Here is a 59843-nt window from a genome sequence, read left to right as displayed (position 1 = left end):
TCACGCCTTTCAATAAAGTCTGCTTACCCTCCATCCAGCCACCACCATGGAACCAAACCAAGCTTTGTATATTATATCAAGTTATACCATTGCAGCATATAGTAAAAGTTCAAAGCTTTGGCCTGCAACCTTGTCCCTGTATCACCCTCTCCACTAGGGATGACCTCAGGTGCGTTTGCATGGTCCACGTGCAGAGCCCGCCAGGAAGTCGGCGCAGAGCTGTGCTAATCACAGCCAGTGAGACATTGCCCGATCTCAGCAGCCGCGCATCGGGGCAATGTCTCACTGCCTGTGATTAGTGCAGCGCTCCGCCGACTTCCTGGCAGGCTCTGCACGTGGACCATGCGAACACGCCTGAGTTCATCCTTACTCTCCACATTGTGTACCCATTTGCAATTTATCGCCACAAAGTGGCATTCAGAGCTTCCGATCCCATTCAGATTTCAATAACTATCTCTGAAACAGTTGATTTTCCTCTACTGATTACTCATCGATGAAAACCTAAATTAACAACTTCAGCTCTGGAATATTTTACCCCCTTCCTGACCAGAGCAATCAAATCTGTGATTTTTATTGTGACTGTGACATTACGGCGGACACAATGTTGACGCTATTTTGGAACCACTGGCATTTATACAGTGATCAGTGCTATAAAAATGCACTGATTACTGTGTAAATGAGACTGGCAGGGAAGGGGTTAACCACTAGGGGGCAATGAATGGGTTAAGTGTGTCCTTGGGAGTGATTCTAAATGTGGGGGGGCTACTACTCACATGACAGTGATCACTGCTCCCGATGACAGAGTAACGCCTTGTTTACATAGGCACTTCCCCATTCTGCCACTCCGTGACACGATCACCAAGAGACCGGCGGACATCAAGTTTGCCAGTTCCGCGGGCACGGTCATGCTGTGCGTGCTAGCCCAGCCAGTACACTTAAAGGGGATGTACAGGTACACCCATTTGCCCACTACTGCCATTGTGCCGACATATATCGGCTAATAGTTAATGATGAAACTTCTACATTGCTACAGTCTAATGTACAATACTACAGTGCTGCTTGTAAATTTATTTTGGAGGAGAGTTTTGCCAAATGCTGTGTGTAACTAAATTATCTTCAGGCCTCCTTGACCCCTGTGTATTAGGATGTGTTATATATACACGTTAATGTATGTGATGTTTACCCCCCTTCATGACCAGGCCATTTTTTTGCGATATGGCACTGCGTTACTTTAACCCTTTCATCCCGAAGCCTATTTCTGATATTTGTTGCTTACATGTTAAAATCTGTTTTTTTGTATGCTAGAAAATTACATGGTACCCCCAAACATTAAAATATATATATATTTTTTTTAGTAGAGACCCTAGCTAATAAACTGGTGATCGTTGAAATTGTTTTGTTTTGTTTTGTCTCATGATATTTGCACAGTGCTCTTTCAAACATTTTTTGGGGGGAAAAATACACTTTTATGAAAAAAAAAAACCTATAAAGTTAGCCCAATTTTTTTCTATAATGTGAAAGATGATGTTACGCCAAGTAAATAGATACCTAACATGTCGTGCTTGTGAACATTACTGGAATGGCGACAAACTAAGGTACCTAATAAATCTCCATAGACAGTGCTTTTAAAAATAATGTAATGGTTACCAGGTTAGAGTTACATAGGAGATCTAGTGCTAGTATTATTGCTGTTACTCTGACGATTGTGGCAATACCTCACGTGTGATTTGAACGCCATTTATATATGCGGCGTGACTTATGTATACATTTTCTTTGCTGCGCAAGCATGTGAAGACAGGAGGGGGGTGCTTTAAACAAAAAAAAAACCTTCTTTTTTTTCTTTTTTCTTTTTTTGCATTGTCCCTTTTAAAAAAAAAAAAGAAAAATTCTTATCACTTTTATTGCTGTCACAGGGAATGTAAATATCCCTTGTGACAGTAATAGGCATGTGACCGGTACTCTTTGTGGAGGGACCAAGGGTCTAAAAGACCCTCCTTTTGCACTTACAAGTATTCAGAACACCAAAATCAGCGATTTTGAATACTGTTATTTTTTTTTATAAATCGGTGCCGTTGGGATTTTACATTGGAGACCCGATCCAAACCAAAACTGGCTTTGTTCAGGTCTCAGCCTAGGCGGCAGACGTGCCGACTGGTGGCTCAGGTCTACCAGTGGGACAGAAAGAGCGGTGGGAGGGGGGGGTTGGACGTCCCCTCTCAAACGGCTTTTAGCCGCCTTTGGTTGTTATCACTAAAAAGCCAAACGCCTGTTCTAAAAAAAAAAAAAGTAACCCCTTCAAGCCACAAACGCAAATTTGCATACAGTAAGAGCGACGTCATGCCCAAATATTGTCCTTTTCCTTTTTTTTTTCCCCACAAATAAAACTTTCTCGTGGTGGTATTTGATCGCCTCTGCATTTTTTTTTTTTTTATTCATTTTTTTTTGCAATATAAACAAAAAAAGACTGACAATTTTGGGGAAAAAATTGAATTTTCTGCTATAAAACATATCCAATAAAAAAAATGGAAAAAATAATAATTTTTCTTCAGTAATTTAGGCCAATATGTATTCTGCTACATATTTTTGGTAAAAAAAATAAATAAGTAAATGGTGGATAAATCGGACACTAAGTGCCACTTTTGACACTTTTTTTGGGGACCAGTGGAATTAACCGCTTCCAGACCGCTCCACGCATATATACTGTGGCAGGCCGGCCCGGCTGTGCGAAATCACGTTCCCGTACGTGATTTAGTGCACAAGGTTGTTTTTTTTTTTTTTTCTTTTTTTTTTTTAGCCACATCAGCGAATCTTCAAGAGAGACTTATATCAACTTTACGTTCATTACTGTCTCTTGTTATTAGTCTTCACATCATTGTAGCTAAGTCTTTTATTTATTTCTCTCTTTTTTTTTTTCCTCTCCCCCTTTATGTATATAACTTTTTTACATTTTTATTACAAAATTTTTGCATTAATTTCTCCGTTTCCTATTATAATAACTTTTAATCCCAACCCCCAGGAACCCGACATGTCAGTAGTGTTCCTTACTATATATCTTCCTCTTATCCAGGTCTTTGTGGTCTTAATTGTGCTGTATAGCTCCATTCTCCCTTGAACTCTTTCCACCCACTCCATTTTTTTCTAAATACAGCCCTTTCATCTTCATCTCCTATACTTACACTTTCCAAACGGAATATTTCCTCTACGGCGTCCACCCACTCCCATGTCGTTGGGCATTGAGCCACTAGCCATTTTCTAGGGATCAGCTTTTTCGCTGCGTTTAAAAGGTGTGGAATAATTGTGTCCTGATATTGTCTGACCCCTCCCTCTATACCATGAAAAAGTACTAACCATGGATCATTTTTCATAGTTATTTGAGTTATTTCCTTTATCATTTGTAAAATATTATCCCAGTAGATCTTAATTTTGGGACACACCCACCATAAATGTGTCATGGTACCTATTGTTTTGCAACCCTGCCAGCACTCGGCTGTCCTTCCCTGTTGGTATTTAGCAATCTTGTCTGGGGTATTATACCATCTGGATATAAGTTTATAATTCATCTCGGCTGTTTTGTTGTCTATTGCTGAACAATGTGTTATTTTCAATATTTTATTTATAGTTTCTTTGTCTTTTTGTGACCCTAATTCCTTTTCCTACTTATTTATGTATGACGGTTTCTCCAACTGGCTGCCCGATATCAGCAACCCATACAACCTTGAAATTGTACCTTTGACGTTGTCTACTGTACAGAGCTGCTCCAGCCTGGTCAGCTCATCTCCAGACCTAATCGGCTGGGGCAGCTTCTCTATAAAATGGGCAAGCTGGAGATAGCGCCATCTATCAATCACCATAGATCCCCTTTGTGCTAAATCTTCATGTGAAATAAGTTTCCCTTTTTTAATTATATCCTTTATTTGTAGCCCTTCCTTTTTTATCCAATTCCCTCCTATCTCCCTTCTCCCCGGTGGAAAATACTCATTATCTTTCAAAACTATCAACACTGAATTATAGTGCCCATTTAATCTTTTATATACCCTATCCCAAACCTTAAATACTATCCGTGTCAACTCATTTGTGTCAATATCTAATGCTCTATATTTTGGGGGGTTCCACATTATTTTACCAAGTTGTGCCTTACTATAAATATATTCTAAACTCACCCACCTTTTTTCATCTCTTTTCTCCCTCCCCCATTCAACAATTCTCGACAACACGACTGCCTGATAGTAATATCACAAATCTGGGACTGCCAGTCCTCCTCTCCTTTTCTCTTGTTTTAGTGTGCTGTGAGAGATCCTAGGTTTTTTATTATTCCATATGTATTTACTCATGAGTGATTTTAATTTTAAAAAGTAACTGGAGGGTATTCCGATCGGCAACATCTGGAATTTATAGAGAATTTTGGGGAGGATGAACATTTTAAACACGTTTATTCGGCCAAACCAGGAAATAGATCTGTTGTCTGCCCTTCTAAGTTCAGTTTTAATTTTGTTTAGTAATGGGATGTAATTTGTGTAGTAGATCTTGTCCAAGGTTCGCGCCAATTTTATTCCTAGATTTTTCAGTTCTTTACCCCACTTAAATTTACATTGTTCTTGGATTAGTTGTACTTCTTGTGAGCTAACATTTATATTGAGAATTTCAGATTTTATTTGGTTAATTTTGAAGTTTGATAATTTCCCATAGTTGTCTAGGGCGTTTATTATCTTAGGTAATGAACTTTTAGGATTACTTATATAGAACAGAACGTCGTCTGCATATGCAGCGAGTTTATGCTCCTCCTGCCCCGCTGTTATTCCTATTATTTCCGGGTTATTTCTAATCGTCGAAAGTAGAGGCTCTAGTGACAGCACAAAGAGCAGGGGCGATAATGGGCATCCCTGTCTGGTCCCATTTTCCATCTCAAAAGGAGGGGAGGGCAACCCGTTAATATTTACTGTCGCTGTAGGGTGATAATACAGCGTTTTAATCCAATTAACCATCCTTGGGCCAATACCCATTTTTTCCATTGTTCGGAACATAAATCCCCAGTCGACCCTATCGAAGGCCTTTTGGGCGTCTGTAGATAATAGTAAAGCCGGGGGTTCCGTCTCCTCCCTTTGAGATAGGATCAATAAAGTTCTCACCCCATTATCTTTTCCCTTCCTGCCAGGAACAAACCCGACCTGGTCCGGATGAACCAGTGAGTTCATTACTGTCTTCATTCTATTTGCCAATACCTTGGCGAATAGTTTGGTGTCTGCGTTCAACAGTGATATTGGTCTGAAACTGGCACATTTAGTCTCATCTTTCCCTTCCTTTCGTATCACAGTGATTGAGGCAGACAGTGCCTCTTTACTCATATTGTAATCTGTCCCAATCCCATTCATATATTTACAAAGTTTTGGTATCAGGATATCTTTAAACCTTTTATAGTAGCTAATGGTCAGTCCGTCGGGTCCGGGGCTTTTCCCAGAAGCTGAATCTGCCAACGCCTTGTTTATTTCTGCTTCCGTTATAGGGTTTTCTAAGTCATCTTTATCTATTTCTCTAATCTTGGGGAGTCTTGCATTCTTTAAATATTCATCTATTTCTTTTATTTCTCCTCCTATGTCTGGGGTCTTGTTTTTTACCGCACATAGTTTTCCATAATATGCTTGAAACGATTTTGCTATTTCTTTTGAAGTGTACACCATATCCCCATGTTCTGTTTGAATTTTCTCTATGTAATTGATAGCTTTTTTCTTCTGAAGCATTTTAGCTAGGTATTTAGTGGGTTTATTCCCATCTTGATATCTTAGTTTCTTTAATTGGTTATAATATTTTTTAGTTTCTTGTTCCATTAACCCCCGTAGTTCTTCTCTTTTAATTAGTAATTTCTGATATATCTTTTTGTTTAAAAAACCCAGTTTATGCTGTTGTTCTATTCTAAGGATTTCTTCCTTTAAAATATTAATCCTTTCGGCCTGTTCTCTTTTTTTCCTCGCACCCCGGGCGATCAGGATCCCGCGGATAAACGCTTTATGGGCGTCCCACAGAACTTGCCCGGAAATTCCCTCAGTCTCATTTAATAAGAAATATTTTTCTAGTTCTTTACCATGTACTTCACCACCTTCCTTATCATAGATTAGTTCTTCATTCAACCGCCACCTAGTAGCTTGTTTACTATATCCAGGGATCTGCATTTTCATTACGGTATTATAGGGGCATGATCTGATTGTGTTGTTATTTCTATGCTTGTTTCTAGGACATTCTCCAGGGATCTGTGTTCTACAAAGATATAATCAATCCTTGAGTATGTCCCGTGCACAGGGGAGAAATACGTATAGTCTAATATTCTTGGGTGTTGTATCCTCCAAACATCCACCAGTTGACTCTCACTCAACTTTTGACGTATCTTCTTTAGCTGAGCGTTACCCCTTCCCCGTGCACGGGACGTACTATCTAACTCCGGGTTCAAACAAAAGTTCAGATCTCCCATAATAACCACGTTACCACTGTATTTTAGCTAAGATTCCCTTTAAAAATTTTATGGGGTTTTTATTCGGGGAGTAAATATTGACCAATGTATACCTGGTATTTCCTATTTTCCCTTTTAGGAATAGGTACCTTCCTTCTGGGTCTGTTTCTCTTCCCTCTAGGGTGAAGCGAATATTTTTCCCAAAACCTATTGCTACTCCTCTTGCCCTATTTGTTATCGTATCCCCATAATACCAACTCGGATGATCTTTAAAGTATATCCTGATCTTTGATGTATGTGAAATATGCGTTTCTTGTAAAAAAATTACATCAGCCTTATACTGTTTTAGTTCTACCAAAATTTTGTGCCTCTTTTTTACTGTATTGAGGCCCTTGACGTTATAGGACAGAAAATTTAACTCATTCATTTTATTCTCCATATTTTCTATTTTGGCCTTGTTTTCTTTCATTTTCCCTAAGGATTTCGCTACTGACATGTCCCCATTTCACCCTCGATCCCTTCCTCCCCCTTCCCCGCCACAACCCCCCCAATCCCTCCCTCCTCCCTCCTTTTGGCCTCCAAACGGCCTTTGACTTGTTAATTGACCCGACATCTCCGGTCATTTCCAAGTCTTTAGTGCTCTGAGGTGGGGTTCTATATTTTGCCTCCACACCCTCCCCCCTTAGATGTTTTACCAAAAAAAAAAAAAGGGGGGGGGGTAGTGGGCCTACCTCCCGTCCAGCCCTTTGAGTTATTTTCTCCCGTCCCTGCCCCTCCCACCAACTCCCGGAGACCTTTTTCTCTTCCTCCTATACTTTGGCGTCTAAATTCTTCAGAATAATTCCTCATACCCGTCTGTCCAACCTGACAGAGTTGGGGTTTGGATTTCTAACTTCTCACAGAATTCTCCCAACTCTTCAGGGAAACTCAGTTTAGCTGTTCTTCCATCTTTAAATGCTAACAGACATGCTGGGAAACCCCATCTATAACTGATATTCTGTGCTCTCATCTGTTCCAACAGAGGTTTTAGGAGGCGCTTCCTGGTCAATGTCTCTGGTGCTAGGTCTGGGAAAATTTGTATTTCTATTTCTGCATATTTAAGTGGGGCTTTCCCCCTCAATTTTCTCCAAATCTCCGCTTTATCTTCGTAATGTTCGAATCTTACGATAATATCTCGTGGTCTTCCTGTTTCCTCAGACCTTTTCTTCCCCACCCGATGCACCCTCTCTATCATGGGAAATGTCTCCTCTCCTCTGTCCAGTATGGAACTGAATATCTCTTTCATAATGTCCTTCAAGTCCTCTTTTTTATTTTCTGGAACAGATCGGATTCTCATATTTTGTCTTCTATTTCTATTTTCTTGATCTTCCAATCGATAAAGAATTCTCCTCTGGTTCCGGTATGTTGTCTTAACTTGCTCCTGCACTTTGTTTATCTCCTGCGCTTGTATATTAATTCTTCCTTCCACCTCCTCCACTCTTGTTAGTAAATATCCCAAGTCGCTTCTTAACAGACTTATATCTGATTTTATGGCGTTCTCTAGTTTTTGAAGCATTTCCCTCATCGTCCCTTTTGTTATCCCTTCATCGTCCAGTCTTTGGTCTTCACTTTTGCTTAGCTCCAGTTCACTCTCTGTTGTCAATTCATCTCCTGTTTTTTTTTCCGGCCCCCTGTTTTTCAACTGGTTAGAGGATAATTTTCCCTGCCCACCGCCCTTCGGACTGGGTCCTTGTGTCATATATTGTTTTATAGTACTTTCGGTGGTTATGTTTTTTGGGGTCTTGGGGCCTCCACCCTTAACGGTTTGTTTTGAGGCTCTACTCATGTTGCCTTTTTTTTTTTTTGCCTCCCGTGGTCGTCTCCCCAGTTTGTTGGTCTCCTCGTGACCCTTCTACTTGACAGGGGGGCTCTACCAATATCTATCCGTTCACCCTCCCAAGTCACCTACCACTGACCGACTATACCGCCAGCCAGAGAATTTCAGGGCGACTCTGGAGTTCGTACTGTTCTTACCATTTGCTCCTATGTATATCGTACATCGGAGGAAAATACACTTCGCCGATAGGTGTACGACTCAGAAACCGCACCCGACCTTGTCTTTTCCAGACGTTATTCGACACGTACCGATTACTGACTTATCAGCTAGCCTTTGGTGTGCATCCACCCAGGTAGTCAATCTGTTAAACAGATTTCTCCGCAGATGTATTCAGATTATTCCCAAGCTGCTACACCTCCATTTAGTGGTCAGTCAGTGAACTATATTCGGTAGCCAGACAAGTTTGGGATAATAATAATAAAAAATAAAAAAAACAGAAGAAGGGATATAGGGCAATGATCAGACTTGTTCATTCCAGGGCATTGCTACACTTTCATTTTCCATGCATAGAACTCACAGGAATCCTGCAGAGGAGGTATTATTTACATATACCTAGAGAATTTCCCAGTCTGTTCTGTCGTTCTTAAACCAGATGTCACGGTTTTAACCGACTGTCCATTTGGAAAAATTTTTTTTATATATTAGGATTAAGGATGTCAGCTCGCAACCCCTGTGGGATACTGTTTACAAATTGCTGGGAGGCGACTAAGAAGATTTACCAGCCTATGGTGTCATTCATGGGGTTTCCTGCTTGTTGCTACCATGCTAACCAGCAATCACATTGATATAGTATATATATTGGCAGGTAAAGAGTGCAGAGAACAACCACTCGTGTCTTTTACGCTCGTTGTCCCTCTATATTACCTGCTGCTATCCATTGGTCACCTTATTTAGACCTCCAAGATGATGATTCAATTGCTAGAACCAGAGAAAATATCTACACAGTATGTCTTGCCAACTATTCCCCGTCTGTTGCTACTGTTATTTATTATCCGTCTGTTAAGTATCGTTAGTTAGTTTATATACAGGACATATGGATAAGTGAGAAGCATATAAAACAGAGCCGCCACTATGTATAACAGTTTCAGATGTTATCTCCCTGCATTTTCAACTTTCCCGGCCAGGTAGCTGAAGGTTTATATCCACTATGTTTATCAACACTGCTGACTTCTTATACTCCTCCCGACCATTATAGTCTTCGTGCTACTTCTTTTCCTAATTCCTGTTTTAACAGTGTGTCATATAAGCATAGTCTCTGTATAAACAGCTAAATATCAGATGATAATAAATTGCAGGATGTTGCCACACTTATCTGTGTCCAGACGTTTATTCCTTTGCTGTTCCGTTCTCCATGTTTGCTGCTTGTTTCTCCGGCGTCTCGCAAGTAAGGTAGGGGGGCAGGGGGGGGAGAGCTGACAACTGAGGGCTGTCTACCGGCTCTGCTTGCTGTCCCTCGTCCGGCGGATAGGTAGGTACCGGAGCGGTATAGTGCGGTAGTTCATCTCATATGCCGGCCTCTCTCACTCTCCGGCTGTCTCCTCTCTTAACTTCCGCGCGTCGTCTCCGGCCGAGCCTCCACATCGCCCCTCCCTCCACGTTGAGCATCTCTACGTCATCCCCCTTCAAGCCACGAACGCAAATTTGCATACAGTAAGAGCGACGTCATGCCCAAATATTGTCCTTTTCCTTTTTTTTTTTTCCCACAAACAAAAAATTTCTCGTGGTGGTATTTGATCGCCTCTGCGTTTTTTGTTTTGTTTTTTTTAATTCATTTTTTTTTGCAATATAAACAAAAAAAGACTGACAATTTTGGGGAAAAAATTGAATTTTCTGCTATAAAACATATCCAATAAAAAAAATGGAAAAAATAATAATTTTTCTTCAGTAATTTAGGCCAATATGTATTCTGCTACATATTTTTGGTAAAAAAATAAATAAGTAAATGGTGGATAAATCGGACACTAAGTGCCACTTTTGACACTTTTTTTGGGGACCAGTGGAATTAACCGCTTCCAGACCGCTCCACGCATATATACTGTGGCAGGCCGGCCCGGCTGTGCGAAATCACGTTCCCGTACGTGATTTAGTGCACAAGGTTTGGGGGCGTGCACGTTACTCGCTCACGCTGTGATTGGACAAAGTGGGAGCCAATCAGCGGGTCCAACAGGACGCGATGTCCACTGGGACCAGCTGGTTGTTCACAGCAATGGCAGAATGGCAGTCTACCTATGTAAATAAGGCAGATTGCCAATCGGTGAGGGAAAGACAGCGTTCTTGTGTTTCTGATCTTTTTCTTTCCCCAGTCACAGCAAACCCCCCCCCCCAGGTTGGAAAGCACCCCTTAGGGAACAAGTTTAACCCTTTTATCGCCCCTGATGTTAACCCCTTCCCCTCCACTGTCACTAGTACAGTGACAGTGCATATTTTTAGCACTGATCACTGGACTGGTGTCACTGGTCTCCAAAAAATGTCAAAAGTGTCTGATCTGTCTGTCACAATGTCACAGTCCCGCTAAAAATCACAGATAGCCACCATTACTAGTTAAAAAAAAAATCCATAAAAATATCCCTTAGTTTGTAGAAGCTATAACTTTTGCTCAAACCAACCAATATACGTTTATTGGGATTTTTTTTTTACCAAAAATATGTAGAAGAAGACATATTGGCCTAAACTGAGGAAGAAATTAGATTTCTTAAATTTTTTTTGGGATATGTTTTATAGCAGAAATTTTTAAAAAATTTTGTTTTTTTTTTTCAAAATTGTCGGTCTTTTTTTGTTTGTAGCTCAAAAAATAAAAACCGCAGAAGTGATCAAATACCACCAAAAGAAAGCGAAAGTGAACCTTGCGGGGCTGAAGTGGCCCCTGGTTCAGTTCGCATCAGAACTTTCGAACGGACCGCAAATTCGTACGAAATTTAAAACCCCATTGAAGTCTATGGGACCCGAAAGTTCGAAATAAAAAGTGCTAATTTTAAAGGGAGTCCCGGAGCTAGCAGCCGCAGGGGGTGGGCGCAGGGACAGCATGACATGTGCTGCACCGCACAGTCGCCGTCTTTAGGGGGAAGTATGGCCGCTTTAAGGAAACCAGGTAGGGGGAGCCAGCGTCAGCTCTGTGATAGCAGAGCACTCTGCTATCACTCGCAGGGCGGCGGAGGAAGTGATCGCCACCCACCCTCCCTGGGTATAGAGTGGGGGGTCATTTCGGGGTCTTCGTGCTCCAGGGGGAGCTAGGCGGTTCTTTGGGAATTTTAAGGAAATAATGGGAGGTATGGGTAGTAAACTGTTGTACCCATTGTGACAGAGCGAGGCTCTGTCCTTATGAAATCGGAGGAAAAAGAGACAGAGTTTGCATATCTCCAGCCCTGTGTCCAGGTCTTGATGATAACGAGCAGGGTGTGTGCCCAGCTGCCCACAGGCCATATAATGAAGGGCTGTTGGGAATGGAGTGTGGAGGATGGTGGAGTAGCTTGCTGCTGTGCATGTCCAAAGAGCCCAAAGCTGTGTGCGTTGAAGGGTTGAAGCTGTGTGCGTCCAAAGAGCCCAAAGCTGTGTGCGTTGAAGGGTTGAAGTTGTGTGCATCCAAAGAGCCCAAAGCTGTGTGCGTTGAAGGGTTGAAGCTGTGTGCGTCCAAGGAGCCTAAGACTGTGTGTATCCAAGCAGCTCGTTTGAGGGGCAAGTACTTATAGCAGCACTACTGCTGAAGAGTAGCCAGGTGGGCTAGCATTTTCATTTGCATTGTGTGTATTTAATTTAAGATTGGACCCCTGCATGGGATTCCTGGATGGACTATTATTTTGTTTTTCCTTTTAATAAACGTGGGCTACCAGGCCCTTAACTATAAACGCCTGCCTGATGTGGACTGAAAAATGCCTCTAACCACTTGAGCTAAACACCCCAATGTCACAAGTGGTGTTCGAATGCGGGCACAAGACGGTGGAATCCGGGTCCTTGCTCTACAGTAAGTCACATCAGGAACTACTGCTAGCTGTGGAAGTGCAGCCAGGCAAAAGGCATTGCGTGTTGCAGGTGGTGTACCTGTGAATGAAAAGTCAATTTTTTTTTTCCTTGCTATGAACTGGGTTTGTGTGCATGAGACAGCACAATCAGTGTGTGCAATGTGCAGGTGAGGAAAGCTTGCATGAAGAGAAAAGCAACTTGCTTTAAAAGAGACACTTTCATTTTCCTGGACTGTTTAAAGTTGTTCTGGAGTCTCTAAGTATGGGGCGGTCAAAGCTCCTAAAAGAGGCAAGGTTTGCTGAAATGAGAGACAGAGCTCTTTGGTTGGAGGGGTTGTTACTGCCCGAACGAGCCCCATACATACCTGATCAGAGTGTATCAAGGAGAAAAAGGGCTGGGGTTGTCCCTAGCAACACTGGTGCAATGAGTGCACAGGTGACTGCTGTTATGGAGAGTCCACCAGCATTTGAATCTGCAGTGGATTGGTGCAAGCGGCATTTAGCAGCACTGAACCAAGCTACAGAGGAAAGGAAGCCAACCCTCAGTGCAAGGGGAAAGGGAAGCCCGGAAACGCAGGCTAGACGTAGGTGCAGGGCTGGCATGACAAATGCTAGGTAGCCCCTATAGGGTTAAACTGGAAGAGTAGGAAGAGGGAGGGGTGGAGCGGCAGGAGAGAGAGAGGAGAGGGCGGAGCGCCATATAAGGAGGGGGAGGAGCTGCAACAGGAAGCGTGGGTCACAAGAGTGGAAGTTGTCTTGCTAACAGGACGCACAGGTACAGCGCGGGCTACACGGCGGCATTGCGGGAGGGACGGGTGGGTTTTTTGGCTACCGGGGGCTCCGGGAGGACATTGCCTACGATGGGGGACATTGAGGAACTTTTTGAGCGGCTCCGTGCGGCGGCGGGAGCGCGCGGGACGGACTGGCTGCAGGAGCAGGTGGCGGCCATTACACATGCGGCGGCGGGGGGGCCTGTAGAGGGGGGGGATGCCACACCACGCGCTCGGCGGTCCAGGCCACCGGAGCGCTTCTCTCCTGGCCCCTCCACCAGAGTCCAGCGCCCTACCAGGAGCCCGATAGCGGACCCGCCGGCCCCCCCCGCGAAACGGTCATCTGCGGGGGCTAGGGGGGGGTCCGGGCGGAATCCTCTTCATGGGCGGGGCTCGGGGAGTGGGGGATTGGAGCCTGCGGTCACCCCCTCCCCACCGGCGCGGTCAGATAACAGAGGGAGCACGGTTCCCCTTGCGGCCGCGGTGCTGCCGCCGCAAGGGGAGACACGGCGGAGGAGTTCCAGAGACACACCTGCGCGTCCGCTACCAGACGCGGCGGGCAGGTCGGAGAGGAGTGGAAGCGGAGCCGTGAGGGTGGACGGGAACAGGCCTACGGGGCCCGCACGGGTGCGCGGTGCGGGTGCCTTGCTCGGCAGGAAGGTTGGTCGGGCCTATTGCAACGACGGAGCGTCTACCAGCAACGCTGCTACACCCCCGGGCTGCCCAGCGGCCGGAGGGTCTGCGACGCCTATGCCATCCGCGGCAGATGTGCGTTCCGAGGGGGAGCTGTCGGGTTCCGAAGAGGAGGTCCTTGGTCGAGTGGAGGCGGCTGGAGGTTCCGGAGGGTCGGCTGACGGGAGGGGACCCACGCAGCCAGGTAAGGGGCTTCACTTTCATGCTAATGTTTTGCCTGATGATGTGGGGTGTCTGTCAGGGGGAGTGGTTGGGAGCGGGGTGTGGGGCCGCGCGGGGGTGGTGCCGCGGGAGGCGGGCGGGTTGCCTGCCTCCGGCGGGACCCAGGAATCGTTGCAGGCGTTGTTGGGGGGTTTAAAGGATCTGCTGCAGAGGTTTGCTGACGGGGCTTCTGGGGGCCACCCGCAGGTGGCGCCTTGGGTGGGTGGTCTGGGGTCTGGGTCCAGTTCGGGTTCCCTTCTGGGGGGTGGGGTGCCCCAGGGAGGGGGTGCCTTACTAGGGCCAGGGGATGGGGCATTCGGGTCGCTGGATTTGGGCTCGCCCTCAGGGTTGCAGGCGCCGGTGGCCGGGACTGTGGAGGTAAGTTCGCGACAGGAGACGCCGGTGGCGGGAGCATCCTCGGTAAGTACGGGGGATGAGGTGGCAGCGAAAGAGGCCGCGGCTCGGGTTGATTTGGTTCGGCTTGCCGACGCAGCTAAGTGTGAGGTTTATGTCTGTTATGAAGGGCCGTTGGGGGCGCATCTCAAGCAGGAGGTAAGGGACAAGATCAAGAAGGGTGAGTATGTGGAGATCTTTTCGTTGCTTCCCCTGGAGAAGTTCAATTTGGACAGGGTCAAGCCTGATAGCTCTAAGAAGGATGATGAGGAGAAGAGGCGGTATCGGCTGATACCGCGGACCTTCCCTAATTGGCTGCAGGCGTTTGCCATTTTGGCCAGCGTGATTGGCGAGACGGCGCCGGAGCATTGCTCGGCTCTGTTTTGTTACATGGACGCTATCGGGGAAGCGCATAGGGTGTATGGGGGTACGGCTTGGCTGCGGTACGACGAGCAGTTTAGGCAACGGCGGGCGGTGCGGCCTGATATTCGGTGGGACCACAAGGATATCAGCCTTTGGATGCGGTTGATGGCGTCGGCGCGGACGCCTTCGCAGTTTTTTCAGGGGGGGGCCGGGGGTACCCCCGCCTCTGGACTTCCGGCCGGGAAAAAGATGGGCGTGTGCTGGCAATTTAACGAAGGGGCCTGCAAGTTCGGGGGGTCCTGTCGATTTAAACATGAGTGTTCCGGTTGCGGAGGCACTCACTCCCTCTCCCGTTGTTTTAAGAGGGGCAAGCGTACTGGGGACCCTGCGTTCAAGGGGAGCAACCCCGGTGAGGGTGGAAAGGATGCGTCCTTTTCTAAATAGGTATCCGGACAAAGGGGCTGCGCGGGTGCTGGGGGAGGGGTTTGCGGTGGGTTTTCGGATTCCGTGTTCGCTGGAAGTAGCTCCCCCGGTGGCTAGGAACTTGAGGTCCGCCTTGCGGCATCCGGGGGTGGTCAGCGACAAATTGGCTAAGGAGGTTTCCTTGGGAAGGATGTGTGGACCGTTCGTGGAGCAGCCGTTGCCGGTCTTGGTGGTGTCGCCGTTGGGGGTGGTGCCTAAGAAGGAACCCAACAAGTTCCGGCTTATCCATCATCTGTCCTTCCCAAAAGGGGGTTCGGTGAACGATGCCATTGATCCCGAGGCCTGCACGGTTTCTTACACGTCATTCGACGCGGCGGTTGGCTGGGTGCGGCGGTACGGTAAGGGGGCCCTTATGGCGAAGTCTGACATTGAGGCGGCGTTTCGGCTGTTGCCCGTGCACCCGGAGAGCTTTTGGCTCTTGGGGTGTTATTGGCAGGAACGGTTTTACGTGGACAAGTGCTTGCCCATGGGCTGTTCCGTGTCCTGTGCCTTGTTTGAACTGTTTAGTTCATTCTTGGAATGGGTGGTACGCGATGTGTCGGGCTGGGCGTCGGTGATTCATTACCTCGATGACTTTCTTGTCGTGGGCCCCCCGTCCTCCAATGTGTGTGCGATCCTTTTGGCCACGTTGCAACACATTGCGGATCGCTTTGGGGTGCCGTTGGCGGCCGATAAAACGGAGGGGCCGGCCACGGTCTTGAGTTTTTTGGGCATTGAAATAGACACGGAGGTTATGGAGTGCCGCTTGCCGGAAGACAAAGTCGAGGGACTGAAGCAGGAGCTGCGGGAGTTGGTCGGCGTGCGGAAAGTGCAACTGCGGAAATTGCAGTCGGTCCTGGGTAAGTTAAATTTTGCTTGCCGGATCATTCCGATGGGGCGGATATTTTGCCGCCGGCTGTCGGGGGCTACGGCAGGTGTTCTGGTTCCAACCCACTTCATTCGGTTGACAAGGGATCTTAGGGAGGACTTGCGGATTTGGCAGACCTTTTTGGAAGACTTCAATGGACGGTCGGTGTGGATGAAAGGGCCGGTGAGTAATTTTGACGTGGAGTTGGTGACGGATGCGGCGGGGTCCGCGGGCTATGGGGCCTTTTTTCGGGGACAGTGGAGTGAGGAGGCTTGGCCCAGGTCGTGGGTGGAGGCGGGGTATGCGAAGAACTTGGTGCTGCTGGAATTGTTTCCGGTGGTGCTGGCGATGGAGCTTTGGGGGGGGTCGTGCCGGGATCTGAAGATCAGGTTGCACTGCGACAACATGGGAGTGGTGCAGGTGATCAATCGGATGTCGGCTTCCTCGCAACCGGTGATCCGGCTGCTGCGCCACCTGGTGCTGCGGTGTTTGCAGGCGAACATATTTTTGTATGCCGTTCATGTGCCAGGGGTGGACAATAACGTGGCTGATGCCTTATCTCGATTCCAGTGGGAGAGGTTTCGGGCGTTGGCTCCGGAGGCGGCGAGAGATGGGATCCCCTGCCCGGGGTGGCTCTGGGAGGTTGCATTGGACTCGCCACGGACTGGATCAGGAGGTCGGTGAGCAATGCGACATGGGCGGCGTACAGTAAAGTATGGAAGGAATGGCTGGATTTTACACGGCTAGCGGACGCTGAGCTGGGTGGGAGTGGTGAGCAGGGGCTTTTGGTGTTGTGCTTTGTGGCTAGGGTGATGGAACGCGCGGGGTCGGTGTCCTTGATTGAGCGCAAGCTTGCGGCACTGGCGTTTTGGTTTAAATTGCGTGGGGAAGTTGATCACACAAAAGGTTTTTGGGTCAAGCAGGCGGTTAAGGGGTACAAGAAGGGCAATCCGCGGAGGGATATGCGGAGGCCGGTGACCTTCCAGGTTCTGCAGGTTGTCTGCGGGCGATTGGGGGAACAGTGCACTTCGGGTTATGAGGTGCGGTTGTTCCGAGCGGCTTTTTCGTTGGCCTTCTTTGGGGCTTTTCGGGTTGGGGAGTTGGTCAGTCCTGCAAAGACTGTTGGGGGGGGTTTGTTGGGTCAGGATGTGACCTTGGGGGCTGATAGGGTGCGTTTGCGGCTGCGTAGGTCCAAGACAGATCAGACTGGGACTGGGGTGGATGTATGGTTGTTCGCGCTGCCGGGGTTATGCCCAGTGAGGGTGGTTTCGGAGTTCCTGGGGGTTCGGCCGCAAGGGGCGGGCCCGTTGCTGGTGCATCAAGACGGCACCTTTTTATCCCGTTTTCAGTTTGTGGCGGTGTTTCGGAGGTGTCTGCGGGCTGGGGGTTTGGATTGCACTCAGTTCGCCTCCCACTCCTTCCGCATCGGGGCAGCCACTGAGGCGGCCAGGTGCGGGTTGGACGAGGCGGTGGTCAAGAGGATTGGGCGCTGGGAATCACGGCGTTTTAGGTCGTACGTGCGACCACATCTGACGTAAGAGGTGTTCGGGGTTTGGGTTCATGTTTTGCAGCAGGCGGGGGGGGGGGGGGGGGGTGGATGTTTTGTGGGGTCGTGGTTGGGATTGGTATAGTTGCTTTAGTGTTTTTTGTTTTTCCTTTCAGATGGAGGTCGCGAACGCCTCGTCTGGATATTGGGGCACTCCTATGTTTTTTGGGGTGCCAGGAGAGCAGATGTCAGGCCGGAGGGAAGGCAGCTGGGGATTTCCCGGGGGGAGGCGAGTGTACGTTGGTTGGGGATTCCTGGGCTTAAATGGAACAGGGTGGTGCCGGAATTTCTTCGGTACGCCAGGCTTGATAGGCCCCCGGATGTGTTGGTGCTGCATGTGGGGGGTAACGATTTGGGGGCCCGGTCTACCAGGGACATTGTTTCGGATGTAAAACGGGATTTTCTCATGCTTCGGAGAGATTTTCCGAGCATGGTGGTGATCTGGTCGGACATCGTTGCACGGACCGCGTGGCGTATGGCTCGCTCTGTGGTTCGAATTAATAAGGCTAGAATTAAGGTTAATAAGGCCCTGGGGAGGTTTGTGTCCCGGAATGGGGGGTTGGTGATACGGCACACGGAGTTGGAGGTAAATGTGGGCATGTACCTCAGGGGGGATGGTGTGCATCTCACGGCGGTGGGTACTGACCTGTGGACTCTGGGGGTGCAGGAGGGGATTGAGCGGGCTCTTCGGGTGTGGAGGGGCCCTTAAGGCTAAGGGGTCATCCTTGCGGGCTGTGGCGGTGTCTTTGGTCTTTGACGGGGTAAAACAAATTAGGTGATGGAACGGTGTGGGGGGCTCATAGGTCGTATGTGCCCCTTTTGGTGTATCCCAGCGGAAGGGTAGGCTGGGATACGGGTTTGGTTACACTGCGGGAAGGTGTGGTTGTCTCCGGGCTGTTAAACGACCGGAGGCCTTGTATGGTACAAATTTGGTCCCGCAGTGGGTTTTTGGTTTTGGAAAATGGTAACGTTAAATGGAACCGAGGTACCGTCAAAGACCAAACGACTGGGAGTTGTAATTGCTGTTGCAATATGTATATAAGTATGTTTCTATTATAACATTAAAGTTATTTATTTTATTTTGGTTAAAGTTCTGGTTAAATAAAAGGCTGCTATGGCCAATTTATACTCCAAACTCCGGTGTGGTCTATTTATTGGGAATGGGAAAGGTAAAATGGTATTGATACAGGTATGGGTAGGAAAAACTTACGGAAGGGGTAATTACCGAATGCATAGGTCAAGCCGCTGGATGTCCATAACTGGAAGAGGGCTGTTGTTGCCCCTAGCAAAGCTGATGCAGTTAAAACAGCTATTGTGAAAGATTTGAATGTGTCACAGCATGAGACGGGATCCAGCAGAGAGAAGCCCATGCTATATGCAAGGAGCGAGGCTGATCAAAGGCTGAGGATGAGAGTGGTTGCCCATAGCAACGCAGAGGAAGCCAGTCGGGCTGTCTCTGTACCATGGGCTATGATTAATAAGGATCGTGGCTTAAGGAGGAGCCAATTTATCATGTTGGAGAGAGCCAGCAAAGTTCAGCTGGAAGAGTGCCATCTCCCTTGGCAACAGGAGATGGAGTGTTAACCGGAAGGAGGAGCTACAGTGGAGATGTGGAACGGCGTCCCACTAAAGATATGTGCAGAAATGTACCATGCCTGGAATGTGGTCAACTGGGGCATGGTATTTTTTCTTGTCCCAGGTTATGGAACATGCCTGGAGATGTGGTTACTGGGCAGAAGTCTTTGTCCGCAAGCCCAGATTTTTGTGCAAACATGTTGTCAGCCACCTCTGGCAACAGTGAGGAAGTACCTGTTGGGCTTGTAGGGGGTGCTAAGGAGTCAGAAGTGGCTGCTGCAGTTTCGTTCCATGGCCACCAGGGAGAGTTGGCCAGTAAAAGCGTGATAAAGGAGAGACAACGTACTCAAATGAAGCCAGAGTTACCTGCTACAGATTATGGTAAGACTGTTGCAGTTTGTGGGACTGATCCCAGTGAAGCGGGAGTATATCCAGCTGGGAGATCAGCAGAAGGTGTAAAAATGGACTTGCTGCAGTGTGCTACCCTGAGTAGTGGGGAGACACAGGTTGAAGCTCAACCTGCAGCAAAGTTAAGAACTCAAAAAGACTGGACTCTGTGTGTGCCTGGTGTAATCCACCAGAGTGCTGGAAGTGGTAACCTAGGGGTGACCAATACAGTTTGTGTGCCAGGTTCCCTAGTGACTGGTGCTACAGAGATGCCCAGGGAAACCTACCAGGAGCCCGCAGGGTTGAGACACGTGGTTTCCCAGGACAACTGTGAAGCCGCCCTAATAGCCAAAATAATGCCTTTGGAGAGGAAGGGTGGTGTGCTGAGTGGTACACGGGGTGCTGAGTGTACTGACCAAAAACAGCCTGTTAAAGCTAATAATACTGCTATGTCTATCAATGCTGATGGTAAAGGTATTGCCGATGATAAATGTACTTATTCTGATTTGCTCAAAAGTAATGAGGAAAGAGGGAGGTCTCCCTTGGTAACCAGACGCAGAGCCACGGGGTTGTCCATGGAAGTCTCAGGGGCCCTCCATGCGTTTGAGCCAGAGATTTTCCAGGACAGCACTGAATTTGCTCTGGGGGAACAGACTGGGTCTACACCATGCAGTGATAGTTTATGTGAGCAGTCTGTTTACCATATGTGTAACCCAGTTGGTAAAGGGTTAAGTCCACTGGCCAAAGCTGAAGGTACACAGCTGAGTGTGCTTGTGCCCCAGAAGCAAGGTGGTGATGGTGTATTGCAGCCTGCCTTGTTTGATGAAGCATTAGCAAAGAGTAAAAGCATGATTTATATAGAACTGACAAAGGGACTGATTGTGCTGCAGAATCCCAGGTGCCTCCTAAAGCAGATGAGGTACTGCTGAGCCCTCATTATGGAAGCACAATGGATTGGGACAGTTGGGCCAAACAATTACTAGCCATGTTAGACAAGGCTATGTTGAGGGACAGGGGTGTGAATACAACAACTGCTATGCCAGACAGGGAAATTGCAGAGCGACTGATGGTTGAGGGTGCGTTGGTCACTGCAAGGGATGTTTCCCTCCTGTCGGAAGGACCAGATCAGGGCGCATGCATGGCAGATGTGGTGCTCACAACCCAGCCGCTAAATGTCAAGTGTCAAGGTGACACAGTAATAAATTTTGACTTGCAGAGGCTTATTGGTGAGTTAGAGGGGATGAATCAGAGACATGCATCTAACCGTGTTCCAGAGGCGCATCAGGCTGTGATGGATACCTCCAGTGAGGTGGAGGCCCCCTTAAATGTTGTGGCCCCTCACACTGCAGTGAATGAGCCCCTCTATGTCTCTGATAAGGGAAAGGTCCCCAAAAATGTTTTGCATATTGATGTGGAGTGTGTAGAATTTACAGATATGCTAGTAGAACTGTTTGAACTGATGAAAGCACATTCCTTGTACACCTGGGTGCCTCTGTTACAGTCAGATGTGGTAATGCTGCATGGTACCAAAGGGTGGAGCCAGGTAATGCAAGCTGTGCTGGGTAACATTAATCACCAGTGGAACTGGGTGGTATGGTGCTTAATAGTCTGGAAAGTGATGTCACAGTTCCCTGTGAGAGTGCTTCCGGATACGGTTCAGTACGGAAGGTGCTCTAGGGGGCTGCTGGAGACATCAGAGGTCTCTCCGCCTGGTGCAGTGATAGACATGTCTGCTGGTGCAGTCCGAGGTGCGGCTGAGCAGGGTTCAGTAAATGGTGTGGATACTGCGTCACCCGCTAGACCTCGTAAGAAGGAAGGGCCAGATATGGACACGGCAGAAGCAGAGATTCTGTCTATCACCTGCAGAGAGGTACAAGTTTGGGTACCCGGAGACACTCTCAAATATAGTATGGAGAGGAACAAAAATTGTGACATGGAAAAGTGTGAGCTGGCAAAGATTGATACTGGTGAAAATAGGTCATGCATTGTTCAATGTCAATTGTTAGGACAATTGCCCACAGAGATTTGGACAACAGGTGAAGTGAAGCCTTATGAAGATCCCATAGGGGATAGCTGCTCACCTGTGTGTTGTCCCTCCTTGGGCCTGGCCCTAACAAATCCCGAGCAAGAAAGAACTGATGGTATTGGTAATTGGAGAAATGGTGGTGTATTACTGAAGGTTGGTGTAAATAATGGCCTTGATATGAACATAAATAATTTCTTGGAAAATGAGCGTGATACACAGATGTTAAGCTCTGGGGAGTTGGTGGTCAAGGGTAAAGGTAAAGGAGTTGGTAAACCCAAGAGACCTGTTGTGATGGGGAAAACCAGTACCTATAAACGCCTGCCTGATGTGGACTGAAAAATGCCTCTAACCACTTGAGCTAAACACCCCAATGTCACACCATCCATGGATGGGGGTGGTTTAATGTTACTTCCAGGTTACGAGGGGTTAACCTGGAAGGGTTAAAAGTGGTAGGTCACTGTAACGGTTTGGGTATAGCCTCCGAGACAGGGGATTCCGTCTAGAGGTCAAGAGGTCTAAACTTGGAAGTCATTCGCAGTGACCAGTATGTTGTTATGCTAGTAACCATGACCCATTTAAAGGCTGGGAAGGTTTACGGTTATTTTAAAGTTATTTATGTTAATTTATGAAACAGATTTTGTTAAATAAATTACGGCCAGATGGCCATTTAATTCAAATGTAGTCCAGTCGTTTGTTTAAGGTAAAAGGTATGGAATATACTGGGCTTAGAGTCCTACAGATGTCATGGCTAATATGCAAGATACTGTCCTAAAAAGGGTTTGGGGACCTGGCTCCTGCCCCAGAGGTGAGTGCCTAAAATGTTTTACCACCTGGGAATACCAGGTGCCGTTGGCTTTTCTTTAATATGTTGTTGGTGTCGACGACCTGTTTTATTTTTTGCTTGTTTGCTGAGATGACCATCTTGGCATTTGTCAAGAGGATTGAGAGCGGCCAGCAAGATCGCCTACTCGACATCACCCTGAATGTGTCCAATCTTGTCCGATCTTGTCTGATCTTGGATGCTAAGCAGGGTCGGGCCTGGTTAGTACCTGGAAGGGAGACCACCTGGGAATACCAGGTGCCGTAAGGCTCTTTTTTAATATGTTGTTGGCGTCAACGACCTGTTTTATTTTTCTGCTTGTTTGCTGAGGTGACCATATTGGCGTTTGTCAAGAGGGGTGAGAGTGGCCAGCAAGATTGCCTATGGCCACATCACCCTGAATGCGCCCGATCTCGTCTGATCTTGGATGCTAAACAGGGTCGGGCCTGGTTAGTACCTGGATGGGAGACTGCCTGGGAATACCAGGTGCCGTAGCCTTTTTGTTAATATGTTGTTGGCGTCGACTACCTTTTTTATTTTTCTGCTTGTTTGCCGAGGTGACCATCTTGCCATTTGTCAAGAGGGTTGAGAGTGGCCAGCAAGATCGCCTACGGCCACATCACCCTGAATGCGCTCAGTGTCGTCTGATCTCGGATGCAAAGCAGGGTCGGGCCTGGTTAGTACCTGGATGGGAGACCGCTTGGGAATACCAGGTGTTGTAGGCTTTTCTTTTTTAATATGTTGTTGGCGTCGACGACCTGTTTTATTTTTCTGCTTGTTTGCCGAGGTGACCATTCTGGCGTTTGTCAAGAGGGTTGAGAGTGGCCATCATGATCGCCTATGGCCACATCACCCTGAATGCGCCGATCTCTTCTGATTTTGAATGCTAAGCAGGGTCCAGCCTAGTTAGTACCTGGATGGGAGACCACCTGGGAATACCAGGTGCCGTAGGCTTTTCTTTTTTAATATGTTGATGAAGTCGACGAACTGTTTTATTTTTCTGCTTGTTTGCCGAAGTGACCATCTTGGTGTTTGTCAAGAGGGTTGAGAGTGGCCAGCAAGATCGCCTATGGCCACGTCACCCTGAATGTGCCTGATCTCGTCAAATCTTGGATGCTAAGCAGGGTTGGGCCTGGTTAGTACTTGCATGGGGAAATACCAGGTGCCGTAGGCTTTTTTTAAATATGTTGTTGGCATCGACAACCTATTTTTTTTTTTTCTGCTTGTTTGCTGAGGTGACCATCTTGGCATTTGTCAAGAGGGTTGACAGTGGCAAATAAGATCCCCTATGGCCACATCACCCTGAATGCGCCCAATCTCATCTGATCTCAGATGCTAAGCAGAGTCAAGCCTGGTTAGTACCTGGATGGGAGACCGCCTGGGAATACCAGGTGCCATAGGCTTCTTTTTAATATGTTGTTGGCGTCGACGACTTATTTTATTTTTCTGCTTTTTTGCCGAGGTGACCATCGTTTGCCAAGAGGGTTGAGAGTGGCGGTCAAGATTGCCTACGCCAAATCACCCTGAGTGCGCCCGATCTTGTCTGATCTCAAATGCTAAGCATTGTAGGGCCTGGTTAGTACCTGGATGGGAGACCGCCTGGGAATAAAAGGTGCTGTATGCTTTTTTTAAATATGTTGTTGGCGTCGACAACCTGTTTTATTTTTCTGCTTGTTTGCTGAGGTGACCATCTTGGCGTTTTTCAAGAGGGTTGAGAGTGGCCAGCAAGATTGCCTACAGCCACATCAACCTGAATGCGCTTGAGCTCGGATGCAAAGCAGGGTCGGGCCTGGTTAGTACATGGATGGGGGACCGCCTAGGAATACAAGGTGCCGTAGTATTTTTTTTCAATATTTTGTTGGAGTTGACGACCAATTTTATTTTTCTGCTTTTTTGACGGGGTGACCATCTTGGCGTTTGTCAAGAGGGTTGAGAGTGGCCAGCACAATGGCCAATGGCTACATCACCCTGAATGCTCCCAATCTCGTCTGATCTCGGATGCTAAGCAGAGTTGGGCTTGGTTAGTACCTGTATGGCAGACCACCTGGGAATACCAGGTGCCATAGGCATTTTTTTTAATATGTCTTTGGTGTCAAAGACCTGTTTTATTTTTCTGTTTGTTTGCCGAGGTGACCATCTTGGCGTTTGTCAAGAGGATTGAGAGTGGCCAACAACATGGCCTACTGCTACATCACCCTGAATGCGTCTGATCTCATCTGATCTCGGATGCTAAGCAGGGTCGGGCCTGGTTAGTATCTGGATGATAGACTTCCTGGGAATACCAGGTGCTATTGGCTTTTTTTAATATGTTGTTGGCGTCGACGACCTGTTTTATTTTTCTGCTTGTTTGCCGAGGTGACCATCTTGGCGTTTGTCAAGAGGGTTGAGAGTGGCCAGCAAGATCGCCTACAGCCACATCACTCTAAATGTGCGAAATCTTGTCTGATTTCAGATGCTAAGCAGAGTCTGGCCTGGATAGTACCTGGATAGGACACCACCTGGGAATACCAGGTGCCGTAGCTTTTTTTTTATATATTGGTGGCGTCGACGACCTGTTTCTTTTTTGCTTGTTTGCCGAGGTAACCATCTTAGCATTTGTCAAGAGGGTTGAGAGTGGCCAGCAAGATCCCTATGGCCACATCACCCTGAATGCGCCTGATACCATCTGATCTCGGATGCTAAGCAGGGTCGGGCCTCGTTAGTACCTGGATGGGAGACCACCTGACAATACCAGGTGCCGTAGGCTTTTTTTAATATGTTGTTGGCATCAACAACTTGTTTTATTTTTCTGCTTGTTTGCCGAGGTGACCATCTTGGCATTTGTCAAGAGGGTTTGGAGTGACCAGCAAGATGGCCTACGGCTTCATCACTCTGAATGCGCCCGATCTCGTCTGATCTCGAATGCTAAGCAGGGTCAGAACTGGTTAGTACCTGAATGGAAGACCGCCTGGGAATACCGGGTGCCGTAGGCTTTTTTTAATATGTTGTTGGCATCGACGACCTGTTTAATTTTTCTGCTTGTTTGCTGAGGGGACCATCTTGGCGTTTGTCAAGAGGGTTGAGAGTGGCCAGCAAGATCCCCTATGGCCACATCACCCTGAATGTTCCCAATCTCAGCTGATCTGGGATACAAAGCAGGGTCGGGCCTGGCTAGTACCTGGATGGGAGTCCGCCTGGTAATAGCAGGTGCTGTAGGCTTTTTTTTTAAATATGTTGGTGGCGTCGACGACCTGTTTCTTTTTTGCTTGTTTGCCGAGGTAACCATCTTGGCGTTTGTCAAGAGGGTTGTGGAGTGACCAGCAAGATAGCCTACGGCTACATCACTTGAATGCGCCCGATCTCGTCTGATCTTGAATGCTAAGTAGGGTCAGGACTGGTTAGTACTTGGATGGGAGACTGCCTGGGAATACCAGGTGCCGTAGGCTTGTTTTTTTAACATGTTGTTGGCATCAACGACCTGTTTACATTTTCTGCTTGTTTGCTGAGGTGACCATCTTGGCATTTGTCAAGAGAGTTGAGAGTGGCCAACAAGATCCCCTACGGCCACATCCCCCTGAATGTTCCTGATCTCATCTGATCTGGGATGCTAAGCAGGGTCGGGCTTGGTTAGTACCTGGATGGGAGACTGCCTGGGAATACCAGGTGCCGTAAGCTTTTTTTTAATATGTTGTTGACGTCGACGACCTGTTTTATTTTTCTGCTTTTTTGCAGAGTTGACCATCTTGGCGTTTGTCAAGAGGGTTGAGAGTGTCCTGCAAGACGGCTTTTGGCTACATCACCCTGAATGCGCCTGATCTCGTCTGATCTCGGATGCTAAGCAGGGTCGGCCCTGGTTAGTACCTGGATGGGAGACCGCCTAAGAATACCTGGTACCGTAGGCTTTTTTTTAATATGTTGTTGGCGTCGACGTCCTGTTTTATTTTTCTGCTTGTTTGCCGAGCTTTTGCCAAGAATGTTGAGAATAGCCAGCAAGATCCTCTACGGCCACATCATCCTCAATGTTCCTGATCTCGTCTGATCTCGGAAGCTAAGCAGGGTCGGGCTTGGTTAGTACCTGGATGGGAGACCACCTGGGAATACTAGGTGCTGTAGGCTTTTTTTAAATATGTTGTTGACGTCAACGACCTGTTTTATTTTTCTGCTTGTTTGCCGAGGTGACCATCTTGCCGTTTGTCAAGAGGGTTTAGAGTGGCCAGCAAGATGGCCTATGGCTACATCACCCTAAATGAGCCTGATCTCGTGTGATCTCGGATGCTAAGCAGGGTTGGGCCTGGTTAGTACCTGTATGCGAGACCGCCTAAGAATACCAGGTATCTTAGGCTTTTTTTTAATATGTTGGTGGCGTCGACGACCTGTTTTATTTTTCTGCTTGTTTGACGAGGTGACCATCTTGGCGTTTGTCAAGAAGGTTGAGAGTAGCCATCAAGATCCCCTATGGCCACATCACCCTGAATGTTCTTGATCTCATCCGATCTTGGAAGCTAAGCAGTGCCTGGTTAGTACCTGGATGGGAGACCGCCTGGGAATACCAGGTGCCGTAGGTTTTTTTTAATATGTTGGTGGCGTCGACGACCTGTTTTATTTTTCTGCTTGTTTGACGAGGTGACCATCTTGGCGTTTGTCAAGAAGGTTGAGAGTAGCCAATAAGATCCCTTATGGCCACATCACCCTGAATGTTCTTGATCTCATCTGATCTCGGAAGCTAAGCAGGGCCTGGTTAGTACCTGGATGGGAGACCGCCTGTGAATACCAGGTGCTGTAGGGTTTTTTTAATATGTTGTTGACGTCGACGTCCTGTTTTATTTTTCAACTTTTTTGCAGAGGTGACCATTTTAGCATTTGTCAAGAGGGTTGAGAGTGGCCAGCAAGATCCCTGACGGCCACATCACCCTGAATGTTCCTAATATCATCTGATCTGGAATGCTAAGCAGGGTTGGGCCTGGTTAGTGTTGTGTAAAATTTGATTGTATAACATTTTTTTCTAGGATGTGTGTTTTATAGATTGTCATCTGTCTCCCTGTGTCCGGTTTGATCGAGGAGCGCTCTAGCAGAGCGTACTTGGGTCAAATCGAGACCAGTGGTAAAAAGTCAGTATGAAAACCTTCTCATCGGATTTGAGACGTGTTCTCTGTGTCTGTGGATGTTTGTTGGTTTGTAGGTACCAAGCGCAATGCGCTGGGCTTCTTGCCTTCAAATGAATATAAGCATTAGAGAAGCGAAGTCTACATAACGAGATAGACATATTATTTTATCTCTGTGTGGCTACGTTATCCTTTTTGGATACATATCTGCTTTAATAAGAGGACATTGGTATCTGCCTTGTTAATATACTAGTACCGTATGTTAACAACACCAGTAGCAATGTCCCTGCAGATTGTCCCAAGCTTTTAAGAATCATAATAATGAGCTCACTCCATACTGTTTACTTTGAAAACACTATGGTCTGTGCTCCATGCAGACTAAAAGGGGGTGTGTGCACTTCCTCTTGTGAATGCCCTCCCCTTTAATGTATGTAATTTCCTGTGATGTCATTTTCTGTACTGAGGAAGTGCCTGCCTGTTGGGGGCAGGACTTCCTGTTTGTCATTCTTTGGGAGATAATAAAAGGCGATGTTGAGCCCCCAGGGGGGGGGCATAAGCATGGAACTGAGAACGTAAGAAGGATGGTTGAGTCTGTTCATTGGGATGAATGGGTTGGAAAAGGTAAGCCTAAAGCATTATATCATTAAGATGGAAATGGGTGCTTATTGGAAGCACAGCAGAATATGGGGCTGTGTGCATAGCATAGCAGCCAAATTTCTACGACATTAGTACCTGGAAGGGAGAACGCCTGTGAATACCAAGAGCCTTAGGCTTTTTTTTAATATGTTGTTGGCGTCGACGACCCGGTTGAGAGTGGCCAGCAAGATCGCCTACAGCCATATCACCCTGAATGCGCCCGATCTCGTCTGAGCTTGGATACTAAGCAGGGTCAGGCCTGGTTAGTACCTGGATGGGTGACCGCCTGGGAATACCAGGTGCCGTAGGCTTTTTTAAAATATGTTGTTGGAGACGACAACCTGTTTTATTTTTCTGCTTGTTTGCCGAGGTGACCATCTTGGCGTTTGTCAAGAGGGTTGAGAGTGGCCAGCAAGATTGCCTACAGCCACATCACTGTGAATGCGCCCGATCTCGTCTAATCTCGGATGCTAAGTAGGGTCGGTCCTGGTTAGTACCTGGATGGGAGACCGCCTTGGAATACCAGGTGCTGTAGGCTTTTTTTTAAATATGTTTTTGGCGTCGACGACCTGTTTTGCTTTTCTGCTTGTTTGCGGAGGTGACCATCTTGGCGTTTGTCAAGAGGGTTGAGAGTGGCCAGCAACATTGCCTACGGCCACATCACCTTGAATGTTCCCAATCTCGTCTGATCTGGGATGCTAAGCACGGTCGGCCCTGGTTAGTATCTGGATGGGAGACTGCCTGGGAATACCAGGTGCCGTAGGCTTTTTTTTAATATGTTGTTGGCATCAAAGACCTGTTTTATTTTTCTGCTTGTTTGCTGAGGTGACCATCTTGGCGTTTGTCAAGTGGGTTGAGAGTGGCTAGCATCACCCTGATTGCACTCAATCTCGCCTGAGCTCGGATGCTAAGCAGGGTCAGGCCTGGTTAGTACATGGTTGGGGGACGGCCTAGGAATACCAGGTGCCGTAGGATTTTTTTTAATATGTTGTTGGAGTCGACGATCTGTTTTATTTTTCTGTTTGTTTGCTGAGGTGACCATCTTGGCATTAGTCAAGAGGGTTGAGAGTGGCTAGCAAGATCGCCTATGGCCACATCACCCTGAATGCGCCCGGTCTCGTCTGATCTTGGATGCCAAGCAGGGTCGTGCTTGGTTAATACCTGGATGGGAGACCGCCTGGGAATACCAGGTGCTGTGGGCTTTTTTTTAATATGTTGTTGGCGTCAACGACCTGTTTTATGTTTCTGCTTGTTTGCGGAGGTAACCATCTTGCCATTTGTCAAGAGGGTTGAGAGTGGCCAGCTAGATTGCCTATGGCAACATCACCCTGGATGCGCCTGATCTCATCTGATCTCAGATGCTAAGCGGGGTTGGGCTTGGTTATTACCTGGATGGGAGACCGCCTGGGAATACCAGGTGCCGTAGGCTTTTTTTTTTTCATATGTTGTTAACGTCAACGACCTATTTTATTTTTCAGCTTGTTTGCCGAGGTGACCATCTTGCCGTTTGTCAAGAGCTTTGAGAGTGGCTTGAGTAGGCTTTTTTTAATATGTTGTTGACGTTGACGACCTGTTTTATTTTTCTGCTTGTTTGCTGAGGTGACCATCTTGGCTTTTCTCAAGAGGGTTGAGAGTGGCCAACAAGATCTCCTACGGCCACATCACCTTGAATGTTCCCAATCTCGTCTGATCTGGGATGCTAAGCAGGGTCGGGCCTGGTTAGTACCTGGATGGGAGAATGCCTGGGAATGCCACGTGCTGTAGGCTTTTTTTTTATATGTTGTTGGCGTCAACGACCTGTTTTATTTTTCTGTTTGTTTGCCGAGGTGACCATCTTGGCGTTTGTCAAGAGGGTTGAGAGTAGCCAGCAAGATCACCTAAGGCCACATCACCCTCAATGCACCCGATCTCATCTGATCTCGGATGCTAAGCAGGGTCGGGCCTGGTTAGTACCTGGATGGGAGACCGCCTGGGAATATCAGGTGCAGTAGGCTATTTTTTAATATGTTGTTGATGTCAACAACCTGTTTTATTTTTTTGCTTGTTTGCCGAGGTGACCATCTTGGCGTTTGTCAAGAGGGTTCAGAGTAGGCAGCAAGATCCCCTATGGCCACATCACCCTGAATGTTCCTGATCTCGTCTGATTTCGCATGCTAAGCAGGGTCGGGCTTAGTTAGTACCTGGATGGGAGACCGCCTGGGTATACCACGTGCCGTAGGCTTTTTTTTAATTTGTTGTTGGCGTCGACGACCTGTTTTATTTTTCTGCTTGTTTGCCGAGGTGACCATCTTGGCGTTTGTCAAGAGGGTTCAGAGTAGCCAGCAAGATCCCCTACGGCCACATCACCCTGAATGTTCCCGATCTCATCTGATCTGGGATGCTAAGCAGGGTCGGGCCTGGATAGTACTTGGATCGGAGACTGCCTGGGAATACCAGGTGCCATAGGCTTTTTTTAATATGTTGTTGGCGTCAACGACCTGTTTTATTTTTCTGCTTGTTTGCCGAGGTGACCATCTTGGCGTTTGTCAAGAGGGATGAGAGTGGCCAGCAAGATTGCCTATGGCCACATCTCCCTGAATTCGCCCTATCTCGTCTGATATCAGATGCTAAGCAGGGTTGGGCCTGGTTAGTACCTGGATGGGAGACCGCCTGGGAATACCATGTGCCGTAGGCTTTTTTTAATATGTTGTTGACGTTGATGACCTGTTTTATTTTTCTGCTTGTTTGCTGAGGTGACCATCTTGGCTTTTCTCAAGAGGGTTGAGAGTGGCCAACAAGATCCCCTACGGCCACATCACCCTGAATCTTCCCCATCTCGTCTGATCTGGGATGCTAAGCAGGGTCGCACCTGGTTAGTACCTGGATGGGAGACTGCCTGGGAATACCAGGTGCTGTAGGTTTTTTTTAATATGTTGTTGGTGTCGACGACCTGTTTGATTTTACTGCTTGTTTGCAGAGGTGATAATCTTGGCGTTTGTCAAGAGGGTTAAGAGTGGCCTGCAATATCGCCTATGGCCACATCGCCCTGAATGCGCCCGATCTTGTCTGATCTCGGATGCCAAGCAGGGTCTGGTCTGGTTAGTACCTGGATGGGAGACTGCCTGGGAATACCAGGTGCCGTAGGCTTTTTTTTAATATGTTGTTGGCGTCGACGACCTGTTTTATTTTTCTGCTTGTTTGCCGAAGGGACCATCTTGACGTTTGTCAAGAGGGTTGAGAGTGACCAGCAATATCGCCTACGGCTACATCACCCTCACTGTGCCCGATCTCATCTGATCTCGAATGCTAAGCAGGGTCGGCCTGGTTAGTACACAGGAAGCTTTTGCAGTGTGTTGTTGGAGTGGCGATAGATAGAGCAGGGCTAAGTTTGCTACTAGAGACTTAGGCTCGGTTCACACAGGGGCGACTGCGATCCAACTTCAGGTCGCCCCTAGTCGCCTCAGGTCGGACAACATTTAAAAATCAATGTAAGTGAATGAGAGCCGTCTTAATGCACGCTACTGAAGTCGCCCCCGACTTCAAATGAAGTTCCTGTACTACTTCAATCCGACTTGTAGGCGACTTGTACTCATTGATTTCAATGGAGGTCGCCTCCAAGTCGGATCTCTGTCTATACGGAGCCGACTTTGGCAGAATTATTAGCTCTGAAGGGGGAACTCCACGCCAAATTTCTGAAAAAAAATTGGTGTGGGTCCCCCCTCCGAGAGCATACCAGGTCCTTAGGTCTGGTATGGATTCCAAGGGGAACCCCCTACGCCAAAAAAACGGCATGGGGGTCCCCCCCAGATCCACACCAGACCCTTATCCGAGCACGCTACCCGGCCGGCAAGGAAAGGGGGTGGGGACGAGTGGGCGGCCCCCCTCCTGAGCCATACCAGGCCACGTACCCTCAACATGGGGGGGTACCTTGGGGGAGGGGGGGCGTGCGGCCCCCCCACCCCAAAGCACCTTGTCCCCATGTTGATGAGGACAAGGGCCTCTTCCCGACAACCCTGGCCGTTGGTTGTCGGGGTCTGCGGGCAGGGGGCTTATCGGAATCCGGGAGCCCCCTTTAATAAGGGGACCCCCGGATACCGGCCCCCCACCCTATGTGAATGAGTATGGGGTACAATGTACCCCTACCCATTCACCTGTGAAATAAAGTACAAAAAAAACACAACACACAAGATAAAATAATTTATTGCACAGCTCCGGGGGTCTTCCGTCTTCGGGGGTCTTCTCGCTGGACTCCTCCGCTATCTTCTTGTAGCTCTTTTGCTAGCGGAGGAGCCCCGCATTCTTCTTCGTCGCCGCGGCCTCTTCTTCCGACTTCGGGGGTCTTGTCCCCCTCTTCGGTTCTTCTGCCAGGCCACCGCGCCTTCTTATAGCTCTTTTACAAGCGGTGGCCCGGTCTTCTGTCGCCGCCGCCTTCCGTTCTTCTTCTCCTTCTTCTCCTGCAGATGTTGACTCGACGCTCTCTCCGGCCGCAATGCCAGGGACGCGCTGCGCGGCGACTTATATAGGGACAAGGGGCGGGGTCATCGGTTGATGTCACATGGGTGGATGTCACATGGGTTAATGTCACATGGCGACAGTGACATCGTAAGGGGGCGGGGTCACCACGCAGCGCATCCCTGGCATTGCGGCCGGAGAGAGCGTCGAGTCAACATCTGTAGGAGAAGAAGGAGAAGAAGAACGGAAGGCGGCAGCGACAGAAGACCGGGCCACCGCTTGTAAAAGAGCTATAAGAAGGCGCGGTGGCCTGGCAGAAGAACCGAAGAGGGGGACAAGACCCCCGAAGTCGGAAGAAGAGGCCGCAGCGACGAAGAAGAATGCCAGGCTCCTCCGCTAGCAAAGGAGCTACAAGAAGATAGCGGAGGAGTCTGGCGAGAAGACCCCCGAAGACGGAAGACCCCCAGAGCTGTGCAATAAATTATTTTATCTTGTGTGTTGTGTTTTTTTTTGTACTTTATTTCACAGGTGAATGGGTAGGGGTACATTGTACCCCATACTCATTCACATAGGGTGGGGAGCCGGTATCGGGGGCCCCCTTATTAAAGGGGGCTCCCGGATTCCGATAAGCCCCCCGCCCACAGACCCCGACAACCAACGGGCCAGGGTTGTCGGGAAGAGGCCCTTGTCCTCGTCAACATGGGGACAAGGTGCTTTGGGGTGGGGGGGCCGCACGCCCCCACTCCCCCAAGGCACCCCCCCATGTTGAGAGCACGCGGCCTGGTATGGCTCAGGAGGGGGGGCGCCCGCTCGTCCCCACCCCCTTTCCTGGCCGGCCGGGTAGCGTGCTCGGATAAGGGTCTGGTGTGGATCTGGGGGGGACCCCCATGCCGTTTTTTCGGCGTAGGGGGTTCCTCTTGGAATCCATACCAGACCTAAGGGCCTGGTATGCTCTCGGAGGGGGAACCCACGCCAAATTTTTTTCAGAAATTTGGCGTGGAGTTCCCCCTTCAGAGCTCATTCTCTGATTGGCCACGGCAAAAGTCGTCTGGCCTGGGGCGACTTGTAAGTCGCCCCAGGTCGTGTCTAAAAGTCGTGTTCAAGTCGTCTCCAAGTTGCCTCACAAAGTCGTCCTGAAGTCGTGTCGCCCCTGTGTGAACCGAGCCTTAGTGTGTTATTTTGGCTCAGTGGAAAGTGTTAGTATAGTGTGAGTATAGTTTGAGTATAGTGTTTCAATATTGTGTAGTTTCAGTGTAGGGTTTCAGTATGGTGTGAGTATAGTGTACTGTGTCAGTATAGTGGGATTGGCCTCTGACATAGGTTCTTTACCACGTGATCAACTGTGTCCAATCACAACAAATGTTAGATGACATGTTAGTACATTTTTGCCAGACAACGGTCTGTTGTCAGATTTTTTTTTTTCCCATTTAAAGGTATTTATTAGAGAATAATAACAGTACAGAAGATAAGTACAGACGGGTAGATAAATCACATAAAAGTAAAAGGTAACAAACCTTATGCTAGTGAATACATCTAGCTATGCAATGAGGAACGATTGTCCTCCGGCCCGACCCTGTTCAAGTGCGCAGACCAGATTCAACAGAACAGCTTTAATGCTATACAAATTGTAGCTGCCAACGAACTGCGGGCAGGATCCGTACTTTGTGGATTGTGGGAAATTCAGAAAAGAAGGAACAGAAAAGAAAAGAAGGAAAGTGAAAACAGTAGGAGGGAAGGCGAGAAATCCTGTGCATAGATGCTGCTCTATGCAGCATGTAAGGTGCAGCATGTAGTGGTGGGTCTTCCATCCAGTCAACAGTGATTGTTTAATTCCGCTTAAACAGTATCTAGATCACATGACCATTGTCTTGTACTCCTCAGAGAGCCGGTACTTGAACCAGGGAGACCAAGTCTTATGGTAACGATCAATGTTCTCTTCAGATTGTGCCTTAGAGATCTTGTGTGACCATTCTTTCAAGGAGGGAGTGTGCGTGGTTTTCCAATCTAGAGGGATAAGCGACCTGGCCGCGTTTATCAGGTGCCTAGATAAGGAGTTTTTGTACTTCTTCAAAGAGAAGTTGGAAATGTGAAGCTGGCAACACGCTGCATCTAAGGTAAGCTTGGTCTCCGTGATTTGACGCACCAGCCTAGTCACACCATTCCAGTATGGTCTTATTTGTTCACACATCCACCAAATATGTAACAGAGTACCCCTATCTTTGTGACAACGCCAACATAAGTCACTCGACTGAGGGTACCATTTGTGAGTTTTTGCAGGTGTTACATACCAGCGAGTAAGTACCTTATATGCTGTCTTCTGCAATCTTGTACTGATGGAGCATTTATGGGATAGTATACAGGCTCTTTCCCATTGGGCATTTGTGATGTCTATGTTCAGATCATCCGACCATCTCTCTCTAAACCTATCACTCGTCACTCCTTTTAGGTGTTGCAGCCACTCATAAGCTGTAGAGGTAGTTTTCAACACCCTATCCCCTTTGAGGCACACCGACTCCAACTCCGTGAGGTCTCTAGTAAAGAGGTTCCTGCGGGGGGGGGGGGGGCTTATTAAAAAATGAACGTATCTGGAAGTATGTCCACAGGGGCAAGGTGGGGGTGTCGTTGTCAGTCCTTAGGTCTGTGAAGTCTTTTATTACTCTATTGTTGAAGCAATGAAGTGCTAGGAGCGGGAGGTGTTTGTTGTTAGGTCGTAGTAGTTGGTTCCCCAATCCTGGAGCAAAGTCTGGATTATTTTGTAGTGGTGTGAGTGGACCCAGGGGTGGGGAGAGCTTGTCCTGTTTAGATAACAGGTGGAAAATTTCCAAAGTTGTCCCTATTAAGGGGTGTTTTTTTAGTTGCGAAGGGTACGCGGACTTCGGGATCCAAGGGGAGAAAAGTAGGGGCATCGGAACAGAGTCCCTTTCTAGCATCACCCAATCTTTCAAGTCAGCATGACAGTGCCAATCCACAATTCGCGCAATATGAGTGGCATGGTAGTAATTCCTGAAATTTGGCACCCCTAGTCCTCCCAGGTTCTTGGGCCTCATTAATAGGGAAAACTTAATACGAGGCGCTTTATGTGCCCATAAAAATTTCAGTAGGATGGCCTGAATGGATCTGAAAAAACGTTGGGGAATTTTAACGGGTAGTGCGCAAATTAAATATAGGACTTTAGGCAGGATGTTCATTTTACAGATTGTCGCCCTGCCAAACCAGGAAAAGAGCCCGGCATGCCAGTGTTGCAGGTCTCTCTCTATGGATTGAAGGAGGGGCACAAAATTGCAGGTAAAAATGGAGTCCACCTTGGGAGTCAGCCACACCCCCAAATATTTAATGGCATGTGTGACCCACTTAAAGGTGCTATTCTCCATTGTATTCTTCAATTTCGGGGCTGGCAGTGTGATGTTCATTGCTTCTGACTTGGAATAATTTATTTTAAGGTTAGAGATATAGCCGTATGTCACAAACTCCTTCAAAAGGGATGGCACAGATATGTGTGGATCGGTTACGAAAAATAGGAGGTCATCAGCGTAAGCGGCCACCTTGAACTCCTTCCCCTCAACCCCAAAACACCTCACCAAACTGTTGGCCATGACTCTCCTGATGAAGGGTTCAAGTGAGATGATGAATAGTAGAGGGGACAGGGGACATCCCTGTCTAGTGCCATTATTTATGCTTACCCTACCAGACAGTGTGCCGTTTGTCTTGAGTCTGGCTGAGGGGTTTTGGTACAGAGACGCTATTAAATTTAACATGCCAGGTCCCAATCCTATATGTCTGCAGGTCTCGAACATGTAATCCCAGGCTACTCTATCGAAGGCCTTCTCCGTGTCGGTTGACAGGAGAAGGCCCTCGATTTTTCGCTCATAGGCAGCATGTATCAGATCTAAGGCCTTGGTAACATTGTCCCTGGCCTCTCTGCCAGGCATAAAGCCCGCCTGGCTTGGTCCGATCAGCTTATAGAGAAGGGGTGACAGTCTTGTAGCAATTATCTTTGCCAATATCTTGATGTCTAAGTTTAGCAACGAGATTGGCCTATAACTAGTGCAGTGTACCGGATTTTTGTCCGGTTTTGGGATAACTGCGATGTACGCAGATAAAAAGTCAGGGGGGACCCTCCCTCCCTCCCCCTGTTAAGGAGTTCAAAGCGTCGTGAAGGTGTGGGTTTAAGGTGTCCAGAAATGTCTTGTAATATATGGCTGTGTACCCATCTGAGTCCTCCGTTGTAAGTGAGGGGAGGTCTGAGTCCTTCAGGTATTCCCGTATCGCTTGTAGTCTATCGCTCCCTAGGTCAGGGGGTTTGTGCTGTGGTGGGAGGTTATAGAGTTTAGTATAGAACTCTTGGAAGTGTTGGGCTAGAGTTTTTATTGTCTTTAGGGTCTGGAAGGAGACAAACGTTCTCCGCGAAGATGTGTCAAGTAAAGGGTCAAGCGGGATATTAAAGTCTCCCCCCAGAATTAGACAACCCGTCCCAAAGCTCTCAAGCTTCATCACCAGCATTCTACAGAATGCTAAATGGGAGGTATTGGGGAAATATACGTTTGCCAGTGTGGTAGGTACACCTGCAAGGGTCCCTTTAAGAAAGATAAACCTCCCGCCCGGATCCACTATTTTGTCTGTGAGCTCGAAGGAGGCTCCCCTACTCAGTAATATGGAGACCCCCTTTGATTTAGAGGAGTCATTAGTTGAGTGGTGTGCTTCTGTGAAGTAGGAGTCGGTGAGCCTAGGGACCTGGTTTGTCTTAAAATGAGTCTCCTGCAGGAAGACAATCTTCGGCTTACCTTTTTTCAGCTCCCTCAAGAGGGTTGAGCGCTTCTCTGGGATGTTCAAACCTTTTACGTTGTGTGGCACCAGCGTGGGCGCAGTACCCAATGCTCAGTAAGCCATTGGTCGGGAGTAGAGAGAGACGGTGGGCTGTGCCTGCAATCCCAACCTGTGGAAGGCAAAAACTGGTATATTAACACATTCCCACCTATTTCACTGTAATAGAGGCCAAGAGAGGCAAGCAAGGATCAAGAGAAGGAAAAAGGAAAAAAAGGGGAGAGAAAGTCAGAGATAGAGGAAGAGTTAGTGGTAACGACCCACCTGGGCTGTCAAGCCGTCCAGGTAGGTCAAAATTCCGGAGTCCGGGTGGGGACTGTTATCACCCCCCAGACACCTATCTATTTGTGGGGACAAGGGAGGCACCCAATCGGAGTGACGGCCACTATCACTCAAGTAAGAACATAAATAGGATACTACAGTGCCTTGCGAAAGTATTCGGCCCCCTTGAACTTTTCAACCTTTTGCCACATTTCAGGCTTCAAACATAAAGATATAAAAATTTTATTTTTTGTGAAGAATCACCAACAAGTGGGACACAATTGCGAAGTGGAACGAAATCTATTGGATTTTTGAAACTTTTTTAACTAATAAAAAAATTTAAAGTGGGGCGTGCAAAATTATTCGGCCCCCTTGCGTTAATACTTTGTAGAGCCACCTTTTGCTGCGATTACAGCTGCAAGTCGCTTGGGGTATGTCTCTATCAGTTTTGCACATTGAGAGACTGAAATTCTTGCCCATTCTTCCTTGCAAAACAGCTCAAGCTCAGTGAGGTTGGATGGAGAGCATTTGTGAACAGCAGTTTTCAGCTCTTTCCACAGATTCTCGATTGGATTCAGGTCTGGACTTTGACTTGGCCATTCTAACACCTGGATACGTTTATTTGTAAACCATTCCTTTGTAGATTTTGCTGTATGTTTGGGATCATTGTCTTGTTGAAAGATAAATCTGCGTCCCAGTTTCAGGTCTTTTGCAGACTCTAACAGGTTTTCATCCAGAATGGTCCTGTATTTGACTTCATCCATCTTCCCCTCAATTTTAACCATCTTCCCTGTCCCTGCTGAAGAAAAGCAGGCCCAAACCATGATGCTGCCACCACCATGTTTGACAGTGGGGCTGATGTGTTGAGGGTGATGAGCTGTGTTGCTTTTACGCCAAACATATAGTTTTGCATTGTGGGCAAAAAGTTCGATTTTGGTTTCATCTGACCAGAGCACCTTCTTCCACATGTTTGGTGTGTCTCCCAGGTGGCTTGTGGCAAACTTTAGACGAGACTTTTTATGGATATCTTTGAGAAATGGCTTTCTTCTTGCCACTCTTCCATAAAGGCCAGATTTGTGCAGTGTACGACTGATTGTTGTCCTATGGACAGACTCTCCCACCTCAGCTGTAGTTCTCTGCAGTTCATCCAGAGTGATCATGGGCCTCTTGGCTGCATCTCTGATCAGTCTTCTCCTTGTCTGAGCTGAAAGTTTAGAGGGATGGCCAGGTCTTGGTAGATTTGCAGTGGTCTGTTACTCCTTCCATTTCAAAATGATCGCTTGCACAGTGCTCCTTGGGATGTTTAAAGCTTGGGAAATCTTTTTGTATTCAAATCCGGCTTTAAACTTCTCCACAACAGTATTACGGACCTGCCTGGGACTATCACAGAGCAGGTGCATTTATACAGAGACTTGATTACACACAGGTGGATTCTATTTATCACCATCAGTCATTTAGGACAACATTGGATCATTCAGAGATCCTCTCTGAACTTTTGGAGTGAGTTTGCTGCACTGAAAGTAAAGGGGCCGAATAATTTTGCACGCACCCCTTTTCAGTTTTTTATTTGTTAAAAAAGTTTAAAATATCCAATAGATTTCGTTCCACTTCACAATTGTGTCCCACTTGTTGGTGATTCTTCGCAAAAAAAAATGTTTTATATCTTTATGTTTGAAGCCTGAAATGTGGCAAAAGGTTGAAAAGTTCAAGGGGGCCGAATACTTTCCGATATACTGTATGTATATTAGAAAGGAAGAAAAAACATAAGGAAGCCAAGCCCTTGCCCCTTGGGCAAGTATAACATGCTAAAAAGTCTTCTCTGCTGTAAGAAGAGACGTATAGGCATAACTGTTAAAACAGGTGAACAATCTAAACTTATAACTGGATTAGATATCTGAGAACCAGAACTGCGAAACATGAAAGTTGGACGCTAGGGAGCGCCGCCGGGAAGGGGGCGAGCAGGGCGAGCGGGCAAGGCCACCCCCACCCCCGCAACATACCCCCCCGGACAGCGCCCCCAGTCAGATACCCTGAGAATCACCTCCCTCCGGTGCACAGATTGACTGAGGCCCCATAGTGATCTAAACATCAGGTACGTTTCTGGTGCCAAGTGGCACTATAGTGACCCAGAGCAGACCTTTCCAGCAACCCGGTCCTACCCTCCACCATGCAAGTGGGGTTCTGACCCCCCTTTCCAAGTCTATATTGCTGGGAAGCGGGAAAGTCAGGTCTCTGGGGGCCATGTATGCAAACCAAAATCCCGGAGAGTCAAGTCGTCAATCCGTCGCACCAGTTCAGCCTGGTTGTAAAGCGTAGGTCGCTGGACTCCAGGATTGCCACGAGATGTCTTCAGCAACGCTGATGTTGCAAATGGTACAGAAACTTGTTTGCCCAGGAAATATGTGGTGAGGTTGGACCACACATAATAAGAACGTGATCACAGGGACACATAATGTCATCTGCTAGTCATCCGGTAGGGACCTGGAGGAGTGTGCCCTGCTGCGTGGCGTGCCTGTGCCTGGACCCTCCTGCCAGGCCTGGCGTTGTTTTTTGGCGTGGCGCTTGTCGGGTGTTGCCGCGGGGGAATGAGGTGGACTCCTCTCCCTGGGAAGTAGCGCATACTCCTGATACCACTCCGGGAGTTCTACAAGGCCCAGGTGCAATGCATTGCAAAGTTCTGGAAGATCATTCGGTGTGCGGAGCGTGTATTGCTTGCCATTGTGTGATACCAGGAGGGCAAAGGGGAATCGCCAGGTATAGCGAAGTTCTCTTACCCTGAGCACATCCAATAAAGGGCGCAGAGCTCTGCGATTTTTTAGAGTTATCTGCGAGAGATCTTGGAAAAGCTTTATGTTCTCACCATTAAACACAATCTGGTCATTCCTGCGTGCTTTGAACATAATTTCTTCCTTCAGGGAGAAGTTCTGCAAACAGCAGATTATGTCACGAGGGGGCATAGTATCAGGGCCTCTGGCTCGGAGAGCCCTGTGAGCCCGAACAAATTCAATGGCGGATTCCTCCGGTCTCTCTAGCACACTGTTGAAAACCCTCTGGAGGGCTGGCATTATCTGCTCTGCGGTTACTGACTCCGGTACGCCTCGGACTCTAATATTGTTCCTTTTCCCCCTGTTGTCAAGGTCCTCCATATGCCTGTTTAACTCAATAAAGTGCTGTGCATGTGTGGAGGTGACATTGTATAGCCTGAGTATTGCTTTGTCTCTGAGCTTCCCTGCAGTTTCCGCTGTGGCCATCTTTTCAGTGAGCACCAGCAAGTTAGTTTTCAGGTCTGTGATGGCTGCTGAAAATGATGCCTTAATGTTGGCTGCAAAGCCTGACATGTCTGCATACGTGAGGGGATGGTCGGGTCGTGCAGATCTCCTACCGTTATCCTCTGTAGCAGATTGAGAGTCCTCACTGAGATCTCCATCCGTGTGGACCGGCGCCATCTTGCCTCTCTCCGGGGCCCGCTGTGCCATCGTTTGTTTCTGGAATATTTCAGAGATATTCCTGCCTGCGGACACCGCTGTGGATCGGCGGGAACGTGTGTGCTGTGTGCCGCATGAACTGCTTGTTCATCCTCGGAAGGTGCTTGGCAGAGAGGTGCTTAGGGCTTCAGGCTTAACGGAGCTCCTCGCTTAGGCCGCCATCCCCGTCGCGTGCCAAGCCACGCCCCCCCTGTTGTCAGATTTTTGCATCGTATGTACACAAGCTCGTTGCACAAAAGTCCAAAGTACAAACACGCATGAGTGGAATCAATGCTCACCAAACATGACATTAGCATAAGGTGCCCAAAGGGTGGTGCTCAAGAGCTGAAATTCCACGTAGTACATCACTGCGTTCGTGTTTGTTGGCCGACAATTGTGTACAATCTTGTATGCAGGACAAGTTCACGGCACACGCCTTTCGGACAAAAGTCTGACGTTTTGTTGGCCAACAATCCAATCATGTGTACGAGGCTTAAGGCTTGGTAGACAGATGTGGCTCGCAGCAGGGGTCCAGTTAGAGTCCATTCACACAGGGGCAACATGACTTCGAGTAAGACTTTGGGAGGCAACTTATAAGGCAACTTGAAGTTGCTTCCAGGACAGGGGACTTTACCAGTGGTCAATCACAAATATAATCAGCTCTGTGGGAGGGAGGGGTTTGCCTAGAAAACTATTTTTACTTCCTGGAAAGTTGCTTCAGTTAAGACAGGGGATCAGACTTGGAGGCAACTTCTACTGAAATTAATGGGTACAAGTTGCCTAGAAGTTGGATTGAAGTAGTACAGGAACCTTTTCTGAAGTCGGAGCGACTTCAGTAGTGTACATTCAGACGGCTCTCATTCACTTACATTGATTTTATCGTGTTGCGCGACTTGAGGCAACTTGGGACGACTTCAAGTCGGATCCAAAGTTGCTCCTGTGTGAATGGACTCTTAGCTCTTGTACACACGGTCAAATAATCCGTCGGAATGTGTCCTATCGGACCGTGTTGTCGGATATTCCGACTGTGTGTGGTATGCATTGGACTGTTTCCGTCGGAATATCCGTCGGACCAAATTTTCCCAAATTGCTGGAAATATTTTCTGACAAACTGGTCCAATAGGACATACTCCGACGTGTAGCCTACTCCGACGGACAAAGTGCCACGCATGCTCACATTTAAATTCCGACACGGAAGCGCTCGTTTAGGTAAAACTACTGCTCGTAAGCGATATAGCACATTCGTCATGCTGCAATGTTAAAAATTCTTTCATGAAGCGCATTCTCTTGTTCTTTACAATGCTGCAAGAATGAACTTCTGTTGATGCTCATAGTCACACACACTTCACCTAAACGTATTTTATTACTCTTTTTTAACCATTTCAGCAATACAATTTTAGTTTGCGTCACATCTACACAATTTTAGATTTTGTTTATTCTTTTTTGGATGTTTTTTTTTTTTTGGATTCCCTAAAAATCTCCTTTAAAGACAGTTTGCTCATTTCTCCTTTTTTTTTTTTTGGTGTGTAAACTTACCACAACAACATTATTCTATTTTTGATATTTTGTTTTTCTTTTTTAATTTACAGGAGGTTGTTTAGTGTTGGTACCCCTTGTTATTTATTTCACTTTGTATTTTTGAAATGTACCTGCCTGCTCACAAATAAACTGGCCTTTTGGAAGGAAAACACATACGCAAGTATTTCGGTGTCAGTAACAAATAAAGAGGGAGGCAGCGATGTTGAAACTGGGGAGATTAGTGAAGCCTTTGGCCCCCAGGGCACACATCAACTATTTAAACGCAAAAATTGGTGGCCTGAGGAATACATGTCTGAGGGAGAGAAGTCTGGTCCTGAAGTCCATGAAACCTGGAACAGCAGCAGATGACATCTATGTTCCCAGGCTGTGGTACTACAACAGGCTGCATCTTCTGTCAGACCAGACTGAACCCAGGTCATCACTCTCTGGTCTTCCTTCCACGCTTCCTTCCACGCTGTGGCTGTGGTGCTGGAGGTGTGGCAGAAGGAGGAGGAGGAGCAGGGGCAAGGGCCAAACCACACAAGTGTGTTTACGGTGTCATTTGGCCCAACAGACCCTTGTTGAGGGTGTGTATTATAACCTCCTCACACAAGAGCTGTTGCCCCTGCTCCATTTTATCAAGCTTGCACGCAACCAAGGAGGCGATGGACTCTTGGTAGGTGGGTTTTGCTTGGAGTGCTGCAGAAGCCTCACCAATCAGCCTCAGGACCGACTCCTCAACATTCCCCCCCTTTCTCGCCCTTTTGTGGGACCTGGCATTCTGTGAGGCTCCTTTGGCTGCCCACCGCCTGGCTGCCGCTTACCCCCGCCTCCTCCTGGCTGCCACTTTCCACAGCCACCTCCTGGCTGCTGCATTCCACACCCTCCTGTTCCTGGCTGAAATCTTCCTGTGTATGAAAAAGGGACATAGTTTTAGTTTTTGGTTCATCAAACACACACAATTTTCACATCAACACTGTTGCAAATTGTTAACCTTGTCCCCAAGGTTTTGGCCACTACTGTCTATTGATGTGAAACACTTTCTAAACTCAGCAATTAGTGAGCAAAAATCAAGTTAACATCATTCATTTTGACTCCACAAATATGTACAACAATACTATACCTGGCTCAAGCTGGGCTCCCACAGTTCTTCCTGAGTGGAAGGCCCAGGTTGGGAGTCGGAAGCCTCATCGGGTGTGGAATGGAGCATAGAAGGACGCGTGGAAGGAAGAGTAGAGAGGGATTCTCTGACCTCAGCCTGGTCTGCTAGAAAATGCATCCTGTCATAATACCGCAGGTTGGGGACATAAATGTCATCTGCTGAAGCTCCAGATTGCATGGACTTCAGCACCTTGCTCCTCTCCCTCATATATGTACTCCTGAGGCTACCAATTTTCTTTCTTAAATAGTTGACGTCTGCCTTGGGCACCACCGGCTTCACAAACTCAACCAGTTGCAACATTGCTGCCTGCCTCTTTTGTTTGTTACTATATAGTGCGTGTGTTGCTTGCCACAGGCAGGGCATGTCTCTGTATTTATCGATGAACAGAGGGAGGAAGCTATGGTCATTGAAGCCGTCCATAATGTCTGCAAGACACAACACAAGACAAACCCTAATGTCAGTCTAAACTCCACTAATGCAGGCCTCAATCTAGAAGCAGTGTAGCCTAGTGATGTACCAAGTTCAAAATTTTACCTTCATTTGCACGTTCGTCGCGTCAGCTTCTCCCTCTGTTCACCGATCGTACGGACCACACACGTGTGCTGCGTTTTATATACAGTGCGCATGCGTACAACTCCGCCCGCCCCTGACGTTCTTTCTAGACTATTCCCTGCCCCTTCGCTTCCGGGGCAGTGGGGAGAGCACATGGCGGAGAGAACACAGGTGCACACTAATAATAGTTCCACTAACGAGGAGGAGGGTGAGAAAAGCCCGGAGCCTGATACGTCCCGATCCAGGAAGAGAAGATTTAAGGCCTCAAATATGTCTTTTGGAGAGATGTTGGAGATGGTGGACATATTGAACAGGACCGACTATGATGGGAAGTATGGACCTTACCCAAACTCAAATATCAGAAAGGCCAAGATCATGAATAAAGTTGTGAAGAGTCTTCAGAAGAATTTTGGGGTACACCGATCCAAGGATCAACTGAGAAAACGCTGGTCAGACCTAAAACTGAGGGAGCACGAGCAGTACATAAGGATCAAGCGTGTTCTTGACAAAAGTAAGTAGTTGTGTGTTCATATGATTATTATTGCTTGCATACTGCTCCATGTGCTTTGATTTCATGTTGTGCATTTTAAAATGGCCACTTTCAAGTTCATGGTTTCATTCGTTCGTAGGAAACATCGTTCTGGAGATAAGTATTCTAGCTGAACACAGTGTCCCCAATAATGTTATGACCTTGAAGCTCGGCCAAAAAAACAATTGGACAACACTTCCAAACAATGTTTCATATTGTTAATTCTGCCCTCTGTGTGCTAATTCTTTATTTTTTTCCATTCTCATAGGGGAGAGAAGACTCGGCAAGTATGAGGACACCAGGGACCACACCCTAAAGAAGGGAAACTTCCAAAAGCAGAAACAGAGGAGCAGGAGGAGGAGGAGGAAGGAGAGATCGTGGAGGTTGGGCAAATTGTCACCACAACAGGTGAGTGTCGGAGAACACAGCTTCCAGTAAACTCATCAATGTATCTCACCATATTTTTATTACATGGTGTGTTTTTTTGCTTTGTTTTGTAGGTGATGTGGAAGAAGATTCCCGTTTTACCAGTGAAAGTACCCAGATCCAGATTGGGGAGATAATGGGGTGCAATCGAGATTTGGAAAATATACAGCAAAACATCAATGATGTTAAAAATAAAATGAAGAACATCATTGATGTTTTGGGGAGAGTGTGAAACACACAAAACTAGATAGGGTTTTATTTTTGATATTTTAAAACAAAAATTTTGTATTTCTCGAAATTACAAATTTGGAAGATGCACAGAGTGTGTAAACATGCGCTATCTCCTATCATGGGGGCTCAATGTACGTGTTTTGTGTAAAGTGTCTGAGATGAAGGGGTTGCAGTCCCAAAGCATGTACATTGATCCCCCATGATGGGAGATAGCACATGTTGACACACTGTGTGCATCTTTCAAATTTGGATTTTTCAGGGGTCACACCCCATGTGATGAAGGCAATATCAGCCCAGTTTGTACATACTCATGTCTGATATTGTCTTCACTTTTCAAAGTTGAACTTTGTAAGTTCCTGTGTTCTGTATTTTATGGTTTTATACATGCCTGTTTACACAAAAACACCAAGTAAACCAAATATTGATTAAACTCTGTTTTTGAAACACACAATTTCTTGGTTTGTTGTAAAAACCTTTTCGAAACGCACATGTGAATGTGCTTGTATTAAAAAGTTTAATTATCAACAATGTGTGGCTTCCTTTTTCATTGCGCATAAAATGTATTTGTAGTCAAATTTTAGTTTGTGCTGAGAAGGAGTGTGATTTAATAAAGGCAACTCCACTTTGCACTCCAAGTGCAGTTTCATGTGTACTTTTGCAGTGCACTTGTAGTGCATAGTGGATGTGCCTTTAGTAAAAAACACCCACAGTGAGGTGTAAATTTGGACAATCATGCCATTTTCCTGCCATGGTGCAGAAATGAGCACGATTTTGGTCAGTAATGCACTACATACATTAGTTACAAAAACAAGGTGTGTGTGTAGCAGACCCACAACATAATAACATTATCTGAAGAAGAGACTGTCCCCTCATCTCGCTCTGAACTTGGGTTTGCACTGTTGGTGAAAAAGGCACAACTTTAAAAAACCTAAATATACCTAGGAGACACCTAAAACCAAGCCAAGCAGTAAATGAAGGAGTTTCAGATAAAAATGTATTCTTAAAATGCCGCTCCGACATTGTCTGGCATATCAATGGCTCCCCTACCCACAAAGTAGTCCATGTATTGTGTTCTAACCTTACGAGCGCTTTGGGGGGGGCAAGCCAGGATGAGCATGTTCAAGGCCCGTGAGGTTATCTTAATTTTCCAGCAAGTCTGCTTCTTGTTGGCCAACTGAGATCGCATAGTTCACAGAAACTTTTTTCATAAAATTGTGCAGGACACAGCACACCAGCACTATGTGATTCAGTTTGTATTCCGCCATGTAAAGCACTATGTGATTCAGTTTTTGTTCCGCCAGGCGTAAGAAAAAGGCGGATTTGGCTGGCCAGTATACCAAAAGTGTTCTCCACCACTCTTCGGGCTCTGGACAGGCGGAAATTAAAAATCCTCTGGTCTGGGGTGAGGGTCCTCATAGGGAAAGGCCGCATCAGATGGTTCGCCAGGGCAAACGCCTCATCCACGACAAAGACGAACGGGAGTCCTTCCTGATTCTCCTCTGGGGGTGGCAAGCCCAGACTGCCACTCTAGAGATGCCAGTAGAACTCCGTCCGTGCGAAGACTCCACCATCCGACATCCGTCCATTTTGCCCCACGTCCACATACAAAAAGTCATATGTCGCAGACACCACCGCCAACATCATGATACTATGAAACCCCTTATAATTATAATAGTACGACCCAGAGTTGGGTGGTGGGACGTGCTTCCCATCTATTGCTCCTCCACAATTGGGAAAGTCCCAACGACTGGCAAAGTGGGAGGCCACAGTCTGCCATTCCTGGTGCGTTGAAGGACACTGTGGAGTGAAACAAGAACAAAAATTAGTAATTTGACAAATCAACATTGCAAGCAGATTAGACACCAACATTTTTGGTCAAAATTAGTATAACATTTTGGGAACTGAGGACAAAGGGGCAGAGTATATGAATTAGAGCATATTGCAATGATGGTAAGTAGGGAATGAGCAAAGAAATGCAAGACATTAGCAAGCATGAAATACATAGAATGTGATGTTAAAGGATAAAACTTACCTTTGTATAGTCCTTCTGCAGGACCTGAATGATGGCAGAACAGGTCTCTGGAATAATGATCCCCAGAGCCTGGGGGGAGATGCCTGTAGAGAACTTGAGGTCCTGAGGGCTTCTCCCAGTCGCCAAGTAGCGCAACGTGGCGATGAGCCTCTGCTCCGGAGTGATGGCTTGCCGCCTGCAGGTATCCTGCCTGGTGATATAAGGGGTCAGCAAAGCCAGCAGACGGTGAAAAACGGGGTCCGTCATCCGGAGATAATTCCTGAAATCATCAGGATTATTCTCGCGGATCTCACGGAGCAAAGGCATGTGCGAGAACTGGTCACGCTGGCGCAACCAATTCTTGGTCCACAAACGCCTCCCCTCCCTGTTCTTGGACCGGGCTTGTGTCAAAGTAAGAACCCCAACATGAAGCCCCTGCATAGCACAAACTCTACGACGAGTACGTAGACGAAACATGGTTTGAAAACGGTCGGCTGGTCAGAACGGACACCAGAAAGCACCGATAAACAGCAAGGCCTGAAAGAACGACCTGAATAGCAGAAGCAAGCAGACACTAAAAAAATGCCTTTCAAAGCGTACTATACCAAGATATAGTCCACAATGATCAACAAATACTTACTGACTGCACGCACTGATTATCAGATACGCAAAGACAAGCACAAACCGAAGAGCAGTAGCGATCTGAATCACAAATCTGAAAAGCGCGAATCGTCTCTCCCCAAACTTCTACTAACACGAGATCAGCAGAAGGAGCCCAAAGGGTGCCGGACGTGGTGCTGAACTTCCCTTTTCTAGTCCCGCCGTACACGGCTTACGTCACCGTGTTCTTGGCAACCGCAAAATCCGACAACTTGGTCCGACCGTGTGTATGCAACAGTTTCGGACTAAATCCGTAGGACAAAATCCGTCAGACAAAATCCAGCGGATTTGGTTGGCAGAATGTCCGACTGTGTGTACGGGGCCTTAGAGTTGCCCTCTCATCCCTTTAAAACCAAACACATGTGAATTTCACGGGTTCTGTGGCTGATTCAGGTGGTAATTAAACTCATTGGGTGCCTTATCTGCATTAAATTGGTTTCATCTCTAGGTCCAGTGAGGCCAAATTTTTAACTGAATTCTGCCCTGAAATGGAGCCAAAGACGCACAGGACCCCTGTGCAAGCCGCTCCACAGCCAATGGAGATACGTGAACAGGCTCCATATTAGAGTTGCCACCTCATCCCTTTAAACCTGAACACATATGAATTACACAGGTTCTGAGACTAATTTCATGCAGATAAGGCACCAAGTGAGTTTAATTATCACCTTAATCAGCCACAGAAACTGTGCAATTAATATTTGTTCAGTTTTAAAGGGATGAGGTGGCAACCCTACTCCATAGAGAGCCGGTCACAATCTCCTGATATGCAAATTGGCAGTGGGGAAACCCATTTTCACTTCACACTAGTGTGAACCCAGTTTTATAGCTGTAAAGGGTGGGCCAACTCAATATTGAACCCTACAAACTAAGACTGGGATGCCATTAAAGTTCATGTGTGTAAAGGCAGGTGTCCCAATACTTTTGACAATATAGTATTTATATTATAAGACCTAGAAACAAATCTGGCAGAATATTGTGCTGGGTTTTAGGATTAACCATCTTCCCGCCGGACTTGCATTTTAGCGGACAATCCGGCTGTGCGTATGCCAGTCCGCCGTACTTTTGAAATTAACAGACTTTTCCCGCCCGGAGAAAAGTCAGCTCATTTTGAGCACGTCTCCAGGTAGGCGGGGCCTGCGAAGGATGCCTCGCTGGCCCTGCCACCTGGTATGGACTTAAAGAAGAACCCCAACGCTGAAAAAATTGGCGTGGGGGTCCCCCCCAGGTCCACATCAGACCCTTGTCCAAGCACGCTACCCGGCCGGCCAGGAAAGGGGGGGACGAGCGAGCAGCCCCCCCTCCTGAGCCGTACTAGGCCACGTGCCCTCAACATGGGGGGTGCCTTGGGGAAGGGGGGCCACGCGGCCCCCCCATGCCAAATTGTGTCCACCGTAATGTCACAGTCTCAATAAAAATCACAGATTTTATTGCTCTGGTCAGGAAGGGGGTAAAATATTCCAGAGCTGAAGCTGTTCATTTAGGTTTTCATCGATAAGTAATCAGTAGAGGAAAATCAACTGTTTCAGAGATAGTTATTGAAATCTGAATGGGATCGGAAGCTTTGAATGCCTTTGTGGCCATAAATTGCAAATGGGTACGCAATGTGGAGAGTAAGGCCGCGTACACACGGGCGGATTGTCTGCCCAACTAAGTTCGTCAGACAATCCGACAGACAGTCCGTCCAACTTTTGAATGAACGGACTTGACCACACACGATGAACAGACAGTCCGCTGAAAGCTTGCGCGATGACGTGTACAGCACGTACGACGGGACTAGAAATACGACGTCCAATACACTGCAATGCAATCTCCGGCGTGTAAATCCTTTCTGAGCATGCGCCATACTTAGTCCGTCCAACTTGCCTACACACAAGCGGACTGTCCGCTGAAACCAAGTTTGGACGGACAAAATTACGGAAATTCCGAAAGACTTAGTCCGCCAGACTGTCCGCTGAAAAAGTCCGCTGAAGCCCACACACGAGCGGATTGTCCGCTGAAACACGTTTCAGCGGACTAAGTTGGCCAGACAATCCGCCCGTGTGTACGCGGCCTAAGGATGAGCTCAGGCGTGTTCGCATGGTCCACGTGCAGAGCCTGCCAGGAAGTCGGCGCAGTGCTGTGCTAATCACAGCCAGTGAGACATTGCCCGATCTCTGCAGCCGCGCATGTGAACACGCCTGAGCTCATCCTTACTCTCCACATTGCGTACCCATTGGCAATTTATGGCCACAAAGTGGCATTCAGAGCTTCCGATCCCATTCAGATTTCAATAACTATCTCTGAAACAGTTGATTTTCCTCTACTGATTACTCATCGATGAAAACCTAAATGAACAGCTTCAGCTCTGGAATATTTTACCCCTTCCTGACCAGAGCAATAAAATCTGCGATTTTTATTGTGACCCTGACATTACGGCGGACACAATTTTGACACTATTTTGGGACCACTGGCATTTATACAGTGATCAGTGCTATAAAAATGCACTGATTACTGTGTAAATGAGACTGGCAGGGAAGGGGTTAACCACTAGGGGGCAATGAATGGGTTAAGTGTGTCCTTGGGAGTGATTCTAAATGTGGGGGGGCTACTACTCACATGACAGCGATCACTGCTCCCGATGACAGAGAAATGCCTTGTTTACATTTTGCATTTGCATTTCCTCATTCTGCCACTCCGTGACGCGATCGCCAAGAGACCGGCGGACATCGAGTTTGCCAGTTCCGCGGGCACGGTCATGCTTGTAAATTTACTTTGGAGGAGAGTTTTGCCAAATGCTGTGTGTAACTAAATTATCTTCAGGCCTCCTTGACCCCTGTGTATTAGGACGTGTTATATATACACGTTGATGTATGTGATGTTTACCCCCCCTTCATGACCAGGCCATTTTTTTGCGATATGGCACTGCGTTACTTTAACCCTTTCATCCCGAAGCCTATTTCTGACATTTGTTGCTTACATGTTAAAATCTGTTTTTTTTATGCTAGAAAATAATGTGGTACCCCCAAGCATTAATATATATATATATATATATATATATATATATATATATATATAGTAGAGACCCTAGCGAATAAATTGGTGATCGTTGAAATTGTTTTGTTTTTTTGTCTGGTGATATTTGCGCAATGCTCTTTCAAACACATGAAAAAATACACTTTTATGAAAAAAACAAAACATAAAGTTAGCCCAATTTTTTTCTATGATGTGAAAGATGATGTTACGCCAAGTAAATAGATACCTAACATGTCGTGCTTGTGAACATTACTGGAATGGCGACAAACTAAGGTACCTAATAAATCTCCATAGGCAGTGCTTTTAAAAATAATGTAACGGTTACCAGGTTAGAGTTACAGAAGAGGTCTAGTGCTAGTATTATTGCTCTTACTCTGACGATTGTGGCAATACCTCACGTGTGATTTGAACACCATTTATATATGCGGCGTGACTTACGTATGTGTTTTCTTTGCTGCGCAAGCATGTGAAGATGGGAGGGGGTTGCTTTAAAAAATATATATATATCTTATTTTTTTTATTTTTAGAATTTTTTGCATTGTCCCTTTAAAAAAAAATAAAAAAAAATTCTGATCACTTTTATTGCTGTCACAAGGAATGTAAATATCCCTTGTGACAGTAATAAGCATGTGACCGGTACTCTTTATGGAGGGATCAGGGGTCTAAAAGACCCTCCTTTTGCACTTACAAGTATTCAGAACACCAAAATCAGCGATTATAAATACTGTTATTTTTTTTTATAAATCGGTGCCGTTGGGATTTTACATCGGAGACCCGATCCAAAAAAATGGGTTCAGACGCAAAAATGTCCACGTTTCAGACGCAAAACGCAGCTAAAACGCGTTTGCGTTTATAAGCGTTTTTAAAGGAACCCAATTTTTTGGACCTGAAAACTCAGAAATATGATCTGAGAATGAAATTTTGCAACCCAAATTTGGGGGCCCATATCTTGGGGCCACTTATTGCCAGGAACCCCAAATTTGGTATGCAGACACTGTGGAACTAGCACTACAACATATCCATTTGAGGTTCCTATCACCAAGTGACCCCGAGATAGGGGGCCCCAAAGTCGGGTCGCAAAATGTCTTGCACTTTTCTGCATCAGAGATACATGGCCTCAAAGTCTACTGTGACAATCTGCGGCAATGTAATTTGTTCATTAGGGTTGGGTGTTATGGTAAGTGGTTATCCGTTAGGGTTAGGGTTATTGTTTAGGATTAAGGGTTGGATTAGGGTTAGGGTTGTTTAGGGTTAGGGTTAGTGTAAGGGATTAGTGTTAGAGGCTAGGGTTAGTGTTAGGGTTATTGTTTAGGGTTAGGGGTAGGGTTAGTGGTTAGGGTGAATGGTTAGGGTTAGGATTCTGGATATTTTAATAAGGCATTAAAAAATATTATACTACCATATACAGCAGCAAAGAATTAAAATATATTAATCAATACATATTTCACGATAAAAATATATAAAAAAATTGGCCAAATAAATTTAAAACAATTATAAAAAATCTAATTAACATAGATTTGCTTTTAAATAAAACAATTTGAAACTAGAAAAAAATGAATAAAAAATATATTAAGAATAAATAAATAAATAACTATTTTAACCACTTGCAGACCGGACCAATTTGCTGGACCAGAGCCCTTTTTGCGATTCGGCACTGTGTCGCTTTAAATGACAATTGCGCGGTCGGGCTCCCAAACAAAATTGACGTCCTTTTTTTCCCACAAATAGAGCTTTCTTTTGGTGGTATTTGATCGCCCCTGCGGTTTTTATTTTTTGCGCTATAACCAAAAATAGAGCGACAATTTTGAAAAAAACGCATTCTTTTTTACTTTTTGTTATAATAAATATCCCCCAAAAATATATAAAAAAACATTTTTTTCCCTCAGTTTAGGCCGATACGTATTCTTCTACATATTTTTGGTTAAAAAAATTGCAATAAGCGATTATTGATTGGTTTGCGCAAAAGTTATAGCGTTTACAAAATAGGGACAGTTTTATAGCATTTTTATTAATAATTTTTTATTATTTATTTTTTTACTAGTAATGGCGGCAATCACATGGAGCAGAGATCAGCGATTTTTATTGTGACTGCGACATTGTGGGGGACCCATCGGACATTTTTGACACATTTTTGGGACCATTGTCATTTATACAGTAATCACTGCTATATAAATGCAGTGATTCCTGTGTAAATGACACTGGCAGTGAAAGGGTTAACCAGTGGGTGGCAGTGTAGGGGTTAAGTGTTCCTAGGGGTGTGTTACTAACTGTGGGGGGGTTGGGCTTTCATTTAGTGAACACTGATCTCTGCTCCAATCACATGGAGCAGAGATCAGCGTCACTAGTTGCTAGGCAGAATGGAGAAATGTTGTTTACACAGCATTTCCTCCATTCGGCCGCTCCGTGAGACGATCGCGGGGATGCCCGCGGCGATCGAGTCCGCGGGTCCCGCGACCGGACTCACGGGGGTCCCGACCAGCGCGGCGGCGCGCTCCCGATGGCAGGGCGGCATTGAATATTGGACGTACCTGTACGCCAATATGCCTGCCCGTGCCATTCTGTCGACGTACATCGTCGTGCGCTGGTCGGGAAGTAGTTAATATTGTTTTATATTAGAAATAATGAAAACATTTAAAAAATTGCCACAAGAAAATTTTAGATATTTTAAAAAATTGAATAATTTGCTATAAATAGACATTATTTTTTTTTTAATAAAGGACAAAGAAAAAAATTAATCTGTACATCTATAGATAAATATATTTTATAAATATATACACGTACCTGATCGTTACCAACAGACGTTCCTCTGGTGACACACTGTTTCTCATATTGGTGTCCATGAATGTCAGACCAGGTCGTACTTTTTCTAAGAGCAGATCAAATGTGACAATGGACATCCAGCTAAAATTAAAAAAACTTGTCGGGGTAGGTATGCAGCTGCACATACATGTGAAATATCCAACGGACATTTGCTGTCCCATCAACGGATGGGTCCAATATCGACGAGCTCTTACTCTGGACCTCTCACGAAATTTGCGACGACGTTGCTGTCTCATCAAGAGCAACATCAGGAGCATTTCCTGACATATATTCAATATGGGATCTATTTCAAAATATATACCACAGAAAGAGAGGCAAATGCAAGTGTACAACTCCTCTCTATGCTGCTGCTGCTCACTCTGATCAAAATAGCAGAAATAGTTTAAAAAAGATGCTTTGAGAGCTTGGGGAGGGTCTACATGATATTATCTTTACAAACGCTTATAAACACAAACGCGGCTAAATGCGGCATGCGTTTCTAAACAGCTTTTTTTGAGCAGAGTTTTCACCTGCGTCTCATGTGCATGAGGCCTAAGTGCCACTTTTGACACTTTTTTTGGGGACCAGTGGAATTAACCGCTTCCAGACCGCTCCACGCATATATACTGTGGCAGGCCGGCCCGGCTGTGCCAAATCACGTTCCCGTACATGATTTAGTGCACAAGGTTTGGGGGGCGAGCGCGTGACTCGCTCACGCTGTGATTGGACACAGTGGGAGCCAATCAGCGGGTCCAATGGGATGCGATGTCCACCGGGACCAGCTGGTTGTTCACAGGAATGGCAGAACGGCAGTCTACCTACGTAAACAAGGCAGATTTCCAATCTGTGAGGGAAAGATAGCGTTCCTGTGTTTCTGATCTCTTTCTTTCCCCAGTCACAGCAAACCCCCCCCACCCCGATGGAAAGCACCCCTTAGGGAACAAGTTTAACCCTTTTATCGCCCCTGATGTTAACGCCTTCCCCTCCACTGTCACTAGTACAGTGACAGCGCATATTTTTAGCACTGATCACTGGACTGGTGTCACTGGTCTCCAAAAAATGTCAAAAGTGTCTGATCTGTCTGCCACAATGTCACAGTCCCGCTAAAAATCACAGATCTCCACCATTACTAGTTAAAAAAAATAAATAAAAATTCCATAAAAATATGCCTTAGTTTGTAGAAGCTATAACTTTTGCTCAAACCAATCAATATACGTTTATTGGGATTTTTTTTTACCAAAAATATGTAGAAGAAGACATATTGGCCTAACCTGAGGAAGAAATTAGATTTCTTACATTTTTGTGGATATGTTTTATAGCAGAAAGTAAAAAAAAAAATTTGTGTTTGTTTTTTTTTAAAATTGTCGGTCTTTTTTTGTTTATAGCGCAAAAATAAAAACCACAGAGGTGATCAAATACCACCAAAAGAAAGTGAAAGTGAACCTTGCGGGGCTGAAGTAGCCCCCGGTTTGGTTCGCACAAACTTTAGAACCCCATTGAAGTCTATGGGACTTGAACGTTCGAAATAAAAAGTGCTAATTTTAAAGGGAGTCCCGGAACTAGCAGCCGCAGGGGGTGGGCGCAGGGACGGCATGACATGTGCTGGACCGCACAGTCGCCGTCTTTAGGGGGAAGTATGGCCACTTTAAGGAACCCAGGTAGGCGGGGCCAGGGGCAGAGACAGGGGCGGAGCCAGTGTCAGCTCCGTGATAGCAGAGCGCTCTGCTATCACTCGCAGAGCGGCGGAGTAAGTGATCCCCACCCACCCTCCCTGGGTATAGAATGGGGGGTCGTTTCGGGGTACCGTGCTCCAGGGGGAGCTAGGCGGTTCTTTGGGAATTTTAAGGAAATAATGGGAGGTACGGGTAGTAAACTGTTGTACCCATCCATGGATGGGGGTGGTTTAATGTTACTTCCAGGTTACGAGGGGTTAACCTGGAAGGGTTAAAAGGGGTAGGTCACTGCGATGGTTTGAGTATAGCCTCCGAGACAGGGGATTCCGTCTAGAGGTCAAGAGGTCTAAAGTTGTAAGTCGTTCGCAGTGACCAGTATGTTGTTATGCTAGTACCCATGACCTATTTAAAGGCTGGGAAGGTTTACGATTATTTTAAAGTTATTTATGAAACAGATTTTGTTAAATAAATTACGGCCAGATGGCCATTTAATCCATATGTAGTCCAGTTGTTTGTTTAAGGTGGGGACGGGATTTGGAGAAGGGCACCTGTCAGAGTAAAAGGTATGAAATATACTGGACTTAGAGTCCTACAGATGTCATGGCTAATATGCAAGATACTGTCCTAAAAAGGGTTTGGGGACCTGGCTCCTGCCTCAGGGGACATGGGTCAATGCCTACTGTTCTGATACCCTCCACGCTTTACACATCATGCCCACAGGCACAATCATTACTTCCCTCTTTCAACCCCACCACTATAGACGAAGTTGCTAAACTACTTGGTAATGTCCACCTTGCCACCTGCCCTCTGGATCCTGTTCCCTCACAAATGCTACGTTCACCCTCTGGCTCTATGCTACACTCTATAACTCACATCTTCAATCTCTCCCTCTCTTCTGGCATCTTCCCCAACTCTCTAAAACACGCACTTCTCAAAGCCATACTTAAAAAACCCTCACTGGACCCTTCCAATCCTAACAACCTCCCCATCTCCTTGCTCCCCTTCTTATCCAAACTCCTTGAACGTCTGGTCTACAACCGACTGAGTGTCCACCTCGCTGATAATAGCCTTCTTGATCCCCTTCAGTCTGGATTTCGTCCTCAACACTCCACAGAAACTGCTCTCCTAAAACTAACAAACGATCTACTAACGGCCAAAACCAATCGACATTATTCTGTACTCCTCCTCCTGGACCTCTCTGCTGCCTTTGATACGGTTGACCACCCCCTCCTCCTCAAAAAACTCCACACCTTTGGTCTCCGTGACTGGACTCTACGATGGTTCTCTTCCTACTTATCCAACCGCACCTTTAGCATTTCTTACAACTCTACTTCCTCCTCTCCTCTTCCTTTCTCTGTTGGGGTCCCCCAAGGTTCTGTTCTTGGACCACTCCTATTTTCAATCTATACCTCCTCCCTGGGTCAACTGATAGCCTCCCATGACTTCCAATACCACCTCTATGCTGACGACACCCAAATCTATTTCTCGACCCCTCAGCTCACTCCCTCTGTCTCCTCACGTATCACTAATTTACTATCGGATATATCAGTCTGGATGTCACACCACTTCCTCAAACTCAATCTATCCAAAACTGAACTTATAATTTTTCCTCCCCCATATGCCCCTTCCCCTGATCTCACTGTCAAAATCGATGGCACAACCATAAGCCCATCCCCTCACGCCAAGGTTCTAGGTATAGTCCTGGACTCTGAACTCAGCAACACATCCAATCACTGTCCAAATCCTGCCGTCTCAACCTCCGCAACATCTCAAAAATACGCCCCATTCTAACCAATGACACAACAAAGCTCTTAATTCACTCGCTGGTCATCTCCTGCCTCGACTACTGCAACTTCCTTCTCATTGGCTTACCTCTACATAGTCTATCACCTCTTCAATCCATCATGAATGCCGCTGCGGGGAACACGCCAAAGTGGTGTAGCGATCTTTGTCAGACTGATTAAAGTAGTAAAAATGGGACAGTTGGGAGGCTAGATAGTAATAGTAAAGGTCTGGTAAGGCAGTGCCGCCCAGATGGGAAGGACATTTCAGAGCGCTCCATGAGAGCTTGTGGCTGGATGAGCCCCAAACAAAAGTGTTAATGAGGGCCTCCAGGGATTTAAAGGTTCTAAGTGGGATGCGCAGGGGAGCGTGCCAGAACATATAAAGCAGCTTGGGGAGAGGGATCATTTTGACCAAATTTACACGGCCCATCACCCGAAGGGGGAGACGGGACCAAGCCTGAGTTTTGTGTTTAAAGAGGGCAAATAAGGGTTCTATGTTTAAGGTGGCGTAATCTGTCAATGATCGTGAGCATTGTACTCCCAGAAACTTTATCAGACTTGCTCTGACCAGGGGTAGTGCCGCCTGGTCAACAGAGGGGGCTCCCAGATCTAGGGGGAGGATCTGGGACTTGGACCAGTTGATCCATAGCCCAGAATACTCCCCAAACTGCTCTATCAGCCGTAGGGCCGCCATCAAAGAGGGACCCGAGTCTTCTAGATATAGCAACATATCGTCCGCATACAGACTTAGGGTTTCTGTCAGAGGGCCTGACCGCAGGCCTCTAATGTGCAGGTGATCACGGATAGCAATGGCCAGTGGTTCAACTGCCAGGACATATAAGAGGGGAGACAATGGGCATCCTTGGCGAGTTTCCCAGGACAGGGGAAAGGAGTCTGAGATCCTACCATTGACCTGAATCCGGGCAGTGGGAGCTCTGTACAGAAGCTGAAGCCATTTGATGAAATTAGGGCCGAAGCCAAAATTGGTCAAACACTCCCATAAGTAACTCCATTCAACGGAGCCAAATGCCTTGGTGGCGTCGAGGCTCACCACTACCCGTGAGCCAGTGTTGTCATGAGTGGCCTGCAGATTCATAAGGAGCCTGCGGAGATTAAAGGCGGTGTTCTTGTTAGGCATGAACCCCGTCTGATCAGGGTGTATCAGGCTGAGGATAACTTTGTTGAGTCTCAAGGCCAAGATTTTAGCTAGGACTTTTATGTCCAGTTGCAGGAGGGAGATTGGGCGGTATGACTCGGGGTAGCAAGGGTCCTTACCAGGCTTGGGGATAAGGACGATAAGGGCTTCACTCATGGAGGCAGGGAGGGTCATTGTGTCGAACATGTGAGTGTAAAGTGTGTGCAGTTCTGGGACTAGTATGTCTTGAAAATGAGTGTAGAATGCTAGGGGCAACCCGTCCGCACCTTGGAGGGTGGGAGGGAGGCATGCGCCTCTGCAATGCAATTGGGGGAGATGGGGGCCTCCAGGAGGGATCTTTGATCCTGGCTGATAGAGGAGAACTTAATGGTTTGGAGAAATTGGGTAAGGTCAGTGTGCGAGTGTCGTGAAATGGAGGTGTACAGGGTGGAGTAGAACAGTCTAAACTCCTGCAGTACCAGATCGGGGTCAGAAATCATGTCACCAGTTCCATTGCGGAGCTGAACTACGACCGGGGGGCTGTGGTCCAGCCGGGCCATGTAGGCTAGCAGTTTACCCGCTCCCTCGCCGTGCTCAAAAATACGCTGTCTACTGAAAAATAGTCCCTGTTTCGCTTTTTCATAGTGTAAATGGTCGGTCAACCGGGACTGGAGGCGAAGCTGGGTGGCGTGTTCCGGTGAAGGATCTGCCACAAATTGTTGTTCAAGGGATTCCAGGCGCTCCTCAGCCTGTAACAGTGCCTGCTTGGAGGTGGCCTTATATCTGTTGATGCGGGTGGACAGGAGCAGCCTAGCGTGAAGCTTAAATGCCTCCCCTTCCTCACCGCAATCCCCCGGGCCAGGGAATCGGAGCCCCCACAGCCCGCAGTGTCCCGGGAGCCCTCCGCCCCAACCACACACTCAGCCAGGGACATGGGATATGGAGAGTTACATTAAAGCCCTCCCCACTAAAGGGGACATTGAGGCCTACATCAGCAGGCTAGAGCGCTCCTATAAGCGTGAAATCACTGACCTACGCCACGATATAGGACAGCGCTTTGATGATATTGAAGCTACTGTGGAGGAGTCTGTGACCAGAATCATTGAATATGATCACATCCTACAAGAACATACAAATCAGATCCAACAACTGTTTTACGGTCTCAACGACCAAGAGAACAGAAGTCGCCGCAATAATATTCGCCTCCGAGGGGTACCCGAATCAGTTGAAAACAAGGACCTTGCTTAAAGCAGCCACTACAATGTTTAATCAGCTACTGAAC

At 47.0% G+C, this 59843-nt stretch overlaps 1 non-coding gene and 26 pseudogenes across 1 annotated transcript; all 27 read left to right on the top strand.

Annotated features, from left to right (window-relative positions):
* The first annotated feature begins 22754 nt into the window (after window positions 1-22754).
* LOC143999682 (5S ribosomal RNA) lies at window positions 22755-22873 on the top strand (annotated as a pseudogene).
* Window positions 22874-22981: 108 nt separating this feature from the next.
* Window positions 22982-23100, top strand: LOC144000083 (5S ribosomal RNA; annotated as a pseudogene).
* A 111-nt stretch (window positions 23101-23211) lies between these two features.
* On the top strand, window positions 23212-23329 carry LOC143998601 (5S ribosomal RNA; annotated as a pseudogene).
* A 330-nt stretch (window positions 23330-23659) lies between these two features.
* Window positions 23660-23778, top strand: LOC143999935 (5S ribosomal RNA; annotated as a pseudogene).
* Window positions 23779-24325: 547 nt separating this feature from the next.
* LOC144000067 (5S ribosomal RNA) lies at window positions 24326-24444 on the top strand (annotated as a pseudogene).
* A 109-nt stretch (window positions 24445-24553) lies between these two features.
* LOC143999089 (5S ribosomal RNA) lies at window positions 24554-24672 on the top strand (annotated as a pseudogene).
* Window positions 24673-25002: 330 nt separating this feature from the next.
* LOC143998575 (5S ribosomal RNA) lies at window positions 25003-25121 on the top strand (annotated as a pseudogene).
* Window positions 25122-25228: 107 nt separating this feature from the next.
* LOC143998610 (5S ribosomal RNA) lies at window positions 25229-25347 on the top strand (annotated as a pseudogene).
* A 107-nt stretch (window positions 25348-25454) lies between these two features.
* Window positions 25455-25573, top strand: LOC143999301 (5S ribosomal RNA; annotated as a pseudogene).
* Window positions 25574-25682: 109 nt separating this feature from the next.
* On the top strand, window positions 25683-25800 carry LOC143999386 (5S ribosomal RNA; annotated as a pseudogene).
* Window positions 25801-25910: 110 nt separating this feature from the next.
* On the top strand, window positions 25911-26029 carry LOC143998436 (5S ribosomal RNA; annotated as a pseudogene).
* A 108-nt stretch (window positions 26030-26137) lies between these two features.
* LOC144000079 (5S ribosomal RNA) lies at window positions 26138-26256 on the top strand (annotated as a pseudogene).
* A 95-nt stretch (window positions 26257-26351) lies between these two features.
* On the top strand, window positions 26352-26470 carry LOC143999888 (5S ribosomal RNA; annotated as a pseudogene).
* Window positions 26471-26805: 335 nt separating this feature from the next.
* On the top strand, window positions 26806-26919 carry LOC143998934 (5S ribosomal RNA; annotated as a pseudogene).
* Window positions 26920-27026: 107 nt separating this feature from the next.
* LOC143998675 (5S ribosomal RNA) lies at window positions 27027-27140 on the top strand (annotated as a pseudogene).
* Window positions 27141-28284: 1144 nt separating this feature from the next.
* Window positions 28285-28403, top strand: LOC143999699 (5S ribosomal RNA; annotated as a pseudogene).
* A 108-nt stretch (window positions 28404-28511) lies between these two features.
* LOC143999981 (5S ribosomal RNA) lies at window positions 28512-28630 on the top strand (annotated as a pseudogene).
* A 109-nt stretch (window positions 28631-28739) lies between these two features.
* LOC144000078 (5S ribosomal RNA) lies at window positions 28740-28858 on the top strand (annotated as a pseudogene).
* Window positions 28859-29175: 317 nt separating this feature from the next.
* Window positions 29176-29294, top strand: LOC143999934 (5S ribosomal RNA; annotated as a pseudogene).
* A 108-nt stretch (window positions 29295-29402) lies between these two features.
* On the top strand, window positions 29403-29521 carry LOC143999657 (5S ribosomal RNA). Its single transcript, XR_013278118.1, has one exon. It is a non-coding gene; the product is annotated as a 5S ribosomal RNA (ribosomal RNA).
* A 219-nt stretch (window positions 29522-29740) lies between these two features.
* Window positions 29741-29859, top strand: LOC143998898 (5S ribosomal RNA; annotated as a pseudogene).
* A 108-nt stretch (window positions 29860-29967) lies between these two features.
* Window positions 29968-30086, top strand: LOC143999711 (5S ribosomal RNA; annotated as a pseudogene).
* Window positions 30087-30194: 108 nt separating this feature from the next.
* Window positions 30195-30313, top strand: LOC143999171 (5S ribosomal RNA; annotated as a pseudogene).
* A 108-nt stretch (window positions 30314-30421) lies between these two features.
* On the top strand, window positions 30422-30540 carry LOC144000052 (5S ribosomal RNA; annotated as a pseudogene).
* Window positions 30541-30647: 107 nt separating this feature from the next.
* Window positions 30648-30766, top strand: LOC144000095 (5S ribosomal RNA; annotated as a pseudogene).
* A 107-nt stretch (window positions 30767-30873) lies between these two features.
* On the top strand, window positions 30874-30992 carry LOC143999902 (5S ribosomal RNA; annotated as a pseudogene).
* A 107-nt stretch (window positions 30993-31099) lies between these two features.
* Window positions 31100-31218, top strand: LOC143999914 (5S ribosomal RNA; annotated as a pseudogene).
* Window positions 31219-59843: the final 28625 nt, after the last annotated feature.

This window comes from Lithobates pipiens, unplaced genomic scaffold (genome assembly GCF_037356315.1).
Source record: "Lithobates pipiens isolate NorthernLeopardFrog02 unplaced genomic scaffold, aLitPip1_a1.2 Scaffold_19, whole genome shotgun sequence".
NCBI classification, from domain to species: domain Eukaryota; kingdom Metazoa; phylum Chordata; class Amphibia; order Anura; family Ranidae; genus Lithobates; species Lithobates pipiens.
Note: the sequence above shows the minus strand (reverse complement) of the source record. Positions and strands in the feature narration are given on the sequence as shown.